This window comes from Lineus longissimus, chromosome 15, assembly GCF_910592395.1.
Source record: "Lineus longissimus chromosome 15, tnLinLong1.2, whole genome shotgun sequence".
Lineage (NCBI taxonomy): Eukaryota > Metazoa > Nemertea > Pilidiophora > Heteronemertea > Lineidae > Lineus > Lineus longissimus.
This window is the reverse complement of record NC_088322.1, coordinates 3,085,529-3,137,364: the sequence shown is the minus strand read 5'-3', so window position 1 is coordinate 3,137,364 and position 51,836 is coordinate 3,085,529. Positions and strand designations below refer to the sequence as shown.

Genomic DNA, 51,836 nt, shown 5'->3' with positions numbered 1-51,836 from the left:
GGGGTCTAAGAGATTTGCAGGTGAAATCAGATCTTGCCGATGTGACGTATCAACTATGAAACCATGAATGTGCTTCTCGAAGTAGAGTGAGTATCGCCTCTCAACCAATAGAAGAGGCTGCCCATGTAGAGGATGTACAGATTTCACCAAACCAAATTCATATAGTTCCTCATGGTATGGTGCCAGTACAACAACAGACCCTGCAGAATATCTGCAACCTTCCACTACCACAGCAGAGTAGCACTGCAGCTCTTGTACAGCGGCACCTTGGTCATTCGTCATCTGGTCAGATTCTTGCATGATGAGGCCAACTGCCTTCAAGAGATCCTGAACATCAGGGGTGAGGCTGTCAACTTGTACCTTCTTTTCTTTCACGAACTGAGGAGTCTCATAGGCAAGAAACTCAGGCTTGGTATTCTCATAGCATTGTTGTAGCTGATGGGCAGAAGCAAGTGTTTTGCAAATGTTCTTCACATTCTTGGTTTTCTGAGCAAAAGATTTCAAGACATTGTGCTTCCCTTCAAACCGGAGAGTCCAATATGATGTGGGCACTGAGAACTTTTGCATTAGCTGGGGATAATGCAGGAGGTAGTGAGACTTTGGTTTCATTACATAATCAGGGAACAATGAATGCCACAGTTTCAGGAATTCAGAGATGAAATCCTGAAGATAACCCAGGACATTCCTGGGGATGGAATGACTACACATTATGTCAACCAGCTCTTGAAGATCCAACAAGAGACCCCAAACATCATCATCATGAGGCACACCTTCTCCAACGAGTATTCCAAAAAGCCTCAGCAGGCACCATGTCTGGCATGCAGTTTGCTTCACTGCAAAGTTTAGTGGATTTGTCTGGTTCCCCATAGTCCAGATTTCGAATAGCCTTATTCATAGACTTCAGTGAGAAGAAACCCTTTTTGCAACAGTACTTGACTACCAGAACAATCAGCTCGCAGGCAACACCCTCAAAGATATCGTGTGCCAAGTCTGGTGGCAAACCTTCGGCAACATGATAATGTTGGAGAGCATTGAGAGGGGGATCCTTCTTAACACCATATGTACTGGAAAGACGTGGATCTTCAGTAACCATCTCAATCTGATCATTGTAAGAATCAATGGTCCTTTGAGTGAACTCCTGCACATCATGTATCACTTGAATGTCGTCTCTCGTAGCCATACAGAAGCGACAGATGAGCCCTGATGAGAAGTTTTCACTATAACCACCAATCTGATGACAACCAAGATTATCTCCGCAGACAAGACAGAGTGCACCCTTCACCTGAACATTCAAACCTGAGGAGGTCAGGTGAATCCCTTCACTCTCAAGTTGCTTCAAATCTCTCAGAAATGGGGCCAATATTGCCTCATATTTCTTAACATGGATGCTTCTTGCAAGGCATGCGACTTGAATTACGTAAAGCCTTGACCTAAGTTTTGGTGGAATGTTACCCAAGATATAGTACACTGCTGTTATTTTATACTTCTTTGCTTTGTTTCTCAAAGGATTCGAGACAGTGAATTCATCAACATATCCAAATATCTGGAGATGATGGCAATTCTCTTGAAATATTTCATTCATTTCATACAATGACCCATCACAGTAATCTTCGATTCTTGAAGCATCACTTTTATGTCCAGCAATAACATGTCCATCTACATATTCATGCTTCATCAGAGCAGATAGTTGATCTGGCAATGGAATGTATTGAAATGTATCCACTGGTTTGTTCTGTGCATTTCGACTCAGAACAATTTCAGTAGGCTCAACCAATGAGAACCTTTCTTTGTAGTACCTATTTTGTTTATACAGAGTATTGAGTTGCTGAACAGCAGAGACTTCTTTGGTGTTGGTAAGAATGATATCAGACAGACCAGGAAATTCATCCATACCGAGATTGCGTCCTGCAAGATAGCTTTGTATATTTCTTTCGGTTTCTTTCTTGATGAGAGATGTGATGTATTCAACTTCATCAAGAAAGAGTTGTGGCACATCTGAATGGACCTTGTACTCAACACGAAGCTTAAGAAGAAATTTTGCAAGATGATCTGTTAAGCTCTCCTTGTCGTCACTTTCTGTTTCTTCATTTTCTTCATTTTTTTCATCCATCTCTTCATCCCCAGACCCTAAATTTGGTTCCTGGTCTTCACTGGGAGGCTCAGGTGGATTATCAGGCAATTGAAGTTGTATGCCAGCAGGAGCCTGATCTTCCGGCACAGCATCAAGATCACCGGCTGCGAATATACGCAGAGGTATTTCATTTTCTGTCAGTCGATGCTTTCTTTTGATATGTTTCAAAAAAGAATTCACCTTCGTATATCGCTTCCCACACCCATTCACCCCACAAGCAACACTGAAGAGAGGCTCTGAGCTGTGGACATTTTGCAGATGTCTAACCCACTGGGGGAAAGACTTACACCTGAACACTGATCCAGCATGCCCAAGATGATCAGGCCTACAATGTTTGCAAATATACCACATCCTACATTCATTAACCACTAGCCATAGCCACTTCAATTCCCCTGTGTGTGTGTGTGTGGCAGTGCTATCAATCACGACATGGATGCATGCACAATGTATATAGCTCATGAGCTACACTGAAAAACTACTACAAAGACTACGGGCGGAGAAATTAACTCAGATACAGCTGGTTGTGACGAGTTTTGGTGGAGATCGGATGGATCGATGATATTAGAAGCTGGGTTATTGGGCTTATTAGCAGCGGATACTACGGCGATAGAACTTTACCTGATGAAAAATCGACAAATTCGAATCAATCGCAGAGCGGCATGAAAATGTCAACAACTGTGGCGGCGCGCACCGGACCTCGTGGTTATTACGAGATCGTTGTACATTCAGTCGATACCGCTGAATCTCAACTTCAGTAAAGGGATCTCAACTGAAGATAGGCCTAACTCATGTTTATCTTCAAATCAAAATACGATTGTTTTACATCTAATCGAAATCGCTGCATCTCAAATTCGTAGAAAAGGATCTCAATTGAAGATAGGCCTGTCGCCAAATAAAAACAAGATCGGACATCTCAAGTCGAGACAATATTTATTGAATAATTGTTTCAAATGAATGTAATGATGTCTCAAAACCTTTTAAGACCCGTTTTGTCTCGTTTGAAGATCGATTTTTTTTTCTGTGTTCTACGTTCCACGCCATAACGCATATCGTATCCTCTAACTTGATGGGCCGGCCTAACCGTTATTCAGCATCCACACCGTTTCTATCGCCTCTGTCATCGTCACTCGCCACATCTTCGTCGTTCCAATCAAACCTGAAGGATTCCTTTACTTGTCTTATTGTGTCCTTTTCCTCATCGAATACCAGCACATTTCTTCGTTTTCTATCGTCCTCCACCACCAACTTGTTAAAAGATAGATATGCTTGTATCCTGAGTTCCTTGCCTTTGATAGCACTGCCCCAAGCTTGTACCTTGCAAACTTCATGGCTTCGCTAAAGTCCTCCAAGAAGTACAGACCTTCTGGTTTGGTCCTCTTTGCTGCACTAAGGACGGATTCCCTGTCCTTGAAGAACGACATCTTGATTATTCCGTCACGTGGTGTGTTTGGTGGCTGCCGCCTACGCTTGGCTAGCCGGTGCGCTCTTTCAATTTTCACATCCTCGTTGATGTTTAAAACATCTTTGATGGCCTGTTGTACTGCGCGTTCGCACTCCTCCCATGATTCGTTATTCGTCTCAGCGATACCCCGGACGATGATGTTGTTCCTTTTCGATTGTCCCTCTATGTAATCCAGCTTCCTCCTTCGTACGACGTTTTCCTTGTGGAGACTATTGACTTTCGTCAATAAGTTATCGTGAGATTTGCGTATGTCTTTTATCTCATCCTTAATGCTTTTCACCTCCAACTTGATATCGTTCCGAACGTCCTCCAGCTGCTTTGACATATTCACATTCATCAACCTAACCTCCTTCAAGACATTGGCAACGCTTGGCTCCGCCATTAGTCCTAAAGATGTCTGTCGTGTGTTCCTTCCAGCACCCTTAGGTGGAGGGGTGGGGCCTGGGTTTGTTTCCACATCACCGGCACAGAGGAGCAACAACGATAGATTCCATGAATTCATTGGCCTTATATCTGTTATCGCCTTCGGGCCTAAGTAACTCCACACCAATGACTTGACTGAATGTTGTGTAATCACTTCCATGACGACTTGAACCGACACAGCAAATACCATTGCAAAAGTCATTACAATCGATGTTCTGTAGTGTATATCTGGCCATGCACTGTATGGCGAGTACATGCACCCAATCTTCATTTTCGATGAACGAGAAGTGTGTTTCCTTGTTGGCGAAAAACATCCTATTCTCACCCTCCACGACTCCACCGATATGCCCATCCTGTAGCGTGACTTCTTCCACGGCCCTCACCGAACTTGATACTCCGTATCTCCGCAAATAAGTCGGCAAATTTCATCTAAGATATACGCGAAATCAGAACCAACTTTCTGCGTCCGCCATCTTGAATTGAATCGAGTATTGAGTAATGAGAACAACAAGAATGATTGAGTTACACGGTGCTGAACCGGTAATTAGTCCAATAAATGCTTAGCATAACGCTTAATACGGCATTGTCCGCTGTACCCAGTCGTTAACCAGCAAAGCAATCCAGCCAACTACCAGGTACATCAGACCAATACCAAAAGAAACAGCAGTGTCCTTAGCTGTATCGTGTACAACTACACAGTCCTATGTCAACCATAGCAAACACTATGGCGACTTGACAGAAGCAGATGAGCACCAAAACCATGGAAGTGGATACAATACATTGTGTTACCAAACAAGAAACATTCCTAACGAACATTAGCACGAGGTTCATTCCACAACTGGATTCTATTAGGCACCATGAGACAGATTACTAAGAGAGTGGCAAGTACGTTGCGGGGTACCCCCAAAACTCACAACGCATCAACAATCCAAAAACCACTATGAATACTGAACATTATAACCTGCAGATGCATATGATGAAGAGTAAAACTGACCTGTATTAGATTTTAACACCCACCCACTGATACAAATCAGAGGGAACAAATCTGGATTAGTCCCACCTACAGCCACACAACATTCACGCAGTTAAATTTAGAAGAAATGAATAAATCACACTAACAGACAGTAATACAAAAACAACACACGCTGCCTGTCCCGCCTGGCGACATCCAATTTGAGTATGAGCACATGTACCAGTGCCCTACGGCAGTACGAGCCTGATGGTAACAACATAGCGGTAGCCTCCATCTTCAACCTAGTTCGGTGACCAGGTGTCCTCTGTCACGCCATGTGCAGGCTGCAACTTGTTAACATGAGTGCGATAGGTATTGCCATCGGAGTCCAACTTGAGGGTAACAGTGGAATCCTGACATATGTCCCTAACGCGATATGGTCCTGTCCATGCTAGGTGTTTATCACCCTTGAAAGCTTTCCTCGGATTGAAATACCACACAAATTGTCCTGGTTTCAAAGCCTGATACTTCAATGTTGATGGTTCAAATTATTTTTTCTGAATGCGCTGAGCCAGTCTGAGATGTTCACGAGCAATACTATACGCCTTCTGAAATCTGTCCTCGAGTTGCCTGATATAAACAGGAACAGACATCTGTGCTTCGGATGGTCTCGAGTACACGATATCCAAAGGGGCTTTCATTTCCCGGGCGGTGAGCATGAAGTGAGGGGTCTCTCCAGTGCTACTGTGTACAGATGATCTGTATGCCATAAGGAACATCGGTACATGACATCCCAATCCCCAACAGATTCCCTGTGATCGTAGACATATGTCTTCATCATAGATTTCAGGATCTTGTTGAAATTCTCTACAAGGCCATTACTTTTCGGATTATATGGGGTGGTCAGACTCTTATCAATTCCTATCTTCTTGAGGAGGGAGTCGTACAACTGCGAAACAAACTGAGGTCCTCTGTAGCTGTGCAAAATATACATGCACCCAAACCGCGAGATAAGCTCCTTAACAATCGCATTGCACACTTCCGATGTCTCCAATGTCCTGAGAGGGGCAGCTTCTACCCACTTCGTGAAATTATCCTCCATCGTCAAGACGTATTGATAGCCTCTCGCAGTTTGCCTCAATGGTCCTATGATGTCGATACACACGCGCTCAAAAGCCTCTCCAAAAAGCTGTTGGGTGAGAGGGACCCTCCTCTTCTTGTGCGGATACTTCATGACATTACAATGCTCGCAATGGGAAACGTATCTTGTAACATCTCGCCGCCAACCAACCCAATAAAACTTAGTCTTTACTCGCTCCGCTGTTTTCAGAGTTACTAAGTGTCCTGAACAAGGATCAGTATGTAATTTCTCCATAATAGACTGCTTGAACGAGCGGGGCACGACAAGCTGAATCCGTGCGGGTCTATCCGGGACTTCCAATTTCCGACATAAAACTCCGTGATTTACAAACAAGTGTCTCCAGTGTTGCCTAAGGGTCTTCACACTGAGGCTCTCGCCTGAGATACAGCGATAATTTGGATAATCTGACCCACTCAACTTGAGCTGTAGGATTGGGGCAATATCCGGTGTAGAAGTTTTAAGTGTCCCCTGGTAAAAATGTCCCCCGGATACTAAGTCCCAGGAAAAAATGTCCTAGGTTATTTTATTCTGGGGAAAAATGTCCGGGTGGGCAATTTTACCTAGGGGAGATTGTCCGGGGTCTTGGAAAATATGTCCGTTATGGACTTCTTTTCCCAGTAATATCTGTCCATGTGATCGAAATCCCTTGCTAGTTGTTATCAATTTTTTAAATGATTTACCTACTATTACGATGCAATTAAATGCATAAACATCATTGTCATGGACATTGAAACCAGCTGAGTTAAAGGGGGAGTATATGTGACCTTCGTCCGTTTGCCTGAATACCCCATCGCTGGCCTTGATTATCGCTCACAATCAATCTAGTGTGGTCGCGAGGGGATTGCGAGAGGGCAAATCCCTACTGACATTGGGATACCTGGCCATTTAAGGGTATACGAGTCGTAAATAAAGAAATGAGGAAATATTCATTCAATGCTAACACACAGTTTTTATTCCAGCTATAAAATTACTGCTTGTACAGCTTTAGTGCGCTGCCATTTATGGCCCCCTTCATTTTCTCCCCTTTTGAATTCTGTAACATGTAACCGTTACTTCTTGTTCTCCCTACGATGGTGAATGGTCCCAACCAGGGCTCCTCTTTTTTGCCTCCTTTCCTATCGCTTCTTCTGAGGTTTTTCTTTAGAACTACTGTTCCAACAGCTAGATCCTGAAATGAGTGATTATAATACGAACTGTTGAAAAAGTTGTGATATTATGTTGAAGCAAAGTGTTTTATTGGCAATGAAACATATATTCCGATACTTATATCTTTATGATAACATCTTCCCGTTGCGTTTCACTTCCACGTTAGGCGTCTTAGTAGAGAAAATCATCAATTTTTTTTTTTTTTTTTTTTTTTTTTTTTATTGGTAGCACTGTCTGATTAATTATTATTATTATTATTATTATTTATTAAATCCAAATAAACAAAATTACATATTGAGACAATTGCCAGGGCTTAGGCTGAAAGCATTAATAGCCCTGGTTACAATGGTATACAAAGAACAAGTTGAATCAAGATAAGGTACTTTGAATGGAAAGAAAGGGATGCAAGTAAAGGTAAAGTAACACAAATAGTTATAGTTTGTACAAAGGTAGTGATTGATGAGGGGTTCAATTGATCTGGCACTAGTTACCAGAAAAGGCGATAATATTACTGAGAAAAGTGGCTGTTTTTTCTACAACAAGCCTGTTTGAAGTAAGGTCCAATGAAAATTGACCATTAAGAAGAAAATGGAGCCTCTCATCAACACGAAGATTGAAAAACCTAACAGAAGTAAGGTGTGGCAGCAAACCAGGATCATTCAAGAAATCGTTACGTAAATCATTTAATAAAGGGCAATTAAAGAGAAGGTGTTTAGTAGATTGGGAGTGAGCCCCGCAATCACAAGATGGACTTAAAACGTTGGTAAAATTGTGGGAATAAAAGTGACACCGAAAAACTAAGTCACACCTTGTCCTATTGAGTGAAAGTTCATTTTTACGAGTAAGAGCCAATTTTGTAGAAGTAAGAAGGTTATGTTTACCTCTCAGAAAAATTCGGATATTGTATTTAAATGAGTTTCTTGAGAAGCAGTTTTTTATATTGACAGGCACAGACTCCCAATCTCTAATTACACATGGCACAGTTGACTTGCTAAATCTTGCAGATGATCTAGGGGGAAGTACATAGTCTCGCTGAGTCCTTAAACGGCCAGGAGGCGCCCGATTACGATAAATGTCAAAGATTTCATTGACATAACATGGTACCAAATTGTGTTGTACCTCATACATAAGCACCAATCTTTTTTCCCTACGCCGAGCAGAAAGTGACATCCAATCCAAACATTTTAAAACCTTTTGGGTGTTAGTCCCATGAATACAACCACTGACTATAATGGCACCCCTATAATGGATTTTATCTAATTGAGAAAGTAGACCCTGATTGGTAAAGTCAAATATAATAGATCCATATTCAAGATGAGGTAATATAAATGATAGATACATGCGTTCAAGATGCCTTGATTGAACCGTAAACTTCAAAGCATTCAGTGGATTTAACATGTTGTTACATTTTACTACAATATTGTTGATATGCATGCTAAAAGTCAAACACTCATCAAGTGTAACACCAAGGTGCTTATGGAATGCGCCCCTTGGAATAACTCCCGTACCCAAAGACAGAGGTGGATGGTTATTGATAGTTTTACGAGGAGAGTGAAATATGACCTCTTTGCTTTTTGACGCTTTAAAATCAAGTTTCCACACATCCGACCAAACTGACAAATTGTGAAGGTCATTTTGAATAAGAGTATGAATCATCAATGATCAACAGAATTATTTCTTGTTATTTCGACCACTCACCGCTTGCGCTTTTCGCCTAGCGTCGTAATTTCTCTTTTGTTGCCCTTGTGCCTTCTCAATATTGTCCAGAACTTTCTTCCCCACTACTTTTCTAACTTTCATTGCTTTTTCAACGACATCTTCCGCTACTCCATTGCCATTCTCTGCGCCAGTATTATCTCCTTCAATAACATCCTCTGGGAGGGTCGGTTCTCTGTAAAGGTATGTAGATATACAATAGAACTTGTCAACGTAACACACAAAATAATCGAAGGTACCAGGTCGATGCGTGATATTTTGAACTGAAATATCGTTGGATGATTGGGCACTATTAGCAATAATGGAGCGGGACAAGGTTCCAGATGTACCATACTAAATATAGACAGCTTACCTCCCGTACATGAGAAAAAAGGGTGTGTACTTCGTTGATGCGTGCTTTGATGTATTGTAAGCGAAAACGCATTCTTCCAGCTGCTTATCCCAATAGAGTCCGTCATTCTTGAGCTTGAGCAACATGCCCTCCAGCGTTTGGTTGAAGCGTTCTGTAAATAAAAAGGCAAATTAAACAGGAACTGCAGAGGTCGAACAACCTGGCAAAATGCATAGACGAAAAAGAAATTCTGTCCGATATTGTAAGATCGCCTTAATGCGACGTGACGTCACTCTGATGTCATTTTGACGACGTGCCATTTTGACCTCGCCATTTTGGAAGACGAGGCCAAGGGATAGAATAGTCTATTAATAAAGTAGATCAAAAAGAAGAATACGTCATCATGGAGCAAAGACATTTTCCTTCTGTTTTGGGTTTAACAGTGATGTCAGGTCCAATCCAGCAAACGGCAGAATGACGTCTGCCAAAGTCATATTGACGTCACACCACTATTCGAGCGAAATTGGTGCTGAGCATTTCATTGTGATTTCGTGATTCCCAGTGGTAACATGCGCACTCACCAGTTAAGCCGTTGCATTGAGGATGATAGGCACTTGTTCTCTTGTGCTTTATGCGCAGAATTTTGGTAATTTCCTCCACGATTTTGTTGTTGAACTCTCGACCCTGGTCGCTGATCAAGGTAGATGGAAATCCAAAGCTGAAAGAAGCCATGAGTACACCTTTATTGAAGAAAAGAACCATACAGTCATCCATCACACCAACCGTAGAATTCAAATCCCATGAAGCGATGCCAAAGATTTCCTAACGCAAAGCATTAAGTTTTATTTAACACTGTATTTAATCAGACTGATAGAATGCACTATATGAGTAGAATTTCTCCCTAAATTGTACCTGCAGAAGCTTTATCAGAAAAAAAATCCTACCAGAGGAATAGGCTGTACAGAATATTGGCAACTTCAATAGCTTCCTTTGTCGGTAATGGCCTGGCTTGAGCCATCTTGCTAAAATATGTTTTCTTTTCTGTTAACTCTCTGACATCTGTCGCAACGGCGAATGAAGTCAGATACATCCTTTGAGATAGATGGCCACCACCATTTAGGAGATATTTTTGCCACCGTTTTGTCTCTTCCAAAGTGTCCACCTGTATAGTATAAATAAAAAAAGTTCAGTTTTGTATCATAAATCATTAACAAAACAACAACTACAGATGCTGACAGCGTGGAATGTCAATGATTGATTGATGCATTGCATATATATCACAGACGACCAAAATGAGGGATACGAATTTTACAGACCTAAAGCCGAATCGTGATTGGATGCCAGGATTTCTTTCCTTTAGTCGTCATCCTGCACAACCTTCCGCCATTTCCTTGCATCTTCAGCGACGACCACTCCATCTTCTCCATCTTCGTCCCTGGGGACATCCCTCTTGTTCTTCCTTTCCTTCTTCCTGTACCAGAGGATGTTATCTTCAATCTATTAATATTAGCACAAATAAACACCACTGAATAGAGAAAAAATGTGGGAGAACGCCTTTGTCTAGTGAGAAATGTCCCTTGGACAGTGTATTCTAGGTCAGATTGTCCGACAGACACTGCGTTCTAGATATTTGTGTCCGTCGGACAACAATTACTGGGATAGATTGTCCAGTGGTCACTGTATCCCAGAATATAATGTCAATAGAAGAAGAATACATCCTTAAGTGCGACTTTGGGACACAGTTTGGTAAAACAGAAAACATAGCGAGTCCTAACATCATCAAGATCATCACGAAAAACGCACATATACTCTATTATTTGAAGAACACGGGAAATATGTTTACCTTAAAATTGTCAGTTGCCGACCGACGCAGTGATCTCTTTTTCTTTTCTCCAAGGCCAGGAGGATATTTTTGTTTCGACAAATATTGAAAAATTGCCCGAGTATCAATTACTCTTTTTCCAGCCGTCTCCCGTCGTTGAGCCATGCTGACTGCTTGAGTGACATCATTCAACTAACCCTGGCGTGTAGGCCGAACAGTGGTAATAAAGACATAGGTCTGGTCCTCTCAAAGAATTCCATAATAATTCTCCGCGTTATCCAGATAAAATAATCCGGGCATATTACATAACAGGAAAGAAAAAGACAAGCTACTTAAAATACAAAAAAGAGCATACCCTCACCGAGATTCGAACTCCATAGTTTCAGTTTACAAGCACCGAATGTTCACCACTACACTACCGAGCCAACGGCGACGGACCACAAAATCTTTAGGCCTTTATTTTTAGACCACGTAACTGCGAACCGTAGCCGGACAATTTCACTGCGGACAGTTTTAACTGTCATAGGTGTAAAAGAAAAAAGTGTCCGGCCGTTTAAAATATCCGGATCGTCTATATATAAGACAGGAAGAAATGTCCCATAGGACATTTTTCTCTCTGGGGAAAACGGTCCTTCGGACCGTTTTCCCCAGGGACAGGTGTCCTCCACACACCTGTCCCTGGCAGACACATTTTACTTTTACACCGGGTCTGAAATCTGTAGATTGTGCATTTCAGACAGCGGAACCAGGTCAGGAACATTGGGAACTGCATCAGGGCCACCCTGGTCAGTTGCATGTTGTTTCTCCAGGGCTTTGGCTGCCTGAGCTCGGGTGGTTACAGCACAGCTCATCATTAGCCTGTCCACCGCCTCCTCAACGGACTCATCTGTATGTTGCGTGTGCTCACATGGCGGAACATCTACGGATTCCTTGATACGAAACCTTCGCGGTTTGCCCCGTGACAAACCGGTGTCCGTCTCTGTTACGATCTCATCAGCTCGTCAACATTGTTGGCAGAAAACTCTACTCATTGCATCAGCATTGGCATGGTGACGGCCAGGTCTGTGTACGGCATTAAACGTGAATTGTGACATAAACAACTCACAGCGCTGTATCTGCTCCTGTGCATCCGTAAGAGTTAGCATATGACTAACAGCAGCATTATCTGTCCTGATCAAAAACCTTTGGCCATACAAATACGGTTTGAAGTGCTGCACAGCTTTTACTACGCCGAGAAACTCTCACTTGGTAATACAGTAACGTCTCTCCGAATCAGAAAGGAGATGGGAAAAGTATCCCAACACAGTCTCCCGACCATCTTGAACTTGGCTAAGCACTCCGCCTACTCCGGTGTTAGATGCATCCGTGTCGAGGGTGAAGTTACCCTTGGTGACATCTGGATAAGACAGGAGAGGTGCACTCGTGAGGGCTGCCTTGAGTCGCTAGAACGAGTTCTCATGATCGAGTGTCCAAATAAGCGGGCTGGTTTTCTTCAAAATGTCATACAACGGGGCCACAATGCTGCTAATGTTTCTGATAAACTTACGATAGTAACCGACTAGGCCCAAGAAACGCTTGACTTCGGTTCGTAGCTTATGGCATGGTACTGACGCTAGTGAAGGCCATGACTGGACCGCAGTGAGCTTGTTAGTAAGGGGCTCAATTCCTTTTGACGACAGCTGGTGTCCGAGGTATTCCAGACTGGCTTGAAAGAGGAGGCATTTGCTGGGCTTCATCTTAAGTTTAGCTTTGTGAAGACGTTCTAGTACACACTCAAGGTTGTGGAGAGTCTGTTCAAAGGTTTTACCATACACTAAAATGTCATCAAAGTAGAGGATGCATTTCCCCCATTGTAGCCCCGGAGCACACATTCCATAAGGCGCTCAAACGTACGAGGGGCGTTGCATAGTCCAAAAGGAAGAACTTTAAATTGAGACAGACCATCCTTAGTGAGAAAAGCAGTTTTTTCGCGATCCTGTTGCGATTTGAGTGGCACTTGCCAATATCCGGCTTGGAAATCCAATGAACAAAAGTAGTTGCTACCATGAAGGGAGTCAATGCACTCATCAACTCTCGGGATTGGGTAACCGTCTACCTTAGTGACAGAGTTCAACTTTCGAAAGTCAACACAGAATCTACTTGTCCTATCCTTCTTCTTCACGATGACGGGGGCACTCGCCCATGGACCGCTGCCTTCCTCCATGACGTCACGCTGTAAACCGTCCTGCACAGCAGCGCGGATCTCTCGTTCCTTCTGATACCCCTGCCTCCGAAGTGGCAGTCGAAAAGGTCGTGCATCGCCAGTATCTATCTCATGACTCACCATGTCGGTAGACCCAATATCAGCAGAGGAAGTCAAAAACAAAGAAGCATACTTTAGAAGGAGTGACGCTAGTTGGTGCCTCTGCTCAGGTTCCAAGGACAGACTTGATTTCTCATACAGCTCGATCAGATGTTCCGGCATATCATCCTCGAGCTCCTCCAAGGTCCACACGGCAAAACAATCCATGGAACCCTGGGAAGTAGTCCGCTGTAGCCGTTGGTATTTCTGGTACCACATCCTGTTGTGGTTCATCTGGTTGGTCTGCATCACTTGCCGTCGTTGGGAAGGCATACCCGAGTAGAACCCCCTTCGGTAAAGTGATCTCCTCACTGGTAGGATTGAATAGTTGTACGGGAGTATGCCGTTGCTTCCTAGATTGTACTGTTACAGATTTTGCAGTTAAGATGTTATGATTCTGCATAAATAACATGCTTGGTTCTATGACTACCTCCTGTCTGGAACGGAACGGACTGTTCAACTTCACAGATAACACAGTTTCCGCTCCAGGAGACAGAGTTACCGGCTTAAGTAGGCAAACCGAATGAGGTAAACTATGCTTGACGCTGTTGATCGGGTATTCCTTACCATGGAACACATAGGTACCTTTACCAAACTTTAGGTCACAATTGAACTTTGACATGAAATCTGTACCCCAGATCCCGTCCATACAATCCATATCGGCCACTGTCATGGCAAAAGTAAACCGTGTATCGTGTATCATAACCGGCATGGAGACTTTACCCAAAAGCCTCATAGTTGACTTGCCATCCGCCATAGTTACGGCCTCATTGGAACCCTTCAGTGGAGGTCGGTATTTCCGAGGTATTTTGAAATATGCTTGTGACGACAGGAAAGTTGACACTGAGCCAGAGTCCAACAAAAAGCAAGCTGGTAAACCATTGAGATAAGTAGTAAGATAGGCTCTAGAAAGATGCGACCCAGAAGCAGCTACATTTTGAAAAGGATTGCCATGTCCATGTGCAGCCGGGTCAGGGACATGGCCTACGGGTTTGACGGATCTGGCCCGTCTGTGCTTGGTGTTTGGCCAACATTCCCAGCAGCTCTGATCTGGGCACAAACGTAACGCTTGACATAGGGACACTGTCGCCACAGATGTTCGGCGGAATTGCACACGCTACAGCAGCTCTCCGTTGACGAATAGCGGCGGTCTTGATTACTATAGCGACCCCGAGCCGCCTCCCAACCACGACCGCGACCACGAGCCAGAAAATTGCCCCGATCCCTCGACGTGTATGCCTCCATCTTCTCCGGATCCAAAGCCGCCACAGGGGTGTCCACGGTAAGGCCAGACACCGACTGATTAGTAGAGAGTAAGTGCGTGCTCTAAAATTTCTCCCAGGGGCCTACCCTTATAGGCATATAGTTTATCTCCGAAGGGGGTGTCACGCAGCGCCAGGTAAAACTCTAAACCCAGATCCGGTTTGAGGGAGCCGTATGCCCGCTTCGAATACAGGCTCAACCTAAATGATAGGTCATCCAGACTCTCGCCTTCCTCCCTCCTTGTATCCCTTAGTTTTGTCATCCAAAGGGACCTTTCGCCTACATAATGTTTCTCGAGAGCTTAAACAATGGAGTCAAAAGTCACCGTTATCCCCTGTAAGTCCATGTTTGCTGGGACCTACGCCGCCTTGCCCTCGAGCTTCTCCCGAAGCCCGGTTAACTGCTCCTCCTTTGTCCACGATACCATGATGGCATTGAAATTGGCAATGTATGCCTAGAAATCGGTTTTCGTGTCATCAAACGCCAGGAGTTTGGGCCGTCTTCTACTCACTGCAGGCTCCGTCCTGCCGCCAAAGGAACAATTCGAGTAGTTGTTCACGACAGGAGGTGCCGGAGATGGACCAGTGGTATCCACAGCATCATAGAAGTCATCCGAGGCATCGTCATGTCTACGCATTGCTGGAAGTAACCTGGGCAAATGGCCGAGAGGCTCTGGACCCTGATGCATACACATATCTGCAAAGCGCACCTGCGAGGGTGTTCCAGGGGCGTCTTCAGGTACCCTGGGGACAGGTTGGTCCACGGTGTCTGACCTTAAGACTGGTGGCAACGTTGCATAGTTTGGTGGCATTGTCCCAGCCGGCCTATTGGCAGTGCTTCGTGGAGTGGACGTTCGCTGGTAGGTTGGGTACACGTAAGTATCCTCCATGGGAACATTTTCATATGAGGTCCTGTTCCCAATACTGGCCACACTCACTGACAGGGCCGAAAACGCGTTGGCCAACTTCCTGCGGATGGTTCCTAGCAGCCCATCATCCTCCCTGACCTCCCGTTCCACCCGTCGCTCCATCACGGGGACCACACCAGGGAGCTGCCGATGGCGCAGCCTCATGCCCTCATGAACCGCCGGCACGTCCTCTTCAACATCCTCGTACACCTCGTTCTCATCCAGATCAGCCATAACAAAGCTATATTTACACCACCAGGCTCAAGTGCACAACAGGCCCACATGCACGCAACCAATAAACAAATTGGATGTCACTCAGGCAAACAGCAGCAAAAAGAGTACATACAGGCAAAATATAACTGAAAAGGAACTGGTTAGATTAGACACCAATACATGTAATGCAAGAATCACATTGGTTCTATCTTAGTTCCCTAGCTGTCGCGCTCGTCGCATGCCCAGCAGCACTGCTTTCCTTATGCTGAAACTGTATAATGTCAAGCCCCGTCTTGACGTTAGGTGGATGTCGTCGGCCGTATGGTGGGGCTATAAGTTCACCAACGTAGAGCGAACGTGCTTATATGGGAGGATCCTCGGATTATCAACAATAGCCAATCGTATCGCCTGATTGAACAGTGTTCTCCTTTCCGAGAAATCGGGGGCTACTGGAAGTCCACGTCTCGCCCGACGTCGTTCAACCACCAAACACAACACCACAACTGAGACCTGTCACACGAACTAGTTCTTGAGCAAAGTTCACCAGCCGCGTGGCCAGATCATCTGGTGATGTACGCGACTCATCGACAATGTCATTCGTACCCAATTTTAGGACGACAACGTCTGAAGGTCTGCCCCCCTAAGGCAGAGTGTACAAAGAAACGTCCCGTTTCGTTTAAGCTCAAACCCCCACGACCTACTTTACGGACAGACTCACGGGAGAGTCCCATGTATCTACTAAAATCAAAGTTATTCCCTAGCTGTGCCGGCAACTGGTTATCGTTCGCCAAATACTCCCTGTATCGCCGCACGAACGAATGCCCAATTACGTGGATGCGCATTTCCAATGCATTGTCATGCGCACTGTACATTTACACTACCGGTACACAGTACATGTACAGTACACACTGGGTGTACAACCCGGAAAATCCTGTTATGCGGATTTCACCCTATTTGGAATCAAGATATCTTCCAAAGTCAGATTTGTCCTGCCGGGGTGGCCAGTTGTGTTATTTCCGCTACCGGGTATGTATATATTGTCTTGGCCTCGAATAAAGGGAAATAGACAAGTTGTTTACGATTATAGCGTTTAATCTCTCTAGCGTATTGGAGAATCCTCTACAGACACAAAATACAGGAACACAATCAGTTCAACACCAAGTTCGCAGGTGGCAGCACCAACCGGTGTACCGCCGATACAATACAATGAGTGTTGCCAATCATGTTACAATCGGCCTATATTTTTGGTCCATACACACAGAAGTAGCCATTATTTGTTGCAGGCCTAGGTCAAGCATGCTAGGCCTATCCATCCATTCCATAGGCCTAGGCCTACATGGATGATGGATGCAGACATGCCAACCCCAAATTTTTACTTGTATTTTCAGGGAAAAAAATCCTAAATTTGGAGTATTTTCAGCCTCCAGGGAGTATTTTTAGCCTCCAGGGAATATTTTTATAACAGTGTGAATTTCACTGTTTTCCACCACCAGGAGATAATTTTTCATCAGAATATTCCCCATTTTGAGGATAACTGGATGCCAAATACATTGGAGTTAATATTTATTCTGTGCTCCCTCATATTTCTGTTCACATTCCCCAATTCGAACATAATCAACACAAACTTCAGCTTGAACTTGCCGCCAAAGTTTGATCATGTGACCGCCGAAACGAGGTTGAAACTGAAGAAATGGACCGAATATACGGCATCTTCTGGGGGTTCGTACTAGAAATGTACCAGCGTGTCCAATTCAAAATTTTGACATTGGATTCTTTTCGCTTTTATTCTTTGGATGCCAAAAAGCTCGATTGCTGACATTAATTATCAAAGGATTCAAAAGGGGAAAGAGATTTGAAGCGTACTTGGCAATGCTGGGAAAATTTACCTCGCGCTAGATTTCGAATTAATCGTTGAATATAACACGGGCCGCCTTCCACCAAACTGTATTAGTACATGAGGGATCACATCACTTCCCAAGCTGTTTTAACCACCCTCAGCACAGTTGACACAAGTATCAAATTCTCTCTGAATCAATCTTTTTCAACCTGACCCTCCTGCCAGGTTACACCCCCTCAAATTCTATCCTAAGTCTCACTAATATTTCCACCATTCCTGGTCTTTTCAAACTAGATGGTTCTCTCAAAGCCGTGGAAGAAATCAATCAGCTTGCAAGCAACCATACTCTTCGCCAATTGGAAAAGGAGCACCACGCACTACTCAGTGCTATTCCCGAAACTAGGCTTGAAGAAATTTGGTCCCCGGAGTCCCCTCCATTGGGCCAGCAAACCTGCTCGCCATTCAGTTGATTCAGCCATTCCTTGATTCACTCGATTCAGAAAAGTGCTTTCGGTTTCAGGACCTGGCCACCAAGAAATTCTACAACATGTTTTGTAGGGCCCACTACTACTCCCAAACACACGCTAACTCTCCGGGATACAAGTGGAAGGATTCTCTCTTGGCGACAATTTGTCTGGGGTTTTCGGCTTTTCACACTTCTCCCATTCCAAAAGAGCAAGGGGACGTGCAATGGCGGATTTCTCATGGTGCCATGACAAAGTATTCCGCTACGATGCAGGCTTTGCCCGAACTCCCGACTGTCTTTTCTGTCCTGCTTACGATGATCCAAAGCACACATTCTTGGAGCGCCCCTCCACCAGTTATCTTTGCGCACTTGTGATTCTTCTCGCTAGTGGTCGTGACACACACCATGTTTTTTGTCTAGAAGATTACGTATTTCTATTGTCGCCAAACACAACTGTCAAGAGGCAGCTAAATCTCATCTTTGTTTTGTCAAAATCAGCAACCTAAAAGCCCTTTTGAATAAGAACTTTGGCTTCGGCCCCACTGATCTCAGAAAGATCATCCAAACTGACTTCGAGTTCTACCGTCTCACAAATAATTTAAACACGTTTCTAATATTTTGGTATCACACCGATGCCTTCTGCGACATCGATGGAGAAGACAATCTTGTCTTTAGCCATAACATAGTTTCAAACTAGTGAACTAGTCTTCCGCTTGGAAGCAGGGAAGGTCCCAGCTTCCAGCCAGGAAGGGCGACACCAATGTATATCTCATTTTTCCTACATACACTAAACGATTGGCCTTCCATCGTAAGATTTATTAATCAGTACTTAGTAATAGGCCAACCACTGGTGACCTAGCATTGTTACCGGGTTGGTGTCATTCTCATTTTCACTTTCTCTTTGAGTTGCTTAGCTGCTCAATAATTTCGTCTCTTGTCTATGTTGCAGTTCTGTCAGTATTCACTTATATAATGCATCATCTCGTTTTTTATATTTCAATATAGAAGACGGTCTCTCAGGCAGCTGGTCTTTAAACCGGCATGACCCCCAATTCAATCCGTCCTAACAAAAACAACAACATTTTCAGGTCCCACGGTTCTTTCACATTTTGCACATTTTCATTGGTGGCTTCTTGCCACTCCCCTGATATGATCAGATCTCCCTGACCTGCACTCTTTCATTTTCTAACAGCTTAACTCGGCCATATAACACCGGAAGTGATGAGTAGTACACACCAACTAAATAGTTCTTTCACCCTGTACTATCCCTATTCAATACCTTTTCAATACCTATTGGTTCACAATTGTGATCCTTATTTTTGCCTCTAAATTTTTTTCTTCATCGATTTACTCCTTGAAATCTATCACAACAGGTTTATTATTTTTCATAGCCTAACTTAATTTGTAAGCAGTTTTGTCTCCCGTCAGATTTATTTGGTAAAAATCGCTAATTTTTGGAGTCAGCCGACCACGCGCCGTTTTCGGGCAAATTCTCTAACCACGACAACGTCATTTTTTGCTCATTTACATAATGTTAGGCGGCAATTTTGAGAAGATTTGGCCCGGTTCAGAAAGTGCTTGGTTTCAATTTTGCTCTGCAAACCACTGCTCAAAGCTGCGTCACACAGATTAAGAATGACGTAAGCTTATTTATCAACCAAATATTGGTAAAGAAAGAATGTGTTTAATTTTTACTGGTTCTTTTAAGACGGGATTGATGAAAAAAATTGACCAAATTTTGAGATAGTCCTCACGTCTTTGCTTAACCTTTTAACCGTCGGTTTTTTTTGGGGCGTCGGCCATTTTTCGACCTACCGCGGCAATTATTCATCCTCTGCCATTATTATAAGAAATAACCAATAAAAGTATGCATTTTTTGGAAAGCTTATTTCATTCTCTTTCATTCACAATAAGTAGATCATCATTTTGAATGTTCTATATGGGGTACTAGTAAGAAAATCGATGAAACATTGGAAAAAACTATGAAACACCAGAAAAAAGCATTGACTTCCTTACAAATTCAAAATAACCATAACAACAATATCCAGGACTCCATTTTCATTTGTCTAGTGAATTTCATGAGTTCTACAAGTGATTTTAGCAAGTACAAAAACTGTTGTTGTCTGCTCCATCACTTTGCAGAAAAAGGTGAAAAAGGGTCCACTCGGCCGACTTCTCAAAACGTCGTCATGACTGAAATTGTGTCTTTAGGTTGGAACAGGCAACAAGTATTAGTCTCTCACAACCAATATTGTCTCCTAGAATGATATAGATGAAAACGGATCCTTCTGTCATTGACACACAGTGACCTGCTGTCACAAGTGATGCAACAGAAGTTGGTTTTGTACCGCATGTTCCTGTCGAGCCTGTTTTGCAAAACCTTCTTTGCACAGACCGCGCAGTCATGTCTGGCTTCAGAGTGTCCTATATCGTGGTAATGGCCATTCAGTCTCCTGGTATCCTGGTCAGCAAGAGGCAAAGAAGGAGGACGACCCCCCTTTCGTCGGAATAACCTTCCCATCGTCACTATCATTCATAATTTCGCCTAGAACATCAGCTAGGGTGAATGTACGAGGCCTCTGCGAAGCCATGATTGTCAAGTCTCGTCAAAATCTTCAATAAATCGACACACATCATCATAAAGTTCCTCCCAGTTCGACATTTTGCAGTAAACAACATGCAAATTGGCGTTACTTCGTTTAGTCATCATTCCAGCATTGCATGGCTTGCACACTTTGTTGGGGATTCCCCAACACGAGACTATTGGCGGTATTTTTTAAAGCATGTCAAAATCATGCAGATCTGTACGATCGACGGGTAAAGGGTAAAAAAGAAGATGATAGAGGCAGTTGTCCAACTGGAAAAATCTACATATCATTATAAATATTATGAAGATTATACTCTGCAAAAATCGTATTATTCTGTTATCAAAGACTTATTTTCGGGAAAGTTTTATGGGACTTGACAGAACCGCTGCTGAAACTCACGGCTGAACAGTGCAGTCACGTGACGTAAACAAATCGATCAAAACAAAAGATTATTTGGGGCCCAAAGAAATCACTGCTATATCTTTGTTCAACCGTCGAAGTGACTCGATATGAGCTGAATTAGTTGATTGAGAGTCAATTTATCATGTAACATATCATTCATACGAATAGATTAACTCTTTGACTGTGAATTCGGTGTTTTTTTAAGCCCTCTTCAGCTGATTTATATTTCCGGGTACGCCTTGTATGTATGCATGTAACATGTGTAATGCACAGTGTATATAGTGTAGACTTGCTTGCTGTGCACAGTAGCTACTAAAGTCACAGTAATAGTGTGTATACATGATCAGCAAAGTACTTTGAGGGTATTTGAATGTCTCCCTTTTCATTGGTTACTGTAATGTATGGGTTTTCGCCCTCCGGGTTCCGACTCAATGACAACGCGATAAATCCTTTATATTCTTTATTTCCTCTTGCTTCTGTAGTGCCGGCCACTTTTAGCGAGGGGCCTGACGGGGTGACCCACGGGCTGATACAGGTGTGCACTACCACAAATATTCAGGTGCGAGCATGATACGGTGCATTATGCATGAAATGTGCATGAAACCGGACAAGATACGTGATGAACTTACTTTATTGACTTCTGTTGTTTTCTGCCCCGAGACTAGGCCTGCGAGGGCTTTTATGCGGTCCGGGAGTGACGTCACTGGGCCCTCCACCTGCTGACGTCACGGGATACCGGCTGTTGGCGACGCGCTCGGTACCCCTCCGCACCACATTCCTCCCCCTTAGGTCGTCTCGGGATTTGGGATGATGATGGTGATCACAGTCTTCTGGGGGCTGCATGATCTTGTCGATGAACGTATTTACAATGTAATTCCCTGCACGAGCCTCCTCAGCCTTTTTATATCCGAAGAGACACGCCGGGTTTTTACTAAAAAAAAACTTAACCCCACTCGGGCCTATAATATGTATGAAAAAACTAGACTTTATAGTATATTATACAAAACTTGGACTGTGAATGCCCAGAAGGACCCCTTAGCTCACAAAGTCCGAGGAGCGTGCTACGATGGGACACTCAGTTCCAAGGGCACTTTAGATCATGATTATAATAACTATATACACGGAGGGAAGTAGGAATATCCTTAAGGACCCCTCAGCTCACAAAGTCCGAGGAGCATGCTAAATTAGGACACCCCGTTCCCAAGACAACTTAATTTTAATACAAAAAACTAGGGCTTCCTCAGCCTTTGATTGTCCGAAGAGGCCAAACCCGTATTAGTAAACTAAGTGTAAAACCCTCCCCAGGAATGAACCGGAATAAATAGAAAAAAATGACAACACTGGTCGTTCCTCGGAAAGAGAAATACCGGACGACGGGACAGGCCAGACCTACCTGGAAAATTGCACAAAGCCTGGCCTGCTCGCTCGAAAATGCAGGTCTACAGCGAATAGAATCGTAGAGCCGCCTCGCTGGTGGCTTCAGCGACGGTCCTCCTAGACTCGCCCCCAATCCTGGGCAGATACTCCACCACTTCGGTAATTTTGCCAGGGCTAGGAAGGAGGTAGGGGGAATCCGTCTCCACCACCAGTGAAGTCAGTTCCAAACGCTGCAGGGCGACGATTAAACGAGTTCGTCGCACCCCCGGCAAATTTCGAACGATGGTCACCCCAAAGACAGTCGCAGGAAAAGCGGACAGCCATTGAAGGGCAACCTCCCAACCCCCGGTAAAGCAGTGGAGATAGATGCGGTGGGAGGAGGGGAGGACAGTCCTCAGATAGTCCAGGCAGTCGAGGCCGGCGGAGTCCGGGGACAACTTGTTACCCCTACAGTGTAAAACAAGGGGAAGGCCCCGGTCCTTCGCCACCCCCACACAAACCCGGAAAATCCTGAACTGTGCCTCCCGAACCTGAGGCGTTGGATTAATAACGTAATCCAACCCCACCTCACCGATGGCCACCACCCTCGGTCCAAGAAGCGCCACCTCCGCCTCCAATCTGGTACCAAAATTTGTCGCGCAAATATTATGGGCGATCCTGGGATGGAGTCCCACAGTTAAAGAGACCCTGCCATCCGAGACCCCAGGACCACCGGCGCGAGGCCAGGAGGTGGGGAAGCAATAGCTAGCGACCGCCCCGGTAACCAGGGGATCGATAGCCATCCCTACCCCACCAGGTAGACGGTCCAGATGGAAGAGCGCATCAAAGAGCGGCGGGGCGAGTCTTGGCGCTATTAAAGGAGGTAAATAGAACGAGGCCCGAAGGGCCTCCGGGAACAGCGACAAGACCCGACACGCCGTCCTCCAATGCCATAAGTGCGCTAGACTGAATCCGACGGAGAGGTCCCAGGTTGGGGGGAGCCACTCCGCCAGACGCAGTTCCTGAACGAATAAAATCTCGTGGTCCGACCAGATGGTGTCAGCCGGACCCGGACACACCCCGCGTTCGTAAAAATAGGGGACAAGCTCACGCAAGTCCCCCTCACACGTAAAATTAGAAATATTCTGCAGAAATCCAAAATACTGATCAGCTCTATCGTCAATAGAAATCTTGATATTAAAAAAAGGGGGGAGATGAGCCTCCAGGACGTGGCGCTTGACATGTCCAGCCTTGGCTGGACAAACCGGACACTGCACCTTAGTTGGAGACATAACCGCCTGAAACGAAAGAAACCGTTTTACCAATAGGGTCGGATGGTGAATCGAATATATTTGAGAACAGAAAATAACCAGAACGAAACTGGGGTTCCCGGCTTAATTTAACCAGAATTAGAACCCACACGACAAACTGAACTCAACTAAAAGAAAATGAGAACGAAATGAAAGTTGCGTATCTGCAACTGTAATTCACCACTCAACCCCATTGAGACGGTAATGCGGTAACCAGAAACAAGGAAATAATGACCGATTTTATGAAGTGTAAACACACTGATGACGCAATGTGGTATTGAACCATCCTGATAAAGAACAGTTTAGCTTTAATGCAGAAATGGCTTGATTTAGATTTTTAGAGGACTTTGGTTTTACACTAAAAAAAAAAGAGATTATTTTACGAAGCCGGTCAAACCAGCTGAATCATGCCTGATCCAGTTAACATGGAAATTACAAACAAACCTATTTTGTTACCGCAAGGAAATCGTGCTTAGTCCGAGATTCATCTCAGCTCGGCACGGACAAGATTGCAAAGCAGGAACTTGCTTTTATATCGAATACGAAACTGTAAATTTAAAATTTGACAACACTGAATCGATGTTGAAACAAATGAGGTATCAACGATCGACAAAAGGAACAGATCACCAATTTGAATTTCAGACAGGATAAAAAATATAAAATCCCCCATGGAACAAGACAAACGAACGGAGTACTAACACGGAGTAACCGATTGGGGAAAAGACGGACTACGAGAAATTCAACTTCGGCAATTTGATTCCGGCAGAATTCAACAATAAGTGTCAAGAAGCTTGAAATAGTGGAAATTGATACGCCGATAGACGAGAAGTGGACGTATCGTAAGATAGTGTTTGAACACAGAAAGGTAAAGGGAAATAATAACCCAAGCCCGCAACTGTGGAATGCCTAGTTTCATGTAATCTGGAGAATATAATCTCCCAAATAAGCCGGCAACCGCCGCCTTCTCCCACCGCGTCCATCAGACAGTCTCCAGGGTGGTTCGTCAGTTTCGTCGTACCCATTACGTACCCCCCAGAGTGGTAACCCTGGAATCGGGGGCATATCCTGAGAGAAACTGATTTCAGGGAGACTAACTGACGGGGAGGAAGACGAGACTGAGGTCCAACTCGGCTTCATGGTGAGAAGTTGTCTCCTCCAACCGGGAAGCCCCGCCCAGCTCTACAGATCGTCCGGGCAGTGCATCATCGGACGGAGGAGAAACTGAGAGTAATGAAGGAGAAATATTCTCTAATGAACCCTGGGCAACATCTGCAAACTCCAATTCATCCAGAGTACAAAAGGGAAACACCCCAGTTTCCATGTCAGGGGAATCTGTACATGGAGCAATCACTGAATCGTCCGGACCAAGGAGATGATGACGCTTTCTCCGAAGCCAGAACGGTAAGATCCGATCTCGACAGAGCTTAAGCCGATCATGATGAACGACTTGGTTCTTACTCTGCCCGTCGATGAGATATAAAACCGGCGAGATTGCCTTCTCAACCAGAAACGCACCAAGCCAAGGCGGTCTAAGTTTGGAGCTTTGCCCAACCTTGGACCTTGTCAGACTTGTACACGATATCCCCGGCCTGATACCTCTTTTCCCGGAGTTGTACATCATAGTCCTTTTTTCTACGGTGCTCGGCTACACCCAAGTGCTGCCGAGCGATATGATGTACAAACTCCAGTTTCTCCCGCAGCTTCAGTACGTATTCGCCGGTCGATGCTGCGGGAGGTTGTTTTAGGAATGGGCTGAGGACCAGGTCGGAGGGCATGTGAACCTCTCTTCCCAACATAAGCATGTTGGGGGTGAAACCAGTACTCCGATTCGGCATAGAGTGGATAACACCAGCGAGAAGGGGTAAATCATTATCCCAATCCCGCTGGTCCTCTCCCAGGAAACAACGAATTAATTGAAGAAGAGTGCGATTATCGCATAAGCCAAGCTAAACTGCCATGATCTGTTCTGGCCGTGAATTTCTTCCCGAGAAGGAAGTGCCGGAATTTCCGGGTAAATCTTACCAACGCCAACAACTCCTTACGGGTGGTACAGTAACGCCGTTGCTCCGGTGTCATGGTGTAACTCCCATATGCAATGACTCTTTCCTCCCCATTCTGAACCTGTAGGAGTTCCCCTCCTATGGTGTGATCAGAAGCATCGCAATCTAGAATGAAGGGGTCAGAATCATTGGGATAACTTAACACCGGAGCAGACGACAGGGCCTCCCGTAACCGTACGAAAGCGGACTGCTGCTCTGTTCCCCACTGAAATGGGACTGATTTACTGAATAATTCGGTGAGTGAAACCACAATCTCCGAAAAACCCTTGATTTGAGATCTGTGGTAATTAGCGAAGCCGAGGATAGATTGTAACTCTCGGAGATACCTAGGTGGGGCCCATGTCTTTACTTTCTCGATGTTCTCGGGATTGACTGCAATCCCGCGCTCATCGAGAATGTGACCCAAAACCTTAGCCGCCAGTTGAAAGAGGTTGCATTTTCGAGGTTTCAACTTGAGTTTGTGTTCACAGAACCTGAGAAGTGACTTACGGAGAAATACCAGGTGGTCTTCAAAAGTCAATTCTCCCATAATGACGTCATCCAAGTAACAAACCAGTTTGTCCCACGACAGATCAGAGAGAATATGCTCCATCGCACTTTGATACGTCGCGGGAGCATTGCAAAGTCCGAACCCCATTTTCCGGAATTGAAAGAGACCGTATTTTCTAGACGAAAATGCAGTTTTTTCTCGATCAGTGGGGGCAATCTCAATTTGCCAATACGAGGAAGTAGCATCTAGGGTGCTGAAGTACTTGCACCCCCTCAGTGTGTGGTAACATTGTTCAATGTTTGGGACAGGGTATGCATCTTTTTTTGTAACAGAGTTCAGACCCCTCCAATCACAACACCAGCGGACCTTGCCGTCTTTTTTACGGATCAACACCGGGGCCGCAGACCAGGGAGATGAAGCAGGCTCAATGACAGTGGCCTTCAACATCAAAGTGAGATTCTGCCTCTCCTCATCATCAAAAGCAACAGGAGTTCGTCTAGTCGGGACCTTAATGGGCTCAGCATCACCAGTGTCTATATGGTGCTGCACCCCCGAAAAAGTTCCAATATCGAATTCGTCTTTTGAGAAGACATCTTGGAATTCATTCAGGAGGTCAGCAACTTTCACTGCTTGCTCGTCCGTAAGGTGTACTATGGAACGGAGATATAGATCCATTAAATACTCAGGAACAGGAGCCTTGGGATCCGGATCGGGAGGAAGAGACTCACAACTAGGAGAGAGATCAATGGGAGTTCTAAGTCCCGAAGACAACACATCAGACTTCTCATCCAAGTTCCCTACAATGTGGGAGGATGAGTCCATACGGATGTTGCGTACATTGGGTTCGGAAACCGGTGGAACATTGGGTACCAGCTTAATCGGAATTGAGATATCATTCAAGATTAGATTCTCAAGGTGAAGGTCAATAACAGCCTTTTGTGCCTTGAGAATATCTAACCCCAACAGAATGGGATCTTATATCGGAGCAATGTACGCGTTTACCAAGAACACCTGATCACTAATCCTGAACTCCACCCCCTCCACATACGAAGCAATAATGTCACTATCCTTGGCTGCACCTTTTAGTTTTACGGATTCTTTAGAAATGAGAGCGACAGGGAGTGAACGCACGTAGTCTGTACTCAATACGGTGACCTGAGCAGCACTGTCTATTGTCGCTTCAGCCACCATTCCCTGTATTGAAGCCAGGACCACGGCACTCTCCCCCACTACGCCCACACCCCCAAAATCTACTTCCCGGATACAGCCAATGTCTCCAGTGTTGGTTGAGGAACCAAGTGACAATATAGGATTGAAAGGGCAGATGAGTGAGACTGAATTTGATGATGACACCACGCCTCCTCCCCCCTTCCCCAGCTCTAAATTGTCCGGAGAAGGATCAGGGGCTGGTGGTGACCTGAGGTCAAAATGAGAGATAACCGAAACGGGATTAGATGATGAAACCACACCTCCCCCCTCCCTCCCCAGCTCTAAATCGTCCGGAGAAGAATCAGGGGCGGGTGATAACCATCTCTTACCAGGATCAAAGGATTGGAACGGCACAGATTGACAAAGACCCGAAAGGTCATTGTCACAACCTCTAACAGAACGGGGCATCCCGTCATAGTCAGCAAGGGGAAGCACTTCACCACCTCCAACACGAGACATCCCCTGAGAGTCCTCCGAGGGGACAATGTCACAACCTTCAACAGGCCGAGACACAACCCGACAGACACTATCATGGGACATCCCGGATATATTTGGAGGGACAAAGTCACAACCGACCGGCAAACTGGACTCTACAGGAGACGGATTACTTGGGACAACCAAGCCACAACCTTCAGAGTAAATGTAACTATCTGGGGCTACAATGTCACCACTCCAATTCGCTTGGGACGACCTCCGAGAAATAACAAAATCGTAATCCCCAAAGTCGCTGTAGACCAAACCACCAGGGGGTAGGCCAGAGGCTGGTGTCCTAGCAAGAAAAAGCTCTTCTGCTAACTCACTAGTCCACTCGGTCTCCGGGGCAACATCGGGTAGTTTGTCATACACGACCCGAAACGGTGACGACTTGCACACATAACCTGACTGACTTTCCAACAAGTTGCGACCGAGACTATATTCACTTACAGATCCAGATGAAGGAACCTGAACCATACGACTGTCCGAGTCCCACGGATGAGACTCAGCTAATTGCCGTATGGTGGGAGAAACATGACTCAAAGTTGGCCTTACGATGGTAGGGACTGAATGTTGGCCATACATTTCAGTCCCTAAGCATTTGGGGACGGTGACGGAGACAATTTAAGACAGTTCTCCTTGATGTGCCCCTTTTCTTTACAGAAGTAACATGACACATCCGGGCAGACTCTGAAGAAGTGATCCATTGAACCGCAATTTGAACAGCCCCGCCGTGGACTGGAGGATCGGGAACGGGAGCGCTGCCGACCGTCAAGCGAACGGAGTGCCCTATCCACCTTCTCATCCGTCGAGGACACAGTGTTTTTTATAGTAGAGACATCCTCTCGTGTCGCCTCGACGGTTGAGCGGAGGACAGAGACATCGGTCTCCAGAACTCCAACACGTCCCTCCAGACCACCAGCAGAGACAGCACGTATGTTTGGACCATCACTTACAGGAAGAGTAGTACGACTATAAAATTTTGACTGTTTTGTACGGCCCCAAATAGCTTTTTGATTATCTAGATTTGACTGGACTAATCTGAGGGCATGATCAATGTTCAGAGGACATTTGTCCATAGCAAAAATGACGGCATTCTTTTCCCGGCAGCCTCAGAAGAAGGCCTCCACCGCCAACTCATCAATAATCGCGGGCTCCGCAGAGGAAAAACCACGGGACGCAAGACGTTGCGCGCGCTCCGCGAACTCCGCCAACGATTCGTTTTCATATTGTTCAAGCTCAGCCAGACGACGGCGATGCGAAACCGGAGGCTCGGTCCTCCCGAAACGGGAACGTAGTTTCATATAGATTTGATTGTTATCGTTCTGGTAATAATGAGGCAACTCCGCCACAAACTCGAGTGCCCTCCCCCGAAGAGCATCAATGAGATGATCTAATTTCTCCACCTCCGACCACCTATACTTGGTAGCCGCCCTCTGCATCTGTAAATCAAAGGTTGACCACTGGCCACCACCATCGAAAATAGGGAGCGGGGCTGGGGGTGGGTTGTATGGACGGAAATGAGAATGACGTGAGTCGTCCCTGGAGTGATCCATCTGTTCCAGAATTAAATGATGTTGCAGCCCAGGATCTGAAAATGGGAAACGGGGGGGCATCATGGAAGTAGAATCATATCGATGAACATCCTCTCGTCGTACCTCGGGTGACTGAAAATGGGCAGATAGATGTGGAGGAGCAGGAGTAAATGGACGCACTTGGACACCGGGTTGAGGTGGAACCACAGCTGTAAACGGAGAATATTGGGGATATTGGGAATATTGAGGATTATATTCTGGCTGTCTATTGTCCTGAAAATGATTTGGGAGACATGGTGTCGCAGTCAAGCCTGGACAGGGACCTGCACTCAAATAGGGAGGAACCTGAAATGGTGGAAATGGGGCATTCAACACCTGTCCGTGCTGACCTGAAATGTGCTGACCTGAAATATAATTCTGGGGAGGTATTGGGTATCCAGTACTAGCACTTCTCTGGAGATATGTTCCTTGTTGAACATTTGGATTAGGACAAGGACGTTGTGGTACATGAGGAGGATAATACGTAGACAATGACGGGATCCCAACGTCCTCCAGTTGCCTCCCCAGCTCATTGCCGTCCGGAGATTGGACCGAAGAACGCAACATAGGATTACCATGATACTGTGACGTGGGTGGCCCACGTGATATAATCGGTTCCAAACCGTCCGATAAGTCGAATTCAGACCAGCCTCTTGGATCGTGCGATGGCGTGCTTACAACTTGCGGTCGCGCATCAAAACCTGGTGGAGCTCGCGCAGTGGGCCTAAGAGAATAACTCCCATTAGGAGCTAATAGGCCTACAGTACGGCCTAATTCCTTGACATTGGCAGGAGGAGGGTTCCCCCAAGTGATGTTACGTTCCTTTGGACGAACACCCTGGTCCTTCGATGGAGAAGAGAAATCAATGATGGACAAGTTACGCCAAATGTCAAGGGTCCTAAAGACGGACAACAAGTTGTCGTATGAATGGAATATCTGACCCCGCGCACGCGCCTCTTTCAAAGATGCCAACTCCGTCTGACTCGCCGGAGCGGCAGAAGGAAAGCGAAGTAAACGATTTAATTCCTCATCCGAGGACTTGTTTATTGAAACCTGATTGTCATAATCTTCCGAAGCGGAAGCAAATTTAAACGCCATGACGAAAATGGTAATATAATAATATAATAATAAGAACTAGGCGGACGAAATAGTAATATTACGAAATCAGAATAGAAATTCTAAGAACCGGGCCTAGGTATTCACTAGACGAGAGAGAAATAATTCAAAGGCCTAGACGGGTGTGGCACACAATAATAATTCACAATCTTACTAATGAAACTGATACGACTGAATATGCGGGTACGTAGCCGGTGCTCGGTACAAAAATACAGTGTGGAATAAACCAACGAATTCAAAATGTGCAAGTGAAATATTAGTCGCAAACTTTTACAAAACTTCAGATACGAGAGATACTAATTGCCACACCCAAAATGTCTGAGCTAAATATATTTACTAACGCAAAAATGCATTCGCCCGAAGTTGTCAGCACAGTGCAGTGACTTGCACCGTCGCAAAACTACAGCCGCAGTGGGTTCGAACTAAGAAATCCTCGTCGCCAATTGTAGTGCCGGCCACTTTTAGCGAGGGGCCGGACGGGGTGACCCACGGGCTGATACAGGTGTGCACTACCACAAATATTCAGGTGCGAGCATGATACGGTGCATTATGCATGAAATGTGCACGAAACCGGACAAGATACGTGATGAACTTACTTTATTGACTTCTGTTGTTTTCTGCCCCGAGACTTGGCCTGTGAGGGCTTTTATGCGGTCCGGGAGTGACGTCACTGGGCCATCTATCTGCTGACGTCACGGGATACCGGCTGTTGGCGACGCGCTCGGTACCCCTCCGCACCACACTTCCTTTGCTCAGTCTATCATCAAAGAGCTTTACAGTATCCAATTATGATATAAACATTTTAATCTAAAGCACACAATAACCTTGGTGGCAATCAACACATTAGATGAAACAACTTAACTAATCATCCATCTAATAATAATAATAACAATGATAATAATAATAATTCTTTATTCAGATTATAGTGCTAAAATAATGTGCATACATTTTCTAAGCACTTTACAATAATAAAAACATAGATTTACATAGGCTAAGATAATAAATTGTTGAAAGACAGGTGGTATATAGTAAAGGAATGATTAATAAAAATGTTTTCTAAAAAGGTGCGTTATGCAACAAGGGCATGGAGAACTCTGGCACATGACACAGCGTCAAGATGCTTCCGTATCTTTGCCAACCTGGAGATTTGAAAGTATGTCGACTAAACCCTTCTTGAAACATGTTGCATCATCAATAGGTTTTAATCAAACTGGGCGCCCAGGTTCCGAACCACAGGAGAGGCTTTGATGTTTACATCTCCAATCTCGTTGCCAGGGTGTGGCTGTAGCCTAGACATTTTTAGTTTAGAGGCAATGATGATAAATTATGTTTTGTCATCATTTCCCTTGAGGTGTAAGCCACTCCCTGACCTCCTTAACACATGATTCCGCTTTGGTGATAGCTAGACGTAAACCTTCGGTGTGACATCGAATTCTTCGTATAATTGGACATCATCAGCAAACCCATGCCGATCCATATCATGCTTCTCTGTAACAGTGCCTAGTGGCTGAATGTAAATTGAAAACAGTAGGGGGCCAAGAACAGAACCCTGGGGTACCCCCGAAATCAGGGTCATTGGTTTGGATTTTTTGCCGTCCACAATAACACCCTGATTTCAGGCCATGAGATACGATCAGAACCAACTCAGGGCCGTGCCCTTGACAACCAGTTTGCTTTCAAGTTGTGAAATAAGTATGTCATGGCTTATAGTGTCGAATGCGGCCGACAAGTCAAGCAGTACAAGTATCACTCCTTTGCTTTTGTCGAGAGTAGCGTCCATGTCAGCCTTTATTTTGAGGAGGGCCGTCTCAGTAAAGTGGTCAACTTCGTAAGCCGATTGTAATGGATCCGAAAGGCCGTTATGTTCATCTGGTGCACTAGCTGTTTGGCAAGAACCTTTTCAAAGATTTTGGAAAAAAATGGCAGATTGGATATTGGGCGGTAATTTTTGAGAACATTTCTGTCTAGCCCGGCCTTCTTCAGGATGGGAGTAACGGTTGAGTTCTTGAGGCAGTCTACGACAGTGCCAGATTGGATTGACTGATTTACCGCGTCGACCAGTAAAGGCAAGATTGCATCCAGAACACTGACGTCTTTGAGTGACCATGTTGGCAAGGGGTCTAGTCCACATGACTTAGACGCACTCCCTTTGATCAATTTCCGTAATTGATCTGGTGACACAGTTTCAAACCCAGTGAGGCAGTTAGTGACCGGTATGGAGCTGGGCTCAGTGATGCAGGGATCACAGAAGCCAGAACGGATGTCCGCAATCTTGTCGTGGAAAAAGTTCGAAAAAGTATCCGCCAGTTCTTCCTCATTGCTTGAATCAGGGAGTTGGGGCCCTATGTCCGCAAACAAGATACATTGACTGTCTTAAACATGTCACGTGAGTGACATGCACCTTATTTCGATTTGAAGTACTCCGACTTGGCTTTGTCTATCAACGAAATCACTATCCTGCTCTGCTTTGCAGACATCTGGCGATGGACCTCCAAGCCTGTTTTTATGAACTGGCGCTCAAGTCAACGTCGAATTTAACGTGCGTCATGTATAGTATCACTATACCATGACTTGCGCGTTTTCGTCTCTATTCAAGCCAGTCAGTCGTTCGCCGATGTCCTTGGCAAAAGTCATTACATCCATTTTCTTGAACTTTCGTACTTTCTTTTTTACTTTGCTGATGGTACAGCCAGAGATCAAAGAAACCGGGAAATGATCAGAAATGCGTTTTAGAGGGTCCACTGTGAAACTTGGTACCAGGACCGTTGACGGACGGACGATAATGTGATCAAGCGTATTCCCGAGTCGATGGATTTGCTTGTCGATGACTTGGATAATCCCATGCAATGTTAGCAAGTCGAGATATTTGATAGTTTCTGTATCGTTCTTTCGGTTCACCTTTGTTTATGTCCCCACACTGTTAAAAAAATCTCCTGTAATTTTACAGAAAAGTGCCTGCAGCAGTCTCTCGAACAATTCTGTATTTTTACATATGGTCTGTAAATTACTAAAGTTACATCATCTGTAATTATAGTTTACAGATATCTGTAAATTTGTTATAGGAACACCACTTATATATTTACAGATATCTGTAAAGATACAGAATAGTGCCATAGACTCTGCTGCAGGCAAATTTCTGTAGATTTACAGACTTCATTCATATATTTTAATTAATTTACAGTTCTGTGAAAAAAACAGAATTGTTCTCAACACTCTCCTGCAGGCACATGAGATAAAACGAAATGCTGCACATAGATGCACTTAGAAAAGAAAATATGAAGAATAACTCTTAATTTTAGACATTTATTCAACAAGTTACCAACATATAGAAACTTTTGTTGTTATTTTACAATTATTTCAGGATTCCCACACTTGAATTCCCAATAAAAACTTAAATCTAAAAATTACAACTGAGTAAAAAATCTACATGTAAATTTCTCTACCAGGTAGTGATATTCATACAACACTTGAACTTGTATATATGCCATGAACGTCAACATTTGGAAGGCCAATCAGAATTCCTATTCTGGAAGTCTCAAATAAGAACTTCGCTCTTGATTACAACTAAGTAAGAAAACTAGGTTTCCCTACAGGCATGAAATATATAAAAGACCGGGGTCTTTTATATATTTATGCTACCGGGTAATGATATTCATATAACACTTGAATTTGTACATACATTGTATGCCAAAAACATCAACATTTAGAAGGCCAATTCAACGATTATTTTACCATTTCAGGATTCCTACACTGGAAGTCCTAACTAAGAACTTAAATCTTAAAATTACAAGTTTCCCTATTAATGATATTCATATAAGTTCAAGTTAACACTTGAACTTGTACATATGCAATAAAAGTTCACATTTGGAAGGCCAGTTCAGAGATTATTTTACCTTTTCAGGATTCCTACACTGGAAGTCCAAAACAAGAACGTAAATCTTAAAATTACAAGTGTCCCTAATGATATTCATACAACACTTGAACTTGTAAATAAACCATAAACAACAACATTTGGAAGGCCAATCAGGATTCCAACATGCATACTGGAAGTCCCAAATAAGAACTACGATCTTGATTACAACTTAGTGGGAAATCTTAATTTCTCTAATGATTTTAATTCAACACTTGAACCATGAGACGAGGCAGAAGAACTGTCGATTGGCCCTTCCCAATGGGTGAGGTCAGGTCTTGGGGTAAAGAAAGTGTTATAAGCCTTGCTGAGCAACCAACACTTGCGTCTGGTAAAACACCCTTTCAGACCAGCATTACACAGAGTAACATTGGTACAAAGGGGTGTATTACCAGATACAAGCATCAGTCACTTAGCAAGGCCTATAACACTTTCCCAACACTTTCTCTACCCCAAGACTTGACCTCACCCATTGGGAAGGGCCAATCGACAGTTCTTTATGCCTGCACAATTCTTGCATCTACATTGGGCATCCCCAATCCGACTCAAAGTCCCGAGTTCCATTCAACAAACTGACAATCCTAGGATGAATTGGCACCTTCTTGGCATTCTTCTTCCTTTTCGTGTTCATCTTTTCCGGATTGATTCCGACAAGTTCCCTGAAAAAGATCAAGATGCTGTTGTCGTAAGCTTTAAAGGTCACAATAATACCCACTGGTTTTTCTTCACCTGCATCTGAATCAGGGAATATCCTTTCAGCATCCATATAGTAGAGCCAAGTAGAAAGCACCCAACTTACTGGGTAATAAAATGACAAAGGAACAGCAAGAATATAAATTATTTTCATGTTTTATACCACACACAATTGTCCATATATTTGGCGTGCATTACTTCCTATCAAGACCATACAAATGTGATGGAAGTTTTCCATATTAAACTACCGTAGAAGGAAAAAGATCCTCAATGAACAAAGTCACACCAGCTTACCACAACACTTTTTTTGAGCCAATGAAAAGGCTGGCTATTCAAGAAGCGGCATTTGATCTGCTAAGTGGCATAGCAAGCTGGCACTATACCAGAGTTGTGGTTGTTGTGATTCAAGCCGTGGTGAATGCTCAATGTGCCAGTCCTGTGAGGAGCATAGAGTGACGGCAGAGTGAGGACACCGACTGGCTTGCGAGTCTTACTAGTAAGTCATCATGCATCCCTCACATACTTTCCCAAATTTCTAGTGGATTGTAATAGACTATATGAACTTAAATCATTGTTTATATACACTTACCAATGATTGCAATGAATGGTGTCTCGGGTTTATCTCCGTCCTTTTCAACAGCCTCTCTGTTACCAGTGACCTGGAAGTAAAGTAATTCAATATCGCTAATTTTCTTGCTTTACATATTTACATTCCAGGTTTCCTTCATAAATATGGGCTGGTGAACATAATTTTATGACTTTTGCTTACCAGGGGCTGGGTCATAGAAATTAGGCATTATCATTTTTGCCCGCAGTGTATGGATGGCCTGCATGCAGGAGCAGTTACAGAACACGTAGCTTATGTATACATGTCCTAGGTTGACTATGGAGTCAGGCATAAGAAATGCATGAATATTACTTACTCCATAGAAGTGGAAGAGTACGCCCTCATCTTCTTCAAAGTAATGCATAAGGCACCTATTCCATAGAGCTATACCCTACACTATACTATATGCGAACAATAGTTTCATGGTCATGCACCCTTTATGAAGCCATTGTTCGCGTATAGTGTAGTATACCGTATACCTCTATGGGGAAGGTGCCTAAGCATGAGTATCACCGCCTGGCACTGTGGTTGGATATTCTTAGTTGCTTTAACCTCATCCTTTACCAGTGAAATCCAAGTCTTCAGTTTGTTGGATTTCTTCGAACCAGATGCAGTTGAGCTCAGGAATTCCCAAATCCTGAAACCCTTATTGCGGGCAACGAGCGATTCTTTATAGGCCGAATCAATCTTGACACCTGTTAGATGTTCGAAGTGTACTGAAAGACATTCGTACTTGAAAAGGAATGGCCACTCTACCATCAGTTCTTTCACCGTTGAGTTCTCGCATATATTCTTCCGTTGCAGAAAGTAGGTCTCACTCATCAGGCGGGTGACTTCTTTTGAATCATATTCAGGACCAAAGCTTTTTAAGGTACCCTTCTTCTCTTCTTGAGTTTGGATCATTTCTCCCTCAGGCATCTTTGGCTTCCACTGATGTTCAATGCAACCATATCGATCTTTATTGTCATCATCTTGGGCATTCCGTTTGGGTGCCTCTCCTGTTTTTAGTTCACTTTGTCTCTGTAGCCGTCTTTTCTTCTGACCTTCATTGTATATCTTATTTTCTAACTTTGTAAAGAGCGACTGATATCCATTACCCAGTCTCCTCCCGTCTGTGTTCTTATCCTCCAATGAGTCTGGGTACTTTGCGACAATACTCTTCGCAACTCGTTTAATGGTCGCACGTTTGGGGCAACCCAGCGCAATCATGTCACCACTGATTAAACTGATCAATTCACGTCTCTCGCTTGGTGTTGGCCTAATGCCACGCTTGCAATGTTTCATGACTGCCTTTGGGAACCTGCTCCATGGAATGCAGAACTCAGTCTCGGGGGAACCATCTTCAAGGTCTGTTTCTGGAACCACATTTAAAGGGGTTGTCACCCCGGTGGATTTCGATTCGAAGAGAGTTTGTGCGGTCAAGATTATGGTTGATGAGTTAGATAACTACATTTTATTAATTAATATGTACATGCCCACGGATAGTGGGGGTCAGCAAAATGTAATAGAATTTCAAAACATTTCAATGGAAACATCGGCATTTCTGCATGCTTATGAAACTCCGTATGTTATCGTTGGGGGCGACCTGAACACTGAGCTGTCTAGGTTAAACTCACAGCATATATTGGCGCTCTTGGAATTTGTGCGTGAAGAAAATCTCTTTTTCGCATTAGATCACCAGTTAGCCAGAGTTGATTATGAAAGTAAGGCAAACGGATGTTGATCTTTGATTGATCATTTTTTAGTTTCTGAGAGTGTGTATACACGTATTAACTATTATGAGGTCGTACACAGTGGGCACAACTTGTCTGATCATTCCAGTCTGCATCTTGGTCTGAATGTCCCGTGCAATACACGGGATTGTCCCAAGACTGAAGCACGTGGACAGGATATTTCCTGGGAAAAGGCGAAAGCCGAAGATATTGAAAATTATCGGAATTTTCTGGATGAATTGTTGAGTCGGGTTGTTATACCTGTGGGGGCTATTAATTGTAGAAATTTTTTTTGTAAGACGCATCAAGATGAAATTGAAGCTTTTCATAATAGCATAATCGATGCGTGTCTCAATGCTGGCAGGGTTATGGTCCCAAAGAACAATGCTAAGTGTTCAAAGGGAATAGCAGACTGGAATGATCAGGTGAAGGTGCACAGGGAAAAAGCCATTTTCTGGCATACTATTTGGGTTGAGAATGGACGGCCCCACAATTGGGTGGTCGCAGACATACGACGCAGGACTAGGGCAGCATATCACTATGTTGTGAGAAGGGTAAAATATAATAAAGAAAAATCAGCTTCAGACAAATTAGCCACAAAGATGGAAAATAAAAGTGGCAAAGAGTTTTGGAAGGAGGTACGAAAAGTTTGTAAGGGAAATGGCGTTCTACCTAATACCATGGATGATGTATAAGGACCAGAGGCTATTTGTAACCTATTCTCTGACAAGTTTAAACGGGTATACAACTCTGTATCATATGATGATGGTGATATGGAGAGGTTGATCCAGGATATCAACAGTGGTGTTCGGGAGAAGTGTTGTAAGGGCGTCTGTGCTGATGATCATGTTATTACTTATGACGATGTGGTCAGGGCCATGAAGAATCTGAAAAGTGGCAAGAGTGATAGTATTTCTGGGCTTTAATCTGATCACTTTGTTCATGGGGGAAATAGACTGAAGGTCATGGTGTTGTTGTTACTTTCTTCGATGGTTAATCATGGGTGTTGTGTCGGCGATTTCGCCAAAACAACGGTTGTACCTATACCCAAGAACCCCAGAAAATCGGTTACGTCGTCGGATAATTACAGGGGGATCTCGCTTAGCAGCATTTTGGGTAAAATTTTGGATTACTTTTTTCTGTATAAATATAGGAATGTTCTGTCGACATCTGATGGGCAATTTGGTTTTAAAGAGGGTCTATCAACGGCCAACTGTAGTACCGTTATAAACGAGGTTATAGAGTACTTTAATAGGCAAGATACAAATGTATATTGCGTGATGATTGATGCATCCAAGGCTTTCAACACGGTTCAATACATCAAGCTTTTTCGCTTGCTGTTGCGTAAGGGGTTGTGCCCATTGGCAGCTCGGTTTTTAGCAAATTTGTACACCAATCAGAAGATAAGGGTTAAATGGGGAAATCACATGTCTAATGAGTTTACCGCAAGAAATGGAATCAAACAGGGGGTGTGTTGTCACCAGTTTTATTTAGCATTTACCTGGATGAACTTCTGTTTGCGCTTGCTAAGTCTGAGGTCGGGTGTTACATTGGAACGTACTTTGTCGGAGCTTTTGCATATGCGGATGACGTGGTGATTTTGGCCCCAACGGTTTATGCTTTAAATAAGATGCTAGGAGTTGCGTCTCTGTACTCTATAGAGTATATGATTACTTTCAATGCAACTAAAAGTATTTTCTCAATTTTGGAGACACTGGGGATGTTGCTGTTGAGGTTTATTTTCAAGGGGCGATACTTCGGCCTTCTCCGTATGAAATTCATCTTGGCAGTCTTCTGGGGCAGTCAACTATGAAGAGTAGGATTCAGACTGCCGTTAATGATCTTACTAAAAGAACTAATATTCTAATTTCACAATTTAGATTTGCGAGCTATCCTGTCGAGTACCAGTTATTCAAGTCTCACTGCATGTCGTTATATGGGTATCAGGGCTGGGATCTTTCTTTTAATGGCGTTGAAGATGTTTTTGTTACATGGAGAAAATGTATCAGAAAATTACTATGTCTACCAAATAGAACACACAGTGCTCTGCTTCCACTGATTGTAGATGATGTTTCAGTGCAATCACAGATTGAAAAGCGTTTTATCAAATATTTTGTAAATTTGTTTGTGTCCAATAACAGGTATTTAAGATTATGTAAAGGAATCATTAAGAATGGAAGCCGGTCCTCTATTGGTAAAAGCTTTAACTACTTAGTATCCAAATACAGGTGGGATAGGTATGAGCTACCAAGTAAGTGTTCAATGACAAGGGATGTTGTAAAGGGCGAGAGGGACAGTGGTGACAATAAAGAACAGAAGAGGGTTACGGGTCAAATTAGGGAATTAATGAGTGGGAGGGATACAGGCCTTGATATTTTAACGAGGGAGGAGATTGATGGGGTACTGTTTGAACTATGTGTTAATTGACTTTCCTACATAGGTAGGCAAATTGCATATTCAAAATTGTAATGCACCCTTCTTTGTAACGCACCCTTGCACTTCTATTGTACCTTATGAGTACGAAATAAACGTATATATATATACTCTAGTTTCGCCTTTTTATGGTGGGTTCATTAACTTCAGGGACTACCTACATGGATTACGACGAACGGCCCATACTAAATTTAAGTCCGCCCTCTTCACATGATTGGATGAATTGTTGTTCTGCCATGAACCCATTGCTTGGGGTTTCGGGTATTGTGAATTAGATTCGACTTTTTAAGGAGAGGTGAATTGAACCCAGTCATGCCCGTGCATGGCTGAAGGCAATTTATTCTGACTTTCTACAGGGTGTTTCCAAAAAAGTGAAGAGTGCAATTTAAGCGGGATCCGCTGTCGGGATTTTAACTTGCGTCGGCGTCGCGCAAGCTTGCGATGGAACAAAATGATTGAAATGAACGGCTCAACGCTGCTGATGCCAGCTTATTTTAACTACCGCAAGCGCGTCACAACGCCATCGCAAGCGAAGTGACCGTGGATTCCCCGCTACACTCTCGGTCTGCCAGAGACCACTCAAAAAGTGAAAATGGCGTTCAGTTAGAGGATGCAGGTCTGTTTGAAATTCAATACGTATTTTCACTCACACTTTAGAACAAGTGAAAAGGACACCAACTTTGGACTGAGCAAACCTTTTCATTCTTTTGCGAGTTGTCACTGGCAAATTTAATCCAATCTTTAGTAGCTTCTAATGCAAGTATCAATTCGTTTCTTGTACCCCCCCTCCTCAAGGGTAGTTGAGCTATCACCACTAATCTTTGCCGATGCTTGAGTAGTGTTTATATTTCCTTCAGTGAAAATTTGGCGAAGCTGGAAAGAATAAGGATGCTAATGTGTCGATGTCTTGTCGAACATACAGCCTTACCCAGTAAAATTAGTCCGGTTACTTTATATGATGGTGACAACTGATATATTGTTGATGGTGATGTCTTGACGAAAAAAAAGTAGCCTTGGTGAAAAAAGGGTGATGCTTGAGCCTTAAGATGTCGTTATAGGGTGATAAGGTGTCGTACCCTTGAGGAGGGGGGGTACAAGACACGAATTGATACTTGCATAAGTACAGTTTCTTATTCCTGTAGGCCCACATCTTCATAGTCAAGCAAATCGATGAATGCCATGCCATCTTCCTCTTCTTCGTCCAGTTGAGGAAGTGGTCCTCCTTCAATTTCGCCCATGCGGAGGGATGCTTCAAACCCGCTTTCAATCACTTGGGGGGTTACAGCGTCCCAGGCGTTACTGACAATGGTGACAACATCATTTAGTTCAATACGGTTGCATTGTCCTGCTGCGTTGGTATGCTGCGTTTTCCACGACTTCCACTCCTTACGTGCGTTGGACTTGAACGATTTCATAACTGCAACGTCTAGGGGCTGGACCAATGATGTACACCCTGCTGGTACAAAGTGCATGATTCCACCTAGCTCTGTTATTCGCATACCGAAGTCTTCAGACCGATGGACACTATAACGATCCAGTATCAAGATAACCTGCTCTGCTGGCTGCCTCTCTAAGTACGGTTGATAGACTTCCTCGATCCAGTGTTCGGCTGTCTCTTTTCTTACCCATCCTGTGGCAGATGATGTAACAACCACATTAGCTGGCAAATCTTGTGCTTGAAGGGCTGCTAGCTGTCGTACAAACCCACGACGCGGAAACGTTATGTGGGCTAGCATCTTATCACCACTGGCCGCAACGCAGAGTGTCGCAGTGCACCCTAGTTTAACATTCGATCGTGACGTACGTACGTCAATGGAAGCAGCACCTTTTTGGTTACACGAGTGCATGGGTCTAAAGTCAAAAAGAATGAAAGTTTCGTCCATGTTAAAAATAAATCGCATTGCGATGTTGAATTGATCAATAGTCCCAGTGACTTCATTGCGGAATACCTCAATTCGTATTGCAGCATCGGCTGGCAGGGTTGTAGTGTTTTTGTTCACTTTACGCAGGGTAATCTGTTTTCTCTTCATAAAAAGTTCAACCCATCCAGCCGAGGCTTGAAAATCATGTAAGATTAGTCTTGTTTCAACGATTTCATTTCGCCGGGCATCTGTCAGACCACCCCACCAGGCATGGAAGAATTCCAAAGCCTTTTCTTGCAAGTCCTGTACGGCGACGGGTAGGCGTATTTCACGTTGCTGGAGAAACCATTCATGAAGCTCATTTTCAACTTGAGGCCAGCAACCGATATCTTTCGGTTTCACCCTTCTACTTCCTCCTTCATTCCCTTGTTGTCCTCGTTCCAAGCTTGGTAAGTCCCATTTACTGAACGTGTGGATTGATATTTTGTAGTGGTTCGCGTATTCCGTCATGCTGGCCACCGTCCCATTCAAAAGGGCTGTCTGAAAGTCCTCTAGGTACCGAATTTTCTCCGTGACGGAATAACTCCTTCTTCACTTCGGAAGAGGTTCATCTGCGTTGTCCATGATGTCGGTATATGGCAGAAAAAGAGGCCAAGACTGGTTTATAAACTCACCGGGTTATGAAACATAGGCCTACTTAATTCAAAAGATGAAATCGATTTATCTGACACTTCTATTCCATGCATAATTTTATGTTGCCTTTTTGGAGTCAGACAAGTACAAACAAGGTTATAAATTCATTAGATTGATTGAATTGCCCTCTGAAAATAAAACCTCATTCACACTTTCCAAATTTCCTTTCAGTCATTTTTTTCAGATACACCCGATGAAATCCAGTAATTGGCGTCAGTTTTCCCAGAAATCATTTGAAGCAAGTTTACATCCTAGTTGGAAATCTACAAGTAGTCATGTAATGTTTAATGCCCATGTCCGCACGGCGCTCCGGACCTCTGACTGGCCATACATGCTATATACACACAATAGCTATAAATTACCATGATCTAGTTAGTACAGGAAGGGGTATGGCCTGAATATATGGAACCCACCATAAAAAGGCAAAACTAGAGTATATACATCGACAGCATTGGCAGATACACTGGAAATCGTGGAGGAGGGAAGGCTAACTATACTTCTATCTGCAGTAGTTGTACCACAACCTGAAAGATAATAATGATGCCACTTCATAGTTCCAAAATAACATTTGAACGACTTAGAAGCAGAGTTGGCTAACTCCAAACTTTAAAGGAAAGCACCATTCATTCTATACCCGATCAAAACCTTATAATTTTTTTATTGAATAGTACATTTAAAGCCTACCCCGAAGAAATGGCGACAAAATTTTATGTCATAATTAATTCATCGCACTTTTAATCCCATCGATCACAATTTTGTGAGGCAGTCGCCATTTTGTCTATTTTAACCATGTCATGTGACCAGAAAACTGGGTCGTGACGTCATCTGTGCGTGTGGCAGCAATAGCGGACAAACGAAATAATTCTCTTTCTTGGTCTTTATTATTCTGATCTTTCATGTAACATCTCACAGAACATGTAAAACTGCAAAATACAAAAGTGTGCATCATTAACAAACAGCTTATAATGAGTCAAAGAAGGGGGGCGTGTCTCATACATCACATAAACCAAGCTATCCTGAAAGAAGAAAACAGTAGAAAATTGGACATGACTGCTAGCCTATTTTGAATGTGCATCAACCCTTAGAAAAGGTCAAAAGGACCCTAAACCTGGCTCACAACGAGCTCTAAAAGTATCAGATGATATTGGGCATCTCTAACATTGGTAATCTTTACCTTGACTGCCAAACTACAGCAGGGAAAGTGAACAAATCTTCGAAATACATAGTTTCTGTGTACATTTTGGAACACTTCCGGGTTTGGACAGCCATCTTGTATGCACTGGCGGCACCTAGAGGTTCACTTCGAAATCATTACGTTGCATCCTCGTGCATCAATAAAACTTTCATAAATTATCAATTTCTATGGATCTACGGATCCCCATTTTCGAGGCGAGACCACCAATACATTCGTTGTACATTGATAAACATATTTACCATCGTTGCCACCACAATCTTCCCATGGATGGTCAGAAATTCTAACTTAAAGAGGGGCAAAGTCCCAAAGGCTTTCTACTCTAAAATGGCTGTTGGCAAAGGCCGCGAAGGATGGTGTCACCTCGTGACCACCAAATCAATGACGTCATTACAAGTGGGCTCTAAAACAAAAGTTTCTGTGGCGCCAAATTCAAATCTTAAAACTTTGAGGCACAACCGTTACATGCCTCTCCTAAATTGACTGTCAATTTACCTACAAGAGGCAGGTATGCCTCCCCAAGACTTACAGTAGGGAATTAAACCTCTTATTGACTCAAGAGTTTCAAAGTGAAACTAAATTATACAGTTCAGCTTTTTTTAAGCCTTTGGACTAAAAATTCCACAGTTCAAACTTAAACCTTAACACCTGATCAAGATGGCCAAATTCTCTCAACTTTACACTTATGGCTTGGCTTTACTACTTCCAATCAGATTGTCTGTCCCCTACACTAATTCAAGGCTCCCTTTATACTTGAAACCTCTGAACACAACTAGCATCAAATGCAAACAAAATGCGAACTTGAAAACTTGAACAAATGACATCTGGGTCTAGAAATTAGCCCAATTTCAACTCTTAAAATTTAGAAAGCTCATAAATTTCTCTTTCAACTCTACTGATTCTCCATGTAACCAATTTGCTGCGAACACTCAGGTTTATGAACCTAACATCCTCTAAAAATGCTCTATCAAAAATAAATGTCATCTTTAACACTTTTAGGGTAACAACTTTTAAAAAACAATTACGAAGTAATCTCCATGAGAGTATCCAGCAGCTTGTGAACATAATCTGGAAATTAATGAAACCTGATTAACTAATGTATTTTGCAACGGCATTAAATAAATTTTGTTTTCGTAAAACATATTTGTTTTCTTCTGTTTACTTCACCTTTAACACATTCATAAACTAGATGGGATCAATCCTTTCTTTCACTTCAAGGAAAACTTACCATACGTCAAGTCCACCTTCTTCTCAGAAGCTGTAGGAGCACCGGCTTTTGCTTTGGGATAGGATAAGGCCCACTGTGCCTGTCCATCTTTCCAAACGCGTTGGTCTCTGCTGGAGTTCTCATTGAAGTGGATGACAGCCATAAGAAGTCTGAAAAGGAAATGCAAGAAGAACTTCTTCTGTCTGGCATGCCACATCTTCCTTGAACCAGCTAGGACACCAATCGACTTGCACCTCGGCATCCTTCACACCTCTCGTTGACGTCTGTGTGCCCTTTGTCACCATACCAGGCTTGATGTCCACCTGGACAGACTTTGCGAACCTCATGGCAACAGATGAGCCGACCTGGGTTTGCACAGTGGACCTGTCCGGAGCAACCTGAGTTTCCACCGATACCATATTATATGGTAACTGAAATAACAACAAAGAATGGTTGCAACAAAGACCCACGGCTCTACCATTACCAACAATATAATGATGATACATTTGTATACGTCTTTATCTTTTTAACAAATGAGACTAGGCTATACACCCCCAGTAAGCAGTAGGAAGGTACTTACACATGGAGCACTGTCTTCAGGGATGGCAACAGCAAGCTCTTCCTGATCTTGATTCGGGATATCCTTGTCATTTGCTTGCGTGAAGTCGGCGTATGCACATTCAAGGGCCTGAAATGAAATAAATAACTTTATAAACAGCGTATTCTCAAGCTGTACAATCATGCAACTGTGCAAATGTATTATGATGTAGTAATGTATTGTACAGAAGGTAGAACACTGACCTCTTTCCTCTGACGCCAACCTCCAGTAGACCTGCTCCTCTTCGGGAGACTCGGGGTGCTTGGGGTGTCAAATATAGTGGGGGCTGCATCATCTTTCAATGCCACTTTGAATGCTCCCGCAAATCCAATGGATGCGTATAGGGAAGGGTCCCTCACATACGCATCCTTCGCGAAATGTTTGGAGCAAAGTTTTGCCGTTTTGCTCGGAGTCCATTTTTCTTCTCTACCACATCGAACAATCCACTCCTTCCTACGCCGTAAATCAGTCGGAAACGAGTGCCAGTGTATCCCATCAGCTGCTTTCTTCAGCTTCGTAGAATCACTGGTACAATTACCAGCAACACAAAAAACCATCTTGATGCGAAAAAGCAAAATTGAAGCAGGAATAGCGGAGATACGAGTGTGTGTGTACAGCAGCAGAAGCATGTGTGGATGTAAACAGCAAGATTTGCGTCACTTCCGCCGAAAAAAACCGAAGATTTCCGAGTGGTTCCGAAGAAAAACCGAAGATTTCGGACAAGAGAACTTCATCACAGACAATGTTTTTTAGGCCTATAAAAACTATTTAATTGGAATTTTAACGCAGGAATAGTTTGTAATTGATTTATAATGACATTTTATGCCCAATTAGGCTCTGCAACTCAAGGATTTGCAGGTCAGCTTTAACACCAACACCTGGTTTTATCTAAACACCTAAAACCTGGGCTGAAACTAAGAAGAGGTTTTATTCTGCAGGTAAAACTAACACCAAGATGGACAGAGATAAAACCTTGGAAAAACCAAACATGCATGTTGTTGTCGTTGTTACTGTTGTTTCACTATTGTAACCGCTTCCGATCTATATAAATTTGGTCGTCTTCTTTCACATCCATCATTATTCCCATCAGCGTTCAAAATACCAGCAACTACTTCTTGAAATGGTACGAACAACATTTTTCTTTTTTTTTTTTTTTCTTAACACCAATACCAACTTTGAAATCCACTCGGTGTTAATGCCTAAGGTGTTGGTTTTATTGGTAATACAAAATGCACTACAAATCTTCCAAAAATAACACCGAGCTGGGATTAAGATCAGACCTTGGTGTTTGTTCCAACTGGTTTCAGTGTGAAACTAAAACCTAATTTGAAATGGGATAATGATAAAACTGAGTGTCAAAACTAACACCAGAACTGATTTCATTTCTGGTGTTGTGGAGAGGTTTAGCTTTAGTCCCGGTGTTAGTTTTTGACACTAAAACCATCCCTTAGTTTTAAGCTAAAACCGGACATAATGCTAAAACCAACAAACACCGACTTTGAAATAGGATGAAACTAAAACCCACTTCATTGCAATGCTGGTTTAATCAAGGGTTTTAGTGTTCCATTTAGTTTCAAAACTAAATCTAAAAACTGACTTTGAAATCACCCATTGTGAGCGGATCACCAGGCGGGAAGTGGTCAGGATGATCAGCCTCGGCTGGGAAAGGGTCACACAACAGACGATTATGAACAGTTGGAGAGCCAGTGGCCTAGTTCCTGAGGACGATGACGAAGTAGGGGAGGGGGTAGAGATGGTAAATGATGAGCTTGAGCAGTTTGTTGAGGGGATTGAGTTTTCTGAAGGAGAAGAGGATGATGATGCTATTGATGATGACGTGTAAACTCCGTTTGGATAATATTATTGATTGGTAAATTGATAAGTAAATCTATGATCTTATTTGATTTATTCGTTGACAGCAAGACTTCTTTATTGAGACATTCTGCAGACCCATGAAGCTGGCTTCATCATCAACCCTCGATTAGAAATTTCTGGTCAACCAACACTATAGGCATAAAATGAGGACGCTAGTAGTATTGTATTCATTCATTCAGTACAGGACTACCCCATGTCAATGTTCATGTCTTTTATCCACTTACGTGGAAGGCATTGGCATTGCCCACGAAAAGGGAGTCAATTTATCAGCTGTGGCTGTTCTTTCTAATGTTCGCCTGCCACCAGTAAAATCAGCCTATTCATTTGGACTTAGTCATTTTACGATTCAGCCGCGCTCGGTTAAGTGGGAGAAGACAGTATAATGTTTATTTTTGGTTCGAACACCCAGCGAACCTGATTATATTCTCTAATGTCTGATCCACCCAGCAGACTAGACTATTTTATCTTTAGTGCGATCCAGCGGATCTCTGATTATTTTCTCTAATGTCTGACCACCCAGCAGACTAGTTTATTTCATATCTTTGGTCCGATTACCCAGCAAACCACTGATTATTTCAAATACTTTTTAGCTCAGCTGACGTAGTCAGCAGAGCTTGTAAAATGGTTCGATGTCAGCGAGTCAGGCAGTCAGTCAGTCACTCAGTCCATCTGTAAACAATTGTGCGTCGTTTTTCCAACGCAGCATGCACATATCTCATTTTTGACAAAACGATGTATAATGGTGGTATCTATGTATATAAGAGAAGTCGGGACAAAATTCCATCGATTTTCGGGACTTTGATACGATTTTTGTGAAGATCTTTATGAAGTCAATACATCAAGAAAATGGCGGTGACCTTTTTATTTCTACCGGGGCGATGATTTTGTAAGTAACAAATTTTCATTTTTAAGCCTTTACGGAAATGTATTTTGGTACGAAACTTCACACGTTTATAGAAAATATCAACGAGAATGTGTTCAAATGCCCTCATAACGATGAGTTTAACAGAATTTGGTCAAAACAACCTTCGAATGGAGTCAACTTTCTTTGCGAAATTGAAGCGACGACCTCATTATTTATCGTAATTTATGCAGATCCGAGTCCAGCTGATGGGTGATGTTCTGATTTGTGTTCAAACTATTGGAAACTTCGGAAATTAGTTCTATTAGTTCTGCTATTCTGCAGGAGTATATTATAGCCATTGATGTTGACAGCTAAAAGCACAAAACTTTGTTATAACTCCAGCCGCGCTCCTCCCTCTGGGAGCTGGAGTCAGTATTGTTTTCGCTCAGGTTTCTCGTCCAATCACGTGACCTCTCCAACACTCGATAATGCACTCTTTTCGTCCACGTTTTAGGCCAATCTTCGGCATGAACATGAAATCTAATAAGCGCAGTACTTAAATCAGATGTTTCTCTCGCCTTGAAAACATTCTTGGGTAAAATCCATTGAGATTAGCCGAGTTAATCTACTTTTTCCGTGCCTTAAATCTCTTCCGCTGAATTCTATAAATAGAAACTATTAACATCGCGGCAGTGTGGTTCCCATTGTGCGCCCTCCCACTTCACACCATGTCAGGAAGTTTTACGGAGAGGGAGGGCGTGCGGTAAGAAGAATGGCTAAAATGACGTCACGTTTTCCTGGCAATGCCTCAAGCTTTAACACGTTAGAACTTTAAAAACGAATATGTTAATTTGCAAAATTAAAAGAAGATTTCACCACTAACCAGTCAAATCGGAATACGACGGCGCAAAATGTTCTCGCTTTCCTCCTGCTAAAAAAACCTTGTTCCCGCACTCCTATTTTAATTTATGCCAAGGAATATGATATGATCTGTTTTCACTTCTTTGTAATTAAATGGTATTCATATAATGAGATCAATAGTAGTGTCCGTGTCAGATCCCATCGACCGTTCAACTAGTCTTCTCTCCCTGGCCCAGGTGCCTCACACGGACCTTCAGGTCCCCATACTCAAGACCAACTCTTACGATATCGCCCTCAAAACAACCCTGGAGTCATGAATTCACAAGTGCTCCTGTGAAATCTCAGTTCTAGTTTACTTATCAAACTTTATCGAGTGTTATCGAATCGAATTGATGTGTAGATCGTCGGGGCGGATTGATATGTGGTTAGGTTGTGCGTCCAAGGCGATCATGATCATGAAGATGCGTGTTGTGTTATCATAACCAGAAAATAAGTTGAAGTTATTATTAGTGATTCTTACATGAGTAAAAAGTAGACGTTTTAAGCAACACAATAATGTTACTCCTGGAACACACACAGGGTTGAACACAAAACTTACCAACACTTGTATGCGACTTATACGCTTTTAATGTAACTATTATCTCTGACAATTGCAATTAGACCGCCGGTCTTGACACGGGTCACAAAAACAATATCACACACCCAACTCGCGACCGCTACTACGCCCAAGTACCACCCTTAAAGGGCCACTATACACAATCCTGCGGCGTGCGCTCACCACACTACCATAAATAAACTGTCAATTCTCCTTACCACTCACAGAAGCCAAGCCATTGCTGTTAAGTTATGCAGGGGCTTAATCAATTACCTGCACTCCCTGTGGGGTGAATAACATTACCTTTTGAACAGCTGGCTGTAGGGGGATGATTGGAACAGCCGGTATACCTGCTGACCTGCTGAACCCAGGTTAATGTTATTTTCAATCCACGATTGCAGGTCACCTGATTTTCGAGATTTCGCGGGAAATGAAATCGTAAACAAACGCATGTTTGCAGTTCAAATGTAAACAAAAATGTATTTTTGGTACTTCTGGTGGCTGGACTTGGGTTTTCCCGCATTTAGGAGCTGGGGTCAAATTGGTGGTCTATTGTGCTGTTTTAGTCAGAAGTAGCCCTTGATTATGAAGGGATTTTCAAATTAAGGTGACCATGGTCTTTTTATGTGCTCAGCTCACCACAGCTTTCAATACTTGATGTATTTGAAGAGGCGCGCGGAACCTGACATGGCCTTACCAAGGAGCTGCTCACGGTGCTGAACTTCTAGCTTGCCTGTCGACTAAGTGCCTTTTTGGCCGAGACATTGCTACATGTAGGAGGAGCACACATTTTAGATTAATGGTAGTGATAGTACAGTTGGTTCGAGCCATTTGGAAGCCGACATGTGAAGGCCTATCTGGGTTCTCCTTCTTCTCCGTATAAAAAGGGGCATATTGCTGACTAAGCAACAAGGCATATTGACATTGCCTCATCATCTCTATGGGACCAATTGATATACTTTTATATGCACGCATACATCATGCCATTTCAGAGTCTGTGGACAATTGGTTTGATTTATTTGTCTCTTCGATAATGCTCCTTTATTGCATTAGATTTTCATCGCAATTCAATCTATTCAAGATATAGCCAATTTGAACCTGTCTGCGCCAAGGATAGATTGGTTCCAGATCGACTCACTAGGGATACGCAGTAGAGCACAATGTCATGAAAAACGACCCTTTGTATTGTAAATTCCAATCACCTGCAGGACAGGTCAATTTCTCTCAATAAAATTTATTTTGTTGACTCCTGTAATCCCAACCTTATTAAAAAAAAAAGACAGTGGTGTTAGTCCCAAACTGGTAATTTCTATTTGTTTTGACCTCTGTTAAATCAGGATACCTCTCAATTACAGACAGCATTTTGTATCCTTGTGCTGTACAACCCAGCCTGGACATACCACAGTTGTCCATGGAGAAGTCTCATCCTCTCTGACACTTCTTTTCTGTAAAGCTACCGATACAACATACTGAACTAGGGATATCTTCCGTTGCCTCCTGTAATATTTACATACCATGGCTGATTAGTTCAATCATATTTCATCCAGCTGGCAGCTCTGCATTGGAAATTTTAGTGGTATAACGTGTTCTCTTGACCTTCAAACAGTAGTATAAAGCCGATATTTACTACTTTACACCCTCAGTCCTATGTTATTAGGTCATCCAGCTGAGCGCCAGGCCCTTGGGCCTCTTGTTGTTACAAGTGAGGTCTTGGATAAGGTCTGCGCTGTTCGCTTCCTCACGAAAGAATGACTGGACTACGAGAATTACGCAGGTAGCGCCGTCTGGTGTTAACTTAGGATAAAGCCAAAATATGATCGACCCCTTGACAAAACAAAGGCATAATACTCTCTAGTACATAATTCCAGTGGGCCACTCACATGCCTCTATAGTCCACAAGGGCTCAACATAATAACAACCATAGCAGAATACAAATAATTTCATTTATAAGGGCAACATAGACGTTTTTTACTCACCAACGAAACACGTCAAACGCAAATCAATGTGATGAGCGAAAGGAGGTC

General features: G+C 43.5%; 1 protein-coding gene across 1 annotated transcript; it reads right to left on the bottom strand.

Annotated features, from left to right (window-relative positions):
* Positions 1–35,160: 35,160 nt before the first annotated feature.
* On the bottom strand, positions 35,161–37,224 carry LOC135499338 (uncharacterized). Its single transcript, XM_064790083.1, has 3 exons — positions 36,505–37,224; positions 35,923–35,992; positions 35,161–35,375 (listed from the first exon to the last, which is right to left on the bottom strand). The coding sequence occupies exons 1-3, from the start codon at positions 37,222–37,224 to the stop codon at positions 35,161–35,163; spliced, it is 1,005 nt and encodes a 334-aa protein (XP_064646153.1).
* Positions 37,225–51,836: the final 14,612 nt, after the last annotated feature.

Excerpts from the sequence above, each read along its gene's own strand:
- LOC135499338 (XM_064790083.1), bottom strand. The coding sequence starts at position 37,224 with ATGAAACATTGCAAGCGTGGCATTAGGCCAACACCAAGCGAGAGACGT. Across the intron at positions 35,993-36,504 it reads TGAAGACTTGGATTTCACTG|GTCACTGGTAACAGAGAGGC; the intron begins GTAAAGGATGAG and ends CTTTACTTCCAG. Across the intron at positions 35,376-35,922 it reads ACCATTCATTGCAATCATTG|ATGCAGGTGAAGAAAAACCA; the intron begins GTAAGTGTATAT and ends TCCCTGATTCAG.